Source organism: Aethalodelphis obliquidens, unplaced genomic scaffold, assembly GCF_003676395.1.
Source record: "Aethalodelphis obliquidens isolate GAN/ISIS:26980383/991018 unplaced genomic scaffold, ASM367639v1 scaffold59, whole genome shotgun sequence".
NCBI classification, from domain to species: Eukaryota; Metazoa; Chordata; class Mammalia; order Artiodactyla; family Delphinidae; genus Aethalodelphis; species Aethalodelphis obliquidens.
The window spans coordinates 3,132,215-3,204,303 of NW_020838003.1; the positions used below are offsets into that span (position 1 = coordinate 3,132,215).

At 38.0% G+C, this 72,089-nt stretch overlaps 1 protein-coding gene across 3 annotated transcripts; it reads left to right on the forward strand.

Annotated features, from left to right (window-relative positions):
- The first annotated feature begins 1,282 nt into the window (after positions 1–1,282).
- On the forward strand, positions 1,283–11,192 carry AREG (amphiregulin). Of its 3 annotated transcripts, none has more exons than XM_027087635.1 (6): positions 1,283–1,761; positions 2,954–3,202; positions 6,034–6,235; positions 6,952–7,107; positions 9,083–9,194; positions 10,932–11,187. In XM_027087635.1, the coding sequence occupies exons 1-5, from the start codon at positions 1,701–1,703 to the stop codon at positions 9,174–9,176; spliced, it is 762 nt and encodes a 253-aa protein (XP_026943436.1). In that variant the 5' UTR covers positions 1,283–1,700; the 3' UTR covers positions 9,177–9,194; positions 10,932–11,187. The 3 variants fall into 3 exon arrangements, with proteins under 3 accessions (XP_026943436.1, XP_026943434.1, XP_026943435.1); XM_027087634.1 differs by having other exon boundaries at positions 1,663–1,761; positions 9,083–9,200; positions 10,934–11,192; XM_027087633.1 differs by lacking the exon at positions 9,083–9,194 and having other exon boundaries at positions 1,511–1,761.
- The last annotated feature ends 60,897 nt before the right edge of the window (positions 11,193–72,089 follow it).

Genomic DNA, 72,089 nt, shown 5'->3' on the forward strand with positions numbered 1-72,089 from the left:
TCCTATGCATCTGGCTCTCGCCTCATTGAGCTACTGGGATCAGGGAGTTGGTCATCATTGAATCTCCCTCTTTACTACCTCCCTGCATAAAACATAAAACAAGTGGATTACACAAAATATGTTCTCCGCAAGTGTCCAATAGGAGAGAAGACATGATTCATGACTGTTTATTTTATCCTACTAAACATATGGTACTATTTAGCCTACTTTATTATGATGTGTCATTAAAAAATAAGTAGCTTTTAAAAAGTTTCCCAGAATTAGGAAAGATGCACTGTGGCCCACATTCCGAAAAGAGCTGTTTTACTGGAACAGTCACGGAAGAGATACATATCTTCAGGACAAAGAAACACTAAGAGAGAACAGTGCTTTTTTCGATTCCTCAAGTCAAGAGAAATACAGTTCTGGAGTTGTCTCTACATCAAAGTTAGTCAAATTAAGCAGCTTTCTCCCTCTCCCTTCATATTATCTACTTGTCATGATTTAAATGCCTTACTAGCTTCTAAATGGGCCCTAAAAGCTGGCCCTTTTTATCTTGGTATTCCAGAGGCAAAGTCTCGGGACCACCCTTCATTCAAATGCCAACATACTACTTGTAGAGATTATTCCTTTATGTTAAATATTATTCTCTCCCAGAAATTCTCTTTTCAAAAAGAAGTTTAGTCTAAATCCCTTTATCAGAAAGGAAAGAGATTTTAAGAGTCAGATGAACTTGAAGTTAAATCTATCTGACTTCTGCCATGACCAGCTGTGTAAAGTCCTCCTTGCTTTGTAAAACTGACATTAGTCCCTCTTGTAAAACAGGGAAAATGATACTTAGCAAGGTTTTTGAATGAGATGGTACTGGTAATATTTTTAGTGTACTGTTCTGCAAAATAAATGATCAATAAATAATGACTTTGACGAGGGCCCTGGGACACATAAAGAAACCAGAAGGGAGGTGGTTGGAAATTTTGGCCACTTAGTAGTGGGTGGGAAAGAGCCCCGGTTGAGATATGGTAAATAAAGCAGCTTCTCATTAGGAGGTGTGCTCTCTAGTCATTTAATGCATTTCATTATTCTTGTTAAAGACATCGGGCTATTGTTAAGCCATTCTTGGTCTTAAAGTACTTTTACATCTTAATATGGAACTTCTCTAGTTAATCCCTGTCTGTTGTAATACTAGATCAACCGAAGTATATTCGGAGGGTTTTCAGAAAAACTTCGGGATTTTTGAATGTCAGATATCTAGCTCCCAAACTCCACTCCTTCCCTTGAACATAGATCTGGTATTTTTTTTCAGCTTGCAGCGAGGGGTTTAATTTTCATTTCCTCCCAGCGGCTCTTTACGGTCCCAGAAGGTGGGGCGCCTGGCATCCGTGTGTGGTTTGGGGGTAGTAACCTCTCCCGGGGCTGCCGCCCGCCTCCACCCACCGCGGCGGCCGTGACGTCACAGGCGATGCCCGGGTCTCCGCCCGGCCTATAAAGCTACAGGTGCGCGCCGCGCCTCCGGAACGTTCGCACACCTTGCGCGCGAGCCGGAGCCCAGGGATCCCGAGGCGAGCTTCAGGAGCTGCCTCCAGCGCCCGAGCCCGGCCGGGCCTGCGAGCACGCCCTGCAAGACTCCCCTTGTCCCCCTTCTCCCCACCACCTCCTCCTCCCTCCAGCAGCTCCCGGCCGAGTTGCCCCAGAGACCGCGACGCCGCCGCTCCGAGGGACCAATGAGAGCCCCGCTGCTGCCGCCGGCGCCTGTGGTGCTGTCGCTCTTGATCTTCGGCTCAGGTGAGGACATCCCGGCTCTGCGCTGCTGCCCAGCGCTTCTCCCACCGCGCGCACCTCTTGAATTTTGCTGCTGCTTCTCCAAAAAAACCGCCCCTCGGCTCCCCCGGCTCTGTCCCGTGGGAGGTGATCGAGGTCCCTCCCTCCCTATGGTCCCCCCCCCCTTCCTCCTTCCCTGGCTGAAGAGAAAAGTGGGTGGGTGTCTTAGATGTACCAGGCTAGCAAGAGGGAGCCTGAGAATCCTTGTACTCTTACTTTAGTCCAGCTGAAGGAGAACTTACAGATCCTGTGATCCAAATAAAGATAAGATAAAGAAACCGAGGTACAGAGAGGTGAAGTGATTTCCGCAGATCTTGGAGAAGAGTGGTTAAGTCTCGGACCGAGGAGTGCTACCTCCTGCCTAAATTCTTCATCTCCTCTGTCAAGTGATTTTGTTTTTACTTTTCTAGAGGGCCTCGCATCGTCCCAGGGAGAAGTTAGAGATGTGGGAACATATGTATATGTATAACTGATTCACTTTGTTATAAAGCAGAAACTAACGCACCATTGTAAAGCAAATATACCCCAATAAAGATGTTAAAAAAAAATTACCACTCTGACGCTGTTTTATTGAGACCTAAAAGATAAAGCACGGGCTTAACTCTGGGCCCCAAATCTTACCTAGTCCCTAGTTTCTACTCTATGTAAGAACAATAATAAGAAACAATGGCAATAAGAATAATTGTTATCAACTACTGTTTACATTTGATATACATACTCTTGTTAAAAATGTGAGCACGTGTTAGGAAAATCTGGTATTTATCTCCAGAACCTGTTTGTTAAAATGGGACAGGTAACATTCTAGAAACTACAAATGCATTTGGTATGTGAAGTTACGACAATATTTAGATATTACTTCTTAAATAACTATATTACATTAATTTGCCTACTTGGTAGTGTTTTTTTGGGGGTGTGTGGAAATTAATGTAGGCTATCTGTGGAAAAGAAAACAATGAAAGAAGCTCTGTAACTGGCAAAACAAACAGCCATTTGTCGGCAAAATGTGAAGTTGCTTTCATAAGTGACTCAATCACAAACAGTAGCACAGGTGCAATAACTGCTTTGACAATAAACCTGTCTCCTGAATGCAACTGATTGGTGAGAAGAGGCATTCTGCTTTACTTTCTCTTTTCTTCCCTTTTTCTTGCTCCCATAGCCCATTATACTGCTGGATTAGACGTCAATGACACCTACTCTGGGAAAGGGGAACCACTTTCTGGGGACCACACTGCTGATGGATTTGAGGTGACCTCAAGAAGTCAGATGTCCTCGGGAAGTAAGATTTCTCCTGAGAGTGAAATGCCTTCTAGTAGCGAACTGTCCTCGGGGATGGACTCTGACTATGCAGAAGAGTACGATAACGAACCACAAATATCTGGCTACATTGTAGATGATTTAGTCAAAGGTGAGTAGAGGATAAGGTGACAGTGTAGCCTATAAGATGTGTGGTTTGGATGAGCAAAGCTGCTTCCAAAGAAAAGCTGCTCCCTAGATCTCCCAGGGGCTTTCTTGCGTGTATGACTGTTGTATACCCCGCTAGGTAAGCTAGCAACTGAGATGGAAAGAGCTATTTGTTTTGCACATCCTATGTGTCTGGAACTCTAACAAACGTTTTATGTCTAGTAAGTCTAATCTTCACAACTCTGTGAAGTAGGAATTTTTATCATTTTACAGATGTGATAACTAAAGGTCAAGAAGGTTAAACATTCTGCCCCAAATTCCACAGCCAGAATGAGAAACTCCAATCTGTTTGGTCCCAGATCCTCTGCCACACGACCCCCCCACCCCCAATCTGAGAAACATCAGCCAGTCCTATATACTTAGCATCTCAGCTTTTATAGACACTCCCCACCACCACTTTTCTCTAAATAACTGCATTTTGACACAAATAAGGGAACAGAAAGAAGTAATGGGAGAGGAAAGATTGAATCTTAGCCTTTGTGAATTAGATGTTGAGAAATTGGTAATAATAATAGTAATACCACCTTATGGAAATATTAAAGGACAAATACGCATGGATTTTATATTGCTAAAGTCACTATTTAACCCCAAATCTCATTTGTCAGTTAAATAATAGTGACCTATAATTTTCCTCTCTTTTGCTGTTATCTGAACTTTTAAAAAGAGCATTTGCTTAAAATGAGGGTACCAAAGTAAGAGGTCAGTATTGTTCATTACCCTCATATTACTTTGGAGTTTGAGGGCAGATCATCAGTAAATCAGCTCTAAATATCCTAGGAGCGTCCACTATGGAGGCAGGACTTAAGGACCCTTCTTTCCTGACTGTAGTTTCCCTGAATCCTCCCCATCTGTCTAGCTCCCAGAACTGGTGAAGGGATAGCAGGTGACACCACGAGGACAGTGACTGAGTTAAGTGGCAGGTGGGAAAAGCTTTATCGAACACTCCACTTTCCTCCTTTGCTTCAGAATTTGTGCTTTTATTTTATTTTATTTTATTTATTTATTTTTTGCGGTACGCGGGCCTCTCACTGTTGTGGCCTCTCCCGTTGCGGAGCACAGGCTCCGGACGCGCAGGCTCAGCGGCCATGGCTCACGGGCCCAGCCGCTCCGCGGCATGTGGGATCTTCCCGGACCGGGGCACGAACCCGCGTTCCCTGCATCGGCAGGCAAACTCTCAACCACTGCGCCACCAGGGAAGCCCCAGAATTTGTGCTTTTATAATACGTAAGGTGAAGGGGGTCCATCTATAGTTCTTATTTTTGCGGGGGATGAGATTAGACCATTAATACTCTAGAAACTTTTGTCTTAAAAATGCTTCAGGTTAACATTTCATAAGGCCAAATGAATTGTTGGTGATGAAAATGACTAGTGGATAAAATTGCAATGCGTTGTAAAATAGAAAATTGATCCATGGGGTTGTCTATTGAAGCACTTCAGCATAGTGACCATTTGTCTCTGTCTAAAATTTGTAATATATCTGATAAAGTACATCATATTGATTTGAAATGTTTCTGTTAGAGGAATTATCCTAATCTGTGGTACTTTTCTTATCATCAGAGGAAAGTTTCAATATAAAAATTGCATAGCACCTATTAAACATTGCTCCTAATTTGACTATTGTTAATGTTGATACAGTAACTGCTAAAATATTCATAATATTTATTGGTCATTACCTTAATCATAGGGTTCTATCTTTGATACCCTTCCCTATGTTTCCAGAGTTTTCTATTTAATGGGTACTGCAGGACCATTATGACTAATTTTATTATGACATTATGATATTTTCCTCTTACCACTGGACTCTGCTAAATACTAGCTCAGATAAACCTATTCAGGAATTAGTATAAGAAAACGCACAGATCTAACATGGAAACTCCTTCTTCTTATATTTAGCATATGGGTATACTATACCCCGCATAACTGTAACACTGAACAAAGGTTTCTGTGGATCTGAAGAGTTAGGATGAATCTATGAAGCAGCAAGTACATATATTTCTGGACTCCCCTTTTTCAAATAGATTGATCACAGAACTGAGCCCCCAGAAGGTATCAATTAATTACAATCTGTTGTAATCTGGGAGTTGGAGAAAATTGATCAACTCTAATGTATAATTCTGTTTTCTTCATTTCAAGTATTACACACTAATTCCCAATTATGATAGTGAGCACAAGACCAATATGAGTAAAGAAAATCATCAGATATACTCGAATCCCACTTTAATTAATGGAACCAAACTTTTTCCAAGAAAAAACATAATATGTTAGGGAAATACTAGGCTTTAACGTCCCAGGACTGCCATTTTCTAGCTAAGTGTCCTAGTGCAATTTACTTGTCTTTACTCAGCTTCATTTTTCTCATCTGTATCATCTGGATAGTAATAATCCATTCAACTGTGATTTGGGTTTAATTAAATTAATGCTCATTACCAAGAACTTGGTATGTATTAGAAGTGAAAAAATGTTTAAAATATTTCATGGATTTTCTTAGACAAGTAACTCCTACTACTCCTATTATCAATAATAACAATATTACTGACACAGATAAATTCAAAATATGTTTCTAAGCTAATAAAATAACAAAGGGGTTCAGACCTTTAAGCGCCACACAATACAGATATTCTCTTTGTTCAATTATTGTGTATGAGTTGTGTTAAATAATGAGAGAAATATGGCTGCTATCCCTGTGAGCTTCACTGCTAGGACTTCTTTCTCTCATGTCTCCAAAATGGTATTCCAGGTGAAGAGAGACTGTTATCAATAAATCTTTTTTTTTAGTTGAACAGGTAGTTAAGCCCAAGAAAGACAAAACTGAAAGTGAAAAGACTTCAGATAAACCCAAAAGAAAGAAAAAGGGAGGCAAAAATGGAAAAAATAGAAGAAATAGAAAGAAGAAAAATCCATGTGATGCAGAATTCCAAAATTTCTGCATTCATGGAGAATGCAAATTTATAGAGCACCTGGAAACAGTATCATGCCAGTAAGTTTTCCTAAATTATGTAGAATTCTATATTTCTAACACTGTGTCTGAAACCCCTAACTGCAGAAAACCATTTATTTTTTTCAATGTATAAACCAGGGGTTTGCAAACTTTTTCTTAAAGAACCAGGTAGGAAATATTTTGGGCTTCGTGGGTCAAGATGAAGTATGTACTCGTATAACCAATTAAAATATAGCCATTTGAAAATAGAAAAAACATTCCTGGCTTGCATGCTGTAAAAGACCTGGCAAATGGCCAGATTTAACCCATGGGTGATAGTTTGCTAAACCCTGGTGAAAACCATCATTTTACAATATATATTTACAAAACCTCTTGATAAAGAGGGAACTAAAGGTAGTTTTCACATAATGTTGTTCTAGCTTCCTTCCCCCCGAAAGCCGCTAGCACATTAAATGATAGTGGAATGTATTAGCTCCATAACAAGTCACTGACCTCATCAGTTGGTCATACATGGAGCACAAAGAACGAAAAGGTGTGTCTTGGAATATCACACCCAAACGAATCTCAACTTTTCTTATACTAATAGATCTTTGGCTCAAATGCATTCAGTGTCTCATCATTTTGAAATACAAATAAATGTATGGCATGACTTTTTTTGATGTTAGAATTAATGGTCGTTTATGATCTGGAAAGCAAACATAAAATTTATTGGAATTTTTTCAGTGATTATAATTTTAAAATATGGGTGTTTGCAGATGTCATCAGGAGTACTTTGGTGAACGATGTGGGGAAAAGTCCATGAAGATTCACAGCATGGCTAACAGCGATTTATCAAAAATTGCTTTAGCAGCTATAGCTGCTTTTGTCTCCGCCATGAGCTTCACAGCTATTGCTGTTATTATTACACTCCTGTAAGTAAGGCATATCTTAAAAATCCCTAATAAAATAATGCCAGGTTAATCTTTTTCAGTATTTCTAACACAATGTGGTATCATATTTGAGATGAGTTATTCTATTGGTGGCATATGATCTTTGGTTATATCTTTACACTTCATTGACAACTCATAGAATATGGTTAAATGGATATTACTTGGGCCACCATTGAAACTTAATACATGAAGCCCTTTTCTTGAACTTAAATTGATAGTTTTGTTTCATGTTATATGGCTACTCATTGTTACTTCCAAATCTCAGAGTGTTGGTATCGTCTATGACTATATTAAGCTAAAACAAACCTCCCCAAAGCTAATTAAGGCCTGGTTCATAGTAGGTTGTCAGAGATATTGCTTTGGTACTAAAAAATCACAAAGAGCTTCAAACCAGGAGCCAAGAAAATATGTCTTCTGCTCCTATTAGAATGCAAAATTCTGAGTTAGGACTTTTATAGCATGGTGTACTGACATACTTAGAGCTTATGCCTATTATTGTCAAGTGCAATATGGGAACTCAATTATTAACATAAATTTCCTCCATATGGCATGGCATAGGAAGCAGGGACAATTCTATTACTGTCTCATTCCTGCAGTATCTTCCCTGTACTTGTAATAACAGACCACATACTTCATTGCATGACCAATGAATGTTAGAACTAGACTGTCCCAGGTAGTAGACACTGGTGGCTATGTAAAAATGACATTGTCTGTCAAACAAAAGTCAGTGAATTAAGGAAGTTGGGGGAGGGTGTGAATGGCTCTATAATGACTCATGCGCTACTAGAGCTTAGGGGAAAGCAAGACTCACTATTCTAATTTTAGGTCTCGGTAAATTACTTTAACAGCTGGACTGTGTACATGATCTATTACTCCTGCCATTCAGGAAACAAGGGGTTATCTTCTGCCATTGTTTGCTATTATTTTAAACTCAGATCAGATAATGATAAAGTGACACATAGAATACTGTTTTATGATGCACATAAAGTTTTATGTGTGGTTTAAATTTGTTTTGCACACCCTAGAACTTATTTCAGTCTGTTAGTACCTCAAGTCAAACATGCAAATGTATTTAGCAAAGATTCCCTCAGACAAACCATTACTATTTGACATCGAAGGAAAGAAGAAGAAATTGCCAGTTAGGGAAGATGTTTTGAAAGAATTATTTAAGCTTGTAATTATTCAAGTTGGGATATTTAATAATCATTTGGAAAAGTATGGAAAAACTTTGTCATGTTGTCCTTTTCTCTGGTATTCTCCCTGAATTTGAAACACATAGCAAATATTGCCTAAGACATAGTTGCTGCTTTTTCATAATTGAACTTGATTTTTTCCCCAAACATCACAACAAAAGTTCTTAAGATTTTAATAGTAACATTTAGTAGATAAAGACCTACTAAAAATAGAATTGCTTGTACAACACTAAGACATTTCAGACCATTGAGTTTTTTCGTAATAAGTAGTCATAAGTAAAACTAGAGGTATTTATTATATTTAGAAATAAATAAAACTCAATTTGTTTTGTAAGCCTGTTTTTTTTAAAAAAAAAAAAACTAAGCATTCAGATTAATTTGTATAAGCATACAGTCCTTCTCTGGTAAAACTATACTATCTTCATCTCCCAATTGTGCATGGCAATTGTGCTAAGTTGGCGGCGGGGTGGTGGTGGTGGGACATGGATGTGTTTCATGCCTTCTGAAAGTTTGCATCTCAAGGCACACTTATTTAAATCTCAGTACTTTGGAAATATGTTTATGTAAAGTCAACATAAAGATCCCCTTGAAAAGAACATTCATGATACTTTTAGCTGGGTTTAGGTTTTGTTTTGGTGGAGTGGTCCATAAGTGTGAAACGGTCTATAACAACTTATGAAAGGAATTCCCTATGCTCATGAAACCCCAGTCAATATATAGATGAATAGAACTTTGATAACAGTAGAATATCTTGTTCTCTGAAGGCTTCGAAAACGATACTTCAGGGAATATGAAGGTGCGGCTGAAGAACGAAAGAAACTTCAACAAGAAAATGGAAATGTACATGCCATAGCATAACTAAAGAGAATATTACAGGTTTGAGTTTTAAAAGATATCTTTATATAATATCCTACAATTAAAAAATATAACATCTATTATATGAAGAAAAATGAGCAAAACATGTTTTTTTAATTATACACTGTGAACATTGGCTACATTAAAGTGTTATTCTTTGATCATGAGCTGGAGTTCAGTACTGAGGATGGACTATGTCCTTTTGGACTATGTCCTTACTATTATAAGGGATATAAAGATGAGGGAGACACAAATTCTGTTCTCAAACAACTTAGTGTTTAGTAGATAGAAAAAAAGTGTAAGGAATGAGAATACTAGGGGAAATAAAATATGTCATAAGAAAGGCACCAATGGAACATGAGGAGTTTCCAGTGAAGGAGAAATAGAATCCAGTGGGATACATTTAGGGGGCAGAAAAGGATGTGCATACGGATGGCACTGGAGGTGAGCCTCAAAGAACTGGTGAGATGGGGACAAGCGATTATAAAGGGAAAGGAAGATAAATAGTGTGATATGGGCTAGATTATTTTAGAACTGTTTGAGAAATGGCCTAGTTCAAATGGCGTTGAGGAAGATAAGGTTGAACTGATAGGCTGCGCTCACATGGTGAAGAGCCAGCATCCAGGAGCTTGCCCTACAAATGGGACGAAGTGGAAACAGCAGGTAGAATACCCTTAGTAGGAGGGCAGAAGGGGTTCAGATTTGAGAGGCAGCTTGGTCAGAGTATATATTGTAGTTCTTATTAAATTTTTTTTTTGTAAAGAGGGAGAGCTGAGCATGTTGTAGGGAGAAGGTATAGAGAGGAATATTTCATTGATAACTAAAGTGAACAGCTAATGACGCAAACTTCCAGAGGAAGAGGGAGGTAAGATCAAGGACACACTTAAAGTTGGTTAGAAGAAGGAACTCCATTCCCTCAGACACTTGGGAAAGATGTCACATCCTTAAGTTATTATTTTCTGCCTTCAGTGGACTTAAGAACTACTTAGATGGTTGTTAAATATGCATATCCCTAAATCTACTAAGTCAGTAGTACCGTTTTTAATCAACACTCCAGATGCTTGGAGAACCAGTATATTTAGCATTGGTTGAGTACAGGCACTATGTTCTGAGCCTGTTACAGAATTAGCTCAATAAGTCATAAAATAGGTAATTATCCATGACAATTCTATACTCAATACTTATTCATCAAAATTTATTAATGAATTGGCTTAATGATCTGAAGCTAAAACCACCAGCATGAGTAAGGGTTGATTTCTGGTGATTTAGTGCAATTGAAATTTCTCAGAGGAGGTCCAGAATGACTTTAGGAAAAGGACTTATGATGAGCTGGCACACAGTGGCTGCCTATAACTGGTATCTACTATTATTATGCCCTTGGTACTAAATATTCTAAGTTAACTGTATATCATAAATACACTGAGCCACTTCATCTTCGTTTTTAGTTATATCCACTGCATAGATTTGGTTAGGAAAACTATTTCTCATGACTATTGCTGCGGTTTTATTAAGCAGAATTTGATGAAACAGGTTGAGCATATGCAGTCTCTACCTAAGTAGGCATATAACCAAAGCTGATGTGAAAGAAAGATTCAAGTCAAAGGGATAGTTTGTCTCTGAAAAGCTCTTAGCAGTTTTCACAAGACATCCTAGACAAAAAATTGACAGAAATTCTGATTCCTGATTATTCTTTGACATTTTCTTAAAGCTATGTTGGAATTGAGCTTCTCTCTAACACTTTGTTTTATTTTCTAACAGAGTATCAGATCCGAGTCACTGCGAAGTCACAAACCTGAGTGATGCATTGGTTTCTCTTTTCAGTGGATCCAGAGAAAACAGAACCTTTCCATTCTGATGGCTTTAAACTTTCAATTGTCACTTTTTAACCCTAAGTCTTATTTCTGTATATAAAGATGCATGGAGATAAAAAGTATTTTTTCAAGTTGTAAATAATTTATTTAATATTTAATGGAAATATATTTATTTTACAGCTCAATAAAATTTTTTAATCAAACAGATTGAGAGTCTGAATATTAGTTTTGACACTGTGAGACTTTAGGGTATTTTTCTCCTAACATTTAAATGATCAGTTTAAAAGGAGTTCCTTCCCTTTTTTACTGTTTTTGTGTTCATTTTCAAAACTTACTGCTTTTCTTAGAAAGCACTCTTAATGGGAAAATTATAAACCAGAATCACTTAGTCCTCCCACAAATGCTAATATCCCAAACTGGTCTTTCTTATTCTATGTAGAACTTATTCCAAGTCCTGTTAATTATAAAAGCTTCTCAAATCAACACATGGCATGGCCTCTCTGTTACAGTAAACACAGATATTATAAAAGAAGGAAAATATATTGCCCGTCCTTATCATCACCGTAAACAAGGAGACAAGGTTTGAATACGGCATTTCAAGAGAACCAGGAAGTATTTAGATTTGAGACATCTTTCCCTAATATCATGACATAAATGTAAAAGTATCTAAAACCCACTCTTCTTTTTCTCCACTTGCTACTCTTTTCTTACTCTTTTCTTATTTTAAACAAATACATGTGTATTTGTGATGAGTGTTCTTTCAAGAACATTAATGTTGTGGAATGACTCAGTCTGGTTCCTGGCTGGTCAGTTGAGCTACTGCATGAAAAACAAAACAACCGTTATATTGTGCAGGGAATATTTTGAGAAAATGAACCAATAATAAGCATAATTCCAGCAATCATCTCATAGAATTTCATGAATAAAAGGTACCTCAAGCATCAATACTTACATCTGTCTCTAGCATCCCATTCACCAAATCCATGCCCAGTGACCATCTAACCAATTGGCTCGCAGCCTCACCTACACCTTATCACTTCAGTTTCAAATGTCAGTGTCCAGGCCCCCCCTCCCAGAGCTTCTGACTTAAATGGACAGGTGTGGGTCATTGATACCTGTATTTTTTTAAAGGTTCCTAGATGTATCCTATTTACAGTCAGTGTTGAGAACCTGTGATTCACCTCTGCTTGCACATCTACAGTACACATTTTCCTCAACTTCATTTACTGAATATTTATTGTGGATGATTCAAATAGAGTGCTAGGAATACAAGACATTTACCACCAAGTTGGCGGGGGAAAGCTGTGTGAGTTAAACTTGGAGAGTTGGCAGTGGCCAGGTCATGCAAAGCTGAAAGACACAATTTCTCTGTCCAAGTAGCTCATAGTCTAGTGGGGAGGCAGACTCATAAACAGATGTTGACTGTACACTACAGCATGATAAATGCTGTGATGGTAACCTACACAGGTGATACGTGAGCACAGAAGATCAACTTTACCTCCTGGAACTTGGCAGGGGTCTGTGATCTTCCCGAACACGGACCATCACAATACCCACAGTGCCCTCCTTCAGTTTCGCTCCAAGGCACCCACCACCCCAATTATTCTGAGTGCCCTTCTGAACTGGCAAGCAAAGAATTGAGCTTGTTCCCTATAAATCACTTTGAGCCCTTGGGAAGAGAAGCACTCAGTAAACAAGGCCCGGGATTATCTCACTGCTTTATGAGATCAGAGCACTTTACAAACATTAACTAACTGAGCATATCATGTTGCACAGTGTCGGTGTTGTAATGGGTCTCTGTTTAAGCTCTTTATTCTTTCTAAAATGTCTGCGTACTCTTGGAAGGTATGAGTTCCACAGTGACTTCATGGACAGAAAGACTTTATTTGTCCCTCCTTCTACACTGCTGGAGAATTTTATCTCAGCTTGAGGAGCAGGGGAGTTTGGTGAGAACGCCACTTGACAGAACATTAAATTCCTTACCCCACAGCCCATTTGAGAACGCTTAAATTAGAGATCTCTGTTAGTGAAATTAAGACTATAGGATCCAACACTGTGTAGACCTGTAATCTTTGTCATGTTCTGGGAACTCAATGACACCTCTAATCTTGGCTAAATATCTCAAAATTATATTTGTTACAAGAGAGACTTGGAAAGAAAGCACAGATAGATCTATGCTTCAGAATCACTTGTTGACTTGTTGAAAATGAAGATCCCTGGGACCCTCTCAAGAGCTCTTGATTCAGAATTCCAGGAATCTCCATTTTAATAAGCTCCTGAATTGCTTCTCATGCATGTGCAAGTGATAACTACTGCAGAACAATGAACTCAAATCTCAGATCAATTCAATTCCATTCAGTACATTTTTATTAAACACATACCAAGTACAAGGCAGCAACAGAGAAAAGGAAGACCCAATTTTAGCTCAAGAAATATATATTCCAGGAGGAGGAATAAAACAGAATAAGAAGACAGGTAGGGCTTCCCTGATGGCGCAGTGGTTGAGCGTCCGCCTGCCGATGCAGGGGACACGGGTTCGCGCCCCGGTCCGGGAAGATCCCACATGTCGCAGAGTGGCTGGGCCCGTGAGCCATGGCCGCTGAGCCTGCGCGTCCGGAGCCTGTGCTCCGCAACGGGAGAGGCCACAACAGTGAGAGGACTGTGTACCGCAAAAACAAAACAAAACAAAACAAAAAAATGCACATCACTTTTCATGCCTTTGGGAACGAGGAAATAACACAAGAAATAAAGACCCTTACAGTGTTTCCACTTAAAGCAATAAAACTGTCTTTAATAAAAAATTTTATTTTTCTTGTTAAAACCCCAATATGACATCCCTGCATTCCCCTCACTTTGTCTCTGCATTTATGTCTCTGTTTTAATAGAAAATCTTAAATGACATCCACAATTTGGCAAACACTCACTGGGCACCTACTAAGTGCCAGAGATGGCTCATATACAGGGGCCATTTGTAATTCATTTGGAAGTGTCTTAAGTGGCTTGAGACTGAGAAGGACGCTGACATCTAGTCTAGGATCAGTAGTCTGGGGTTTGGGAGGGGGTAATCCCTGTATATTTGCTGAGATTGTTTTTTTGTTTCAGGGAATTTTTTGTTTTTTGGGGTTTTGGTCACTCTTGTCATGATATAATAGGCAAAGTTGAGACAAGTTTCCTACCTTCAAGGAGGTTATAATCTAGCAGTTTAAAAACATGTTTGTGCATTCATTCATTTACTCATTTATTTATGCATTCATCCACAGATATTTCATGTTGATTTTTATAAAATAAATGAAGTAGGAAGTGTTGAAAGAATAGAGAAGAAATAATTTTGTACAAAAGGAATAGAAGACACACTGTTTGCCCAGGAAGAATATATAATCTACTTAACATCAAGTATGTGTGTGTATATATATATATATATCCATGAGTTCCAGCAAATGTAGAATGAAGGAGAAATTGATGTGGGGCAGACTGGTCTTTTATTGTTGTTATTGTTTAATAGTAGTATTCTCTTCCTCATAATAGCTACTTCAGTGTTCATGCTTCTTATGTAGGACAGAAGTGTCAAGGTGATGAACATTGTAGAATTATAAAGATAAGTGCCCACAGGTACACTGGTAAATTGTGTGTATTGTCAAAAGTATTCTTTGAAATGAGTTATTAATCACCTTAATTCTTCTTTTCCTTTTGTGCTTAATACACTGTTTTTTACCTGTTTTCCCCAGTCTTTACATTCTTCACTAATATAAACAAAAACATTCATTGTTAACATACATGTTGATAAATGCTGACTACTGTACCTAAGTCATCAAAGGATTTTGTGAAGAGGGCCCACATCCAGCTTGTGTTTACTGTTAATAAATGCAGCCAATTTTAATCTCTACAGTTCAATCTTACTGTGTTGCAGTAAGCCAACTTTTTATTGATTGCTTTCCATAACTTTCTTGACAAAGACAGAATGGAAAATTATTGAACCATAGAAAGACAACTCTCCTAAACAGTCTAACCTTGTCCAAAGCCCTCTGTAGGTGTAATAAACTAAATTCTGCCCTTAATGACCAATTGCTGGATTCCCTCCGTTTATACAGACATGTCAGATCTCGAGTACACAATGCTTTATATATATATATATAGTCATGAGAAGAAAATTCTGTAAATAGCACTCTCGACTTATGTGTGTGACTTTTCTTGAACATTAAAATTCTGCTGACAACATATAACATACACACTCTGCCACCTTTGTCAATCTCTGTTTGCATTAATTAATTCATCTGCAATACATTTTGATTTGATTCCCTAAATAATGAAGCATTTGCCTCTGATTTGTTTGGTCTCAAAAATTAGATACATGATATTTTCTGGGGAAACAATGCAATATTTAAAACTCTTAGCTTGGACAGCAGGAATTTATACTGGAAATTCCTGGAAAACTACCTATGACTGAGTGGCATATATGAATTGAAGGACAGACAAATACCCTATGTCTTGGAAATGTTTACTTCTGAGCATAAACTTTGAAACTGAATCTGAGGGTGTGCACTGTAGGCATCGGTGCCCGTGAATGCAGAGCTGTCCCTTCTGCAAGATCATTTAGGTTACAACCATGTCCATAGAACTAAAATTAAACAATGATTTTCTTAAAGTATATCTCTATAGCCGGGAAGGATAGGACTAGGAAGGCTTCATCATTTTTTCTTGCTGATCCTGATGGCGTTTCTATTTTTTAACCTTACTTTCTGGCTCTCTTCCAAGTAAGTAGGTTCACATTGCTCTCTCTTTGCTAGACTCAGTTTGGAGTCACACGTGCATCTGACAGTCACTGAATCTACATTTGCACAGCTCAACAAATGAAGCTCTATTCATCCATCTATTCCTTCCTCCCTTCCTTCTTTCCTTCCTTCCTTCCTTCCTTCCTTCCTTCCTTTATTATTTGCCCATTCATTACACAAACATTTATTGAGGGATTTGTGTTTTCTAGCATTGAACTAAATGCTGAGCTTATAAAGAAAAATAAAACATTTTTAGAGAAATGACCTTGGGATTTTTTAATTTGTTTTTTCTTTCAAGTGTTCTGTTACTTTAGATGTGTTATTCAGTTGTACTATTGGGCACTTTATGTTTCATTTGGCTATATAATTCAAAGCATTATACTTCAGGTTGACTATTTTTGTGACTGCCCTAAGATTTGAATCCATAAGGTATTCAATGCCTCCAAAAGATGGATTGATAATAGCTGGCTATCAATTACTGAGCTTGGAATATATATTATCTCCTTTAATCCTCACGACACTCAGGTGAGGTAGGTACTATTATTACCCTTATTTATTATCTGTATTATCCCTATTTCACAGATGAGAAGCAGAGATTCAGGGAGGTTAATTAATCTGCTGAGATCACAAAAACAAAAAAAGTTTTGGACTCTAAAACTATCTTTTGGACCATATCACTAGATTCTGGAGCGGGTTCCATTAGAGTCTTCAACGTATTGAGGAAATTTATCAAAATGTTATTTTTCAACTTCAACCAGCTCAGGAAGAATAAACTGTTCCCACCTAGACTATTAGGTGTTTTAATGGAACCAGCACAAGGAGTGTGTGGTCTATAGGTCCTCAGTCTCCCTACTCATCTGTCCCAAATGCCATGCAAAAAATCTCTACCAATCAAGAGGCAAGGGAATTCTCACTTGGGTTTGCTAGACGGAATAATGTGAGGAAGGGAGGGAGGTATCTTTTGATAAGCCTTGCCTAAGGAGAAAATGAAAACAATGCTTGCCTTGAAAAAAGACTTTGAGACAACAATTACAGCTAATTCCTATGGAAGGGAGTTCACTTAAATATTGTATAAGACAATATTCAGGGTAGAACTCTGGTAAAAATACAGAATCTAGAATTAGAAAACCCTGCTTTCCAATCCTGACTTTGTCACTTATTAGCCATGTCAACTTAAAATTGCCCACCCCCTGTAAGCTAATACCGGTATCCTATCAATATAATGGAACATAATAAATAACCACCTAATAGGTTGTTGTGAAGATTAAGTACAATATTAACTTTAAAACTCCCAGAACAGGGCACAACACAGAGTAAAGCCTCCGCAGTGCTATTTCCATTGCTACTGCTGTGGTTAGTATTGTTGAGCATGGGTCTGCATTTTATTACTTGTCTCCCCAGAAAGGATAGTAATGCAATATCAGACCCTGTGTGAGTGGTCCCCAGCTACTTTGTCTTGTTAGCCTCATCTTCTTCTCACTGGGCTGCAGCCAACTGGCCTTCTTACAGCTCTTCAAAGGTACCAGAGTCTCTCCATCCTTAATTACCTCCCATAGGCCTATCACTTCCCATTCTCCATGTCCTGTCCAGGCCTCACTGATTTTTGAAGCCTCGGCTGAAATGTCACTTTCTCAGAGACGTCTTCCCTGATCATGGCTCTCCAGGCTCTCTTAGGTATCCCTGTTACACGCCCTTTGTGCCTTCTATTATGGAAGGCACCTCAGCCTCCTTCAATGTGTGAGCCAATGCTTCAAAATAAATTTCCTTTTGTATAATATACATTTATTTATTATATAGGAGATTATTTATATATCATATTATATATACAAGGAAACCTTGTTTTATGGCAGTTTGCACTATTGTGCTTCTCAGATACTGTTTTTTACAAATTAAAGTTTTGTGGCAACCCTGCATCAAACAAGTCTATCAGCGCCATTTTTCCAACAACATTTGCTCATTTCATGTCTCTGTGTCACATTTTTTTCATGTTACTAGGCTTATCAAAAGATACCTCCCTCCCTTCTTGTTCAGCATACAATTAACTAAACCACTGTATATTTTGTTCTCTGAATTTATAGTTTCTGTACCTATCAATGGTCATTTCCCGTGTAATTCAAATGGTACATTTTGGTATGTGATACAAATTTACAATTGACGTAAATTGAGGCATCTTAAAAAGCAACTGGAAAATTTCTATGGAATTTCCTTTGTCTTACACTCACGTGAAGAACATTCAGCTGATGACTATATAAACCAGATGAAATGTTTGTGGATTGTTCATCATTTGTGGTTTAAGAGAAATACAGATGCAACATCTCATGTGTTTAGGCAAGAAAATGCATTAGACGTTTTCCAGCTACATTGTTTACCTGGCCTTCAAGAGAAGTGGACTGAAATTAACCGGAAAGCCATAATGTTGATAAACACTTCATGAAAGGACACAAACATGAAATTAGATGACTTCAGGAGAATAATCATTTATCTACTTTGATGCAACGTTTTAGAGTAATATTGTCAAGTCAAAACATAATGAGAGCTACATACATAACTTTGAATTTAAATTTTAGAGTCAGGAGTGTGGCGTTGCAAGAGGGCTGGAAGGTACGCCCGCAGGCAGCTTCCCTAGCAGAGCACATTTAGTTTTGAGGGAAAAGCCAGTACCTTGTGGTACTGGGAGCTTCCTATCACATCACGTCAGGAGGAACGTCGTGTGTACTTAGGTCGCTGGGAAACGGACTGAGTCTGCATACTTTTTTCTCAGCTGTTATCCTTAGCATATTCAGAATCATTTAGTCCACCATTGTCTCCAGAAAAAATTACAGGCATGAGTGTCACCTCTCTGGGGGAATAACAGCACCTGTGCTGGCTGGAGTCTCTCTCTTGGCCACATCCTCATCTATCACCACGTCACATCTCCTCTAGTCCATTTGGAGATGAATCCCACAGACTCTGCCTTGGAGTTCTTCAGAGACAAAAGAGTGGAGACACCGTGTGGATGAAAGGCTCTTGGTGCTGCAGCCAGGAGTCAGTAATGTGTTTCTGAGGTGGGAGAGCCAACTTCAGGACACTGGTCCACAAAAGACCTCCCAGCTCCACGTAATATCAAACGGCGAAAATCTCCCAGAGATCTCCATCTCAACACCAACACCCAGATTCACTCAACAACCAGCAAGCTACCATGCTGGACACCTTATGCCAAACAACTAACAAGACAGGAACACAACCCCACCCATTAGCAGAGAGGCTGCCTAAAATCATAATAAGGCCACAGACACCCCAAAACACACCACCAGACGTGGACCTGCCCAGCAGAAAGACAAGATCCAGCAACATCCACAAGAACACAGGCACTAGTCCCCTCTACCAGGAAGACTACACAACCCACTGAGCCAACTTTGGCCACTGGGGACAGACACCAAAAACAACGGGAACTACGAACCTGCAGCCTGCAAAAAGGAGACCCCAAACACAGTAAGATAAGCAAAATGAGAAGACAGAAAAACACACAGCACATGAAGGAGCAAGATAAAAACCCACTAGACCTAACAAATGAAGAGGAAATAGGCAGTCTACCTGAAAAAGAATTCAGAGTAATGACAGTAAAGATGATCCAAAACCTCAACAATGCATCCATTAGGAAAAGTAATTCAACAGATTTAAGGAGATAATGTATGTTAGAATAATGATTGTTCAACATTTGTTAGAAATACAAGTGTTTTAATAATTAAGGTAGGTAGTATACATGGGTGGGGGAGATTATGTGGAAAGTAGTACCTGGCAATACCAAGGGCCCTAGAAAATGCTCAGGAATCAGAGATAGTTAACTTTAAAACAGCATAGTTAGAGAAAAAGAGGGAATTGGGGCATCATTTTTGAAACCAATCTTGACAATGTATTCAGGAGTATAAGAAGGCCCTTGAGCTCTGCTAGTAATCATTTCAGATGAGTTTTACCACCAGCAGTAATAATAGTGAAGTTTAGGAAGGGACCATGAGGACCCACCTGAATGGACTGAATATAGTCTTGCCCATACTGTTAAATTCTCATAGTTGTTTCAAAGTCTGTGTAGAGTCTAAAGATAGAATACACCAGGAAATGTGGTTGTCACTGAACATCCTTATAGCATTTACTTCTATTAAAATAAAAAGAAGGGGTTTTGGTAGAACAAGATATGGATATGTTGTACCCACATCCTCAACCATCACCTTCTAACTTGTCCCAAGTAATGTACAAATAGGACTTTTCACAACACCAATATTTCATCTCAACACAACTAAGCACCTATGAGGCATAAACCACAGGTCTTTTTTCTTATGGTATATTTGCATTAGGACTATGGCTACTGTATAATATGAAATTATCATAGCTTTTACCTAGTGAACCATTGTTAAACTATTATAAACTATGACTATGAATACATAGCTGCAATTTTTAAAATTCTTCTTATTTATTTTTAAATGTAAAAAAGAATATTCACCAAATTACATGTACACAGTGACTATATATGGACAAGGATTTGAATGAAATATAAAGAAAAATAGTTTAGTTTGTAACAGAATTATGGGTGAACATTTTAGATTTAAAAATATTTTAGTTCCTACCATCATTACAAATTACGATAAGAATAAACAAAGAAAACCAAACAACATCTGGTTCAAGGAATTCTATTTAATTATAGTTAAACCTGAAGAGCAAATTCATTAAGTTTAGAATTTGACTGGATGAATAAAATTTCACAAAGCAAGATCTTGGATTTATATAAATGGGGAAGTATTTTAAAGCACAGGAGCAGATAAATGACATTAGCACTCACGTCATTGTAGTGATCAAGGTAAAATACCCTTATGTAGCTTTTTGGAATGGAACCTTACCCATCTAGCTACTAATTCTATCTCAAAGAGAAAATCCAAGGTGAAGGTGAACCAAAGACTTGAATCCTTCTGTGCACAGCAAGCACGTTACTTACGTTCACCAAAGAGACATAGATTCAGGTTCTCATTTTACCATTTACACTTTACTGCTCTCCACCAATTGTTCTATACAAGAAGATTTAAAAAACAAACTTGTTTTCTTGATATCCAAGCAGCAGAAAGAGGTAAAAACCCCTGATCATGGGCATGATTGTTTGATCTTTGAAAATTGCATCAAATATCCCTTTGAGAGCCTTTCAAGGTAGCAGAGTGCTAGCTGAAGAAGTACACTGTAACATAATCTTCTCAATGTCTCTTATTTCAGTGAGCAAGAAAGACATTTCTTATGACAATACTTTTTCTAATCCTATTACTATAAATTTGCAAAGAGAAGCCTTATTATTCATGAAACATAATATCTAGAATCATCTTCAGCCTCTCCCACACATTACCATCATTTTCTGGCAAGACAAACCCATCTTAGCCTTAACCTCAACATTACACAGCATCATCTCTAGGAGGTAACACTATCTGTAATCATAAACATTTGTGCCAATCAAAAATTGTTTCCCGAGGGCTTCCCTGGTGGCGCAGTGGTTGAGAGTCCGCCTGCCAATGCAGGGGACACGGGTTTGTGCCCCGAGCCGGGAGGATGCCACATGCCACGGAGAGGCTGGGCCCATGAGCCATGGGCACTGGGGCTGTGCGTCTGGAGCCTGTGCTCCACAACGGGAGAGGCCACAACAGTGAGAGGCCCGCGTACCGCAAAAAAAAAAATAAAAAAAAAATTGTTTCCCGAGGCCTTAAATGTAGTGTAGTAAAGTGTGAAAAGATGCCGTAAAGAAACCATTCTCTGGAATCTGTTTATATTAATGTAAATTACTTGGAAACACACGATGAATGAAATAATATTGCAAATTCCCTGTTAATATTTCTGATGTCCTATGTGTACAGCCCTAGTTTATGCTCACAACTGCTTATTAAAGAATGTGAAAAGCAGTGTGAATAATACAAATCAGGCCTTCTAAACCCAAGTAGCTAACAATTCCAACTCTGGCACTCTTTCCATAATAATTAATTTGGCTTGTGCTACTGGTGATATTGGTAACTCAGATATGTAGAATAGCTGTGTTACATTGCTACAGAGTTAATCTGGTTAACACATGAATAATAAAACTTTAAAACATAAGATTTAGCGTTTTTTGATGGATTCAGTCAATGTACATGGGCAGTGCCTTCTAAATATGTTGTAAGATGGATTAGACCAACTATCACAACCATAATATTTTTACCTATGAAGTTTCATTAGAATCTATTGTGAAATTCCATGGGATAAACTGTGGATGGAGTTATGAACTACAAGCCTTTGTCTTGGTTGCGTAGCTCAGCTGGTTAGGACACAGCACAGAGGAGGATAAGAATGTGGTAATGATTACAGGAAGGATTTTATCTACATAAAATAATGACACTAGGCTTTTGGAATACTTTAGCAATAAAGGTAATGTGGATATGTAAGTCTGGGGATTCATTTCAAATCAAGCAAAGCTATACCATGAAACCTTAAAACAAAAGATGTGACAATATTATGTTCTCCCTACCACCCTTCAAATATTCCCCCCCCCCCCATAAGACTCCCGCATTCATTGGGGAGGGAGCAATACTTATCAAAATATTAAATCTCCTTTGGTCCTTCCAGCTTAAACTTTTCTCAGTGGGATAATAAAAATAAATTAATAATAATGATAATAATAATACCAGTTTACATCCATTAAGTACTTACTATATGGCAGCATTACAGCAAGAGTTATAGCTATTCTATCTCACTTGAATCTAACCAAACTTTCTTGAGGTAGGTACTATTGTCAGCCCATGTTCAGATGAAGAGACTGAGACCCCAGAGAGGTTAAATAACTTGCTGGGATCACTTAATAAGTGACAACATAAAGGTTCAAACCCTTTCTGACTCACTTAAACAAACTTTTTGTATTTACTAGCATTTTATGGTGCTGAGTAAGCTCTAGAAAGAGAAACTTTTAAAATGACATTAATTCAGGAAAACTTTATAGAGTCTCACTCTATCCCCAACTCATGTACAGTCAATTGATTCTCACCACTGATCATTTAAATATTTGTTTCAGATAAACTGTACTATATACTGGTGACTAACAGTGTTGATAATGACCTTTTGGTTAATGAGAGTAATGTACTGTTCTTTGAGAAGATGATGCTACTGAGATGATCCAACCACAAAAGGACCATGAACTTTATGTTGATTTCTTAATTGTGATGATGCAATAGCTTTGATTTCCCCTGAAACATTCACTTTATTTTAGGAGGGTATAATCTTTTCTGTTTCCATTGTTGATACAACTGTGCAAGGTTAAAGTAAATGAACTGGCCCACTTAGATTCTACCCACATCCGTCCCTTCCTCTGAACCATGTTTTGACCAACTGAACTGAGCAAAGCAAACCAAAGAATTCTAGTTAATAATTCCACCCATTGCCCACACTCAGCCTGGGACTTTTGCAAGAGAGTTTCTAGTAAAATTTCAGAGATACAATATTATAGTTATAAAACTTAACATTGTTTCAGTCCATCCTAGGATTTAGAGTTTACTGTCAATGTGCATTCTCTGTATCTATCAAATACTAATCAATTTATTTTAGAGTCTTATGATGAATAATGAATCAGCAGTAATCCATTTCAGCCACTGAAGTTATCTCAAATACCAAATGGTGATGTTACCAATAGCAAAAGGCAAATTTCTTCCTTGGAAAAGGTATTGGAATTGAAGTTGAGTTGACCACACAAATCTAGAGGGTGTCATTTTGCCTTTTACTAGCTGTGTTATTTTGAGTAGAACATAAGACAGATGCCTCTGTAACTCTTCAACTATGAAATGGGTGTGATAACTACCTCTTAGGATAATAATAAGGAACAGATGGATGAAAAACAGAGAAGTGCATTAAGCATTGTGAATAATTAAAGGAGATTATTATAATATTGGCTTAGTCTAATAGATATTTAATTATACTGCAGCTCTGGGAATTCCAAATGAGTTTTGGGGTCTTTGAAAAATAGACCAAGAACGGCACCTGAGAGTCAATGATGATTTCTTATCGGTAGGAATTCCAAACACGTGTATTTCAAATCCTTTAAATCAGAGTCCTTTTAGCTCAACATTATTTACAGATTTTTAAAAAAATCCCCAAGATAGGCCAATAATTTGGTGATGGTATTTGTGTATACAAACAATGAATACTCCTGTTCAATAAATTCTACTTTCCACAGAATGACGTAGGTGGAAAATGTTGAAATTTTTATATTTTAATCTGTTAAGTCTGATCCAGCACTTCAAATTTCCTATATTAAATTTCTATAATTATTTGACTTTATTTTTGGATAGATTTTGGAACTGCTGGTAGTGGTTGAGAATATAGTGATGTGTGAGAAAAAATATACAGAGAGTAATATGCTTAACTAGAGGTAAATTTTTTGCTTTATTGGTCTATTTTCTAATTCAATTTTTCCAAAAAATTGCACCTTTGGAAATATCTTTACTTGAAATGGTTAACTAAATTAACCAAAAGGATTTTGGTGTGGTTTAAGGGCAGATATCTAGATAATAAAGGTTGAGATTTTTCTAGAAAAGAGTTTCAAAGAAAGCTGTGCTATCTTTAAAAATAGCCTCTATTCAGGCCCACTTAAAACTGTGAGAGAATAACCGCCAGCTATTTACCTCGCCTTTTGATAATCCCTCAATGCTTCTTGTACTCCATTCAAAGGAAATGACCTGTTCTCTACACAATCTGGTGAATCTTTTTATCTGATGTTCCTTCTGTAAGAAGTGTGCCTCCTTACTTTTTCATCCCAGCAACCTCTTCCTTCAAATCGGTGCACCAAAGGATTCCTGTTTCTCCCAGGCAGTGTTAGATGCTCACACTTCCATACTTCTACTTTGCAAATTAATGCATCAATCCATCCATTCGTTCACTCATCAAGCCTTTTTTGAGTACCCATTATTCAGTAGGCACTGCATCAGTCACAGAGGATACAAAACAAATAATACACAGTCTCTATTATAAAATGTTTAAAGCGTATGCAGGGCTTTTTAACGTGGGAACTTCTGAATATGAATGAGCTTTTAGGGTTCCATTTAGCTTGTTGAAATTTAATGCACAAGTTTGTGTGTATGTGCATGTGTGAACTTCTTAGCAAAGGTGGTTTTTAGATGTCAGAAGATTCTAAAAAATATCAGAAATCCCAAGAAGTTTAAGACCATTGATTTATTGGAAAAGACAAATAATCAGTCAATTATAATACAGTGTGTAATCAATGATAATATGGAGGTATGCGTAGGACCAAATGTGTTGTGTATGTGATAGAAACCAGAAAGTGGTGACATTATCTGAGAAAGATTTGGGGAGGAGGTGCTATCTGATTGAGTCTTAAAGGATGTATAAGAAGAGTTAGCTCTCTCTAGTTTTCTTCACTCTCAAATTTCTGGAGCTCTTCTTTATTTTCTTGTCACTCATTTATCTCTTAACCTACAGAAGCCTGGCTTCCAGACCCACCACCATGCTGAAACCACTCTGGTGAAGGTCATTAATAATGCCTTTATTTCTAAAATCAATGGAAGTTTTTCTGTTCTTATCTTGTTTGACTCTATGCAACATTTGAGTCACCCTCCTTTTTTTCCATTGTTCCTCACTCTTGTAGCTTTCCTTTCATTTCTCTGAGTGCCATCTCTAAGAATTTCATCAATATTTTTCCTCCTCTCTCCTCCTGGCATTCCATTTCCAGATGTCTTACCTTTTTAATCTACCCTCTCTTTCTAGCTGATCTCATGCACATTCATGGCTTTAGCACTTCTATGCTGCTCTATGTCTCCATCCCAGTTTTCTCTCTTAAGGATTACTTACTATACATTTTCACTTCATTTCCATTCAAGGTGTTCAAAACTAAACTCATCATCTTCTCTATGAATATATATCAATAGAAAGGACTGTCAATAAATTAGAGAAAAAGAGAAAAATAGTACATGAGAATTATACTCTAAGAAACAGTAAATAATAACAAGAGTACTAGAGTTTTAATGGTTAAACTATATAGACAATATTTTGGCCTTCATAGAATTTACAGTTTACTGAGAAATAGTGACAATCCCAATATTGTATGTAAAGTGTTATGAGAGAGAGAGTACACAGGCTGCTATCAGAGCACATAAGGAGACCCTTAACCTAGACATGAGTAGTTAAGACACAGGAGGTGATATTGTTTGGGTAAGCTGAACTCATTGATGACCTCTTCAAGATTCTGTCTTTATTCAGAAAAGGTGAAGTGCCTGGTATTTTCTTACTCAGAGTCCTTAAGAGCTTTCCTGGAAGCTAGTTGAAGCTACCTCAAAATCCTGAACTGAAATTTAGTCATGCGTTGTCTTTTAGGAAAGCAGGTGAGAAAACTGGACTGTGACATTTCAGAGAGGAGAGAAAAGAACATATCCTAATTTTTTTGTATCTGTCATGACAGCTGGCTCAAATGATATATGATGAAATAAATGTTGATTTCTATCGGGGCTTCCTGTAAAATAAAATTAACATTTTCTGTGTGTTAGGACGTCAATGGTGATTATAATATTTTATTTATTAGTCAGATCATTCAAGTCAGATTTTAAGAGTCATACATTAGAGTCTCAGTGAAGTAACACAACAAAAGTTTATTCATCTTATGCCACAATTCCATGTAGGTCAGGCAATTTTATTGCACTATCTTTTACTTGCCAGGAGCTCCCGTCTTTCAACTCCATCATTTTGGCTTCTTCATTTGCCGCTACAGAAGATTGCCCTAATCTTAACTACCTTCAACCAAAAGTGACACACTTCACTGACATTCATAGTTCACTGACCAGAATTAGCCACCTAACCCCAACTCATCTGTAATAAAAGCCGGGAAGTAGAGAAGGCCCATGAAATACTTGGTGAACACTAGCAGTCACTGTCACAGTCTGCTCTTCTAGTCTCCAAACACACTTAACAGATTCCAGGGGAGAAAACCAAAGTCTTAGCAGTTACCACATTGAGCTTAAGCTCAGGATCTCTGGATAATTCCTGCAGGTTGGTCCTTCCATGAGTTGCAAATATGAGCCCTCATAGGTTGAGAAAACTGTGAAGTTATCTGTTCCTCCTCCAGCATAAGCACATCCACACTTGTTATACAACAAGGACAAAACAACTGCAATAAGCATTCTCATTCAGAAAGGAGGACTGTGAGGTGACCTCCTTCAATCACTGGTCCATAGCAATTCTGAAATCCTATGGGACAGACTTTATGAAGATTTTCTATTTTAGGGTGAGGAATATTCCTTGATTTGATCTTGATACTGTTCCATAGAAAGAGTTTTCTTGACTAATGTCCTTTATGGTTATTTGTTCTTTATTCTCTTTGGCCATATCTAATTTTGTGTTAAGAGATTATCCTTCTCATGGATGAACAACTTTCTTTTCTCCTTTTACTATGAAACTAAAGATTCTCATTAAAGAATTTCATATGCAGTAAAACCATGTAATTTCACAATGGGGATTCTAGTTAAACCTAAGTTAATTGAAGAGCCTTGGTCAAAGCCATCCTGAAAGACTTAGTGCATACTGCCAACACATATCAACTAAACCCATTAAAATTTTGAAATCTAATGTTTTACAGTTTTCCTGTTAATATAATGACAAGATTGACTATGTAGCAGTATGGTTCACCATTTAAATTCTCCAAAATGTCAAATTGTTGTAACACTAACACTAAAAGGAAAATTTATTATTTTAGAAAGAGTGCTAGAATAGGTTTTCTAATATCAGGTGACAAAATCAGTCCCAATTTCAAAGCTTTAATCTCAATTGCTTAACATAGCCTAGTTGGTCTCCTGCTCATGTGATAGCCCAGTGGGGGCTGGGCAACTCTCCTGCACAGCTCTCCTTCAATCAATGACTCAGGAACCCAGGCTGTGCCCGTCACGCACTGTCTCTCCCTTGAAGTCCTTCACTTCCAGCCACAGAAGGTAAAGAGAATGTAGATTTTTAAAAGCATGGGTAGAATCACACATTATTAACTTATGAGACTGAGAAATATGGGAAGTGGAACCACTGAGTCCTCCCTACCACTGTCACAATATTTAATATTTTGTACCATGTCAGCCATTGTGTCTATATTTTCCTCTGTAATTTAATAATTTTCTGGGCACTCTTATTAAACTGAGCTAGTTGCAGTTTTAATACCAAATTCTCTCAATTTCATAAACAGGTCAGAAGTTGGGTCCCATCATCTGACGAAGATGAGTACATTTATTGAATTAATAGAACAGAAGATTTGAAATGAGAAGTTATAAGAGAGGTAGCTGTTCTTCCCATGTCTGGCTAACCTTGGCAATTTAATACACACGCAAGTTAAATTTAATAAAAATTCTTTTTTTTTTTTTTGTCTCAAAACTTTCATGGTGTTAAAAGACTCGGTTATGAGAAAATTCTACGTAAAATTGTAAGTTAAAGGTGGAAAGTTTTATTATGTATGTGCCTCTGACTGGGGCAGACAAGTTTGCACAGCCTTTGAACTCACATTGTACTTTCACATCCCCAGGGTGGGTACCCTGCCTTGTGAAGGTGTCATCCCGTCAGCCTTTGCATTATATCGTTTCTCCTCCCTCCCAAGGAGAGATGGCAGAGGACTGTCTGGGAACTTCCTGAAATCTACCTCTTCTTCTACAAGAAAACCTGCTCCTCCTGCCCTTGGAGGTAAAGAGGTCACTATCACAATAACAGAACCTCAAACAGGTCATTGGATTTCATAGTTTCTGGAAATAACAGGCTTGTATTTGGGACCAGGAAGCCAGAGTTCCCTGCTGCCTCTGTGGCATTGGGATAAAGAAAAAAGCAACCATATTTCATCCCCCAAAATGACACGAAGGAAAACATAAACAAATCTGTTTCCCACATGGCAGCCTGCACAGTGAAAGCCATTGTTCCCTGGGAACTTCAACAGACACACGCCCCACTGTGCTGGATCAACTGGCTCGTCCTCAGTTTCCAGGCATGAAGTCACAGCAGTGAAGTCTCCATCCCTTGGGTGATTTTCCTCTTTGCTTGCACTGAGCTGTTTCCTGATGTACCTGATGTGCCTCAATTCAAAACAGTAAGGAGGAGAGAGAATCTTGCTGATGTACTTATCTTATCTTTGGGAGAAATCAGCTCTAGAGAAAAGTCAAGAAAGGTTCTGTGAACTGTATCACAGGTCATTTATAGATAGATCACCCAGGAAACTGACAGTGTTTTGGCCTGGTTACTGTGAAGCAGTTAAAAATATGTAAAGTAAATCATCACAATATTGATTCATTTATCCATAAAGACAGAACATTCTCTTAAACACTTAAGAGAAGTGTTTACACTACTTAGGAGATGCCTTGGAGGTAAATTAAAACCTCTGGGGGGAATACATCAGACAAAAGCATAGCCACTTTTTAAGGAAATGAACTTTTGCTGGTGTGCATGCCTGAGTCGCATTTATTAGCCAAGTCAAACAAATGAGGTCTATTCACTGCTACGGACAGTGCCCAATGCCACTTCCCATGCCCCAGTGGCTTTTTTGTAGTAAGAGCAGAGCTGAGCTTTAGGAACTTACTCCAATCTCCATTTTAGTGTCTTATTGTCTAACAAGTCTTTCTTCCTTCTCCAATTCAAAACCAACATTAAGAAGAAGCAAAAGTGGTTACCAAAGGAGAAGTGGGGGGGAAGGGATAAATTAGGAGTTTGGGATTAACATATACACACTACTGCATATAAAATAGATAACCAACAAGGATCTACTGTATAGCACAGGGAACTATACTCAATATTTTGTAATAACCTATAAGGGAGACGTATCTGAAAAAAAATAGATATATATGTATGTATAACTGAATCACTTTGCTGTACACTTGAAGCTAACACAACATTGTAAATCAACTATACTTTGATAAAAAAATAAAGTAAAAAGAATTTTTAAAAAAGAAGTAAAAACACAATTTCTGTCTCAGTTCTACTGTCACAGGCAGAGGCAATTCATGGTAGGCAGAGATTTCTCTTTTCCAACATGTGGTGATATGATGGGAACAGTGAGAGATCCGAAAATATCATGCCCATCAGCTTGTCTCAGTGTCTCATCAATAAAAGCTTAGGCCGCGGTATCTATTGCATATCTACCATGGGTCAGGCATTACACTATGAACCAGAGATACAAAGATGAAAAGGATACTCTTACAGTCCAAAAACTGCTATACATTGCCATAGTAAACTGTCTTCTTTACTCTGCCTCAGAATTTATCTATCTGAAGCATGATTATTGTTAACTGTTAATTTTCTGTCTCTCCAGCTTTGACTGCGAAGTCACAGCCTCTGTGTAGGTAACCCCCATATGTAGTAGTGACTGATGCATTGCAGGGGCTCCATTTGTGAGTGATGGATAATGAATAAATGACCAGCAATACAGTGTGCTTTAATAGTCATTTGAAAATCATTGATTAGAGTCTTTCCAACAAGGAGACAGCTCTTGAAGAACAGTCTTATTGGAGGGCAGAAAAGACTGAGTTAGAGCCTGAGGCAGCCTTCAGAGGAGGGCACACTGGTGGACAGCCAGCACCTGATTCGGTCTAGGCCCTTGACAACAGCAGCCCCAAGAGGAGAAGGAAGCTCTAAGTGGAGGAAGAAGGTACCAAGGACAGCCTCACTTCGTCTACACCCATGCCAAAGCTCAGCTTTACTAGTGATGGCTTTGCTGTAAATAAAATTTTTTTAAAAGCTAATGAGGAAGACAAGTATATCCATTTTAACTTCCCATAGAAGAAAATAGTTTTTAGGAGACATACTTTGGCTTATCAGTGAGGGGAGGCAGTAGTTCTCCAAGAGGGATCAGCAGACGGATTGAGCATAGCATTGACATTTGGAATTTGAATTCAGAAATATTTTTATTTCTGGAATTTAAATAATATCTTTTTTCATTTGTGGCTCAAATTTGTTTGTTCATTGTAATAGAACATACACTTTCTGGAGCTTTTGTCTCCTGAACAAAGGCAGGTAACAAACCCAACAGGCAGGTGCATTTCTCCTGGGGAGCGCAGAGTTTCCACTTCAGATATCCTTCCGAAGCCTGAAAATTTTGCAAGGTTAGGTCAGCCCTTTAGGACCACAGCCAACGACTCAGCCTGCTGGTCAGCTCAGACTCAGAAAGGCTGTCAGTCTCTATCACACTGCCATCTTTTGGCAGTGAGAAGTATAACCAAAAAGGCAGAAGAAAGGAGGCCTTGTTGTTACTTGTACCACTTTACAAATGAAAGAAATGCTGATGCAACCACCCTCTCCACTGGTAGAAGTTCTTTGGAACTGACAAAACAAAACAAAACAAAATGGAGCAGTGCTTCATGAATTTACTTACACATAAGTCACCCTGAAACAATTTCAGTCCATACTGGGGACTCCATTCTTTAATCTGTTAATACTACAAGACTTTTAAAGTTCTCATTTTGTATAGAATCCTGTAATATAAAACATACAGCATAGGTTACCTAAGGACCAGACATTCTGAGAGTCTTGTGGCACTTTCCATAATGTTGGATACATGTGTTAGTCATACAACAGGTGTTTGTTTGTGAGTCAAATGCCAGGCCATATAGTGGTGGCTGGGGACACAGCAGTGAATAAGACAGATATGTTCCTGCCCCCATGGACGTTACAGTGTCAGGCTTGGGGGACAAACGTTAACATGGAAAGACACCAGGAGACCTAAGGGTCAGAGGGGAGTTTTATTCGTCAGAAATCAAAGTGTGCCTGCACAGGAAGTGACATTTATTTATTTATTTTTTTAACATCTTTATTGGAGTGTAATTGCATTACAACAGTGTGTTAGCTTCTGCTGTATAACAAAGCGAATCAGCTATACATATGCATATATCCCTATATCCCCTCCTTCTAGCATCTCCCTCCCACCCTCCTTATCCCACCCCTCTAGGTGGTCACAAAGCACCAAGCTGATCTCCCTGTGCTATGCAGCTGCTTCCCACTAGCTAGCTATTTTACATTTGGTAGTGTATATATGCCCATGCTACTCTCTCATTTCGTCCCAGCTTACCCTTCCTCCACCCCGTGTCCTCAAGTCCATTCTCTATGTCTGTGAATTTATTCCTGTCCTGCCCCTAGGTTCTTCAGTACCTTTTTTTTTTAGATTCTATATATACGTGTCAGCATACAGTATTTTTTTTTCTCTTTCTGACTTACTTCACTCTGTATGACAGACTCTAGGTCCATCGCCCTCACTACAAATAACTCAATTTAGTTTCCTTTTATGGCTGAGTAATATTCCATTGTATATATGTGCCACATCTTCTTTATCCATTCATGTGTCGATGGACATTTAGGTTGCTTCCATGTCCTGGCTATTGTAAATAGAGCTGCAATGAACATAGTGGTACATGACGCTTTCTGAATTGTGGTTTTCTCAGGATATATGCCCAGGGATTGCTGGGTCATATGGTTGTTCTATTTTTAGTTTTTTCAGGAACCTCCATACTGTTCTCCATAGTGGCTGTATCAATTTACACTCCCACCAGCAGGGCAAGAGGGTTCCCTTTTCTGCACACCCTCTCCAACATATATTGTTTGTAGATTTTTTGATTATGGCCATTCTGACCAGTGTGAGGTGATACCTCACTGTAGTTTTGATTTGCATTTCTCTAATGATTAGTGATGTTGAACATCCTTTCATGTGTTTGTTGGCAATCTGTATATCTTCTTTGGGGAAATGTCTATTTAGGCCTTCTGCCCATTTTTGGATTGGGTTTTTTGTTTCTTTGATAATGAGCTGCTTGTATATTTGGGAGATTAATCCTTTGTCAGTTGCTTCATTTGCAAATATTTCTCCCATTGTGAGGGTTGTCTTTTCATCTTGTTTATGGTTTCCTTTGCTGTGCAAAAGCTTTTAAGTTTCATTAGGTCTTTTTTGTTTATCTTTTGTTTTTATTTCCTTTTCTCTAGGAGGTGGGTCAAACAGGATCTTGCTGTGATTTATGTCATAGAGTGTTCTGCCTATGTTTTCCTCTAAAAGTTTTATAGTGTCTGGCCTTACATTTAGGTCTTTAATCCATTTTGAGTTTATTTTTGTGTATGGTCTTAGGGAGTGTCTTAATTTCATTCTTTTCCACATAGCTGTCCAGTTTTCCCAGCACCACTTATTGAAGAGGCTGTCTTTACTCCATTGCATATTCTTGCCTCCTTTATCAAAGATAAGGTAACCATGTGTGTGTGGGCTTATCTCTGGGCTTTCTATCCAGTTCCATTGATCTATGTTTCTATTTTTGTGCCAATACCATACTGTCTTGATTAATGTAGCTTTGTAGTATAGTCTGAAGTCAGGGAGCCTGATTCCTCCAGCTCCCTTTTTCTTTCTCAAGATTGCTTTGGCTATTTGGGGTCTTTTGTGTTTCCATACAAATTTTGAAATTTTTGTTCTAGTTCTGTGAAAAATGCCCTTGGTAGTTTGATAGGGATTGCATTGAATCTGTAGATTGCTTTGGGTATTGTAATCATTTTCACAATGTTGATTCGTCCAATCCAAGAATTGGTATATCTCTCCATCTCTTTGTATCATCTTTAATTTCTTTCATCAGTGTCTTATAATTTTCTGCATACAGGTCTTTTGTCTCCTTAGGTACATTTATTCCTAGGTATTTTATTCTTTTTGTTTCCATGGTAAATGGGAGTGTTTCCTTAATTTCTCTTTCAGATTTTCCATCTTTAGTGTATAGGAATGTAAGCGATTTCTGTGCATTAATTTTGTATCCTGCTACTTTGCCAAATTCATTGATTAGATCTGGTAGTTTTCTGGTAGCGTCTTTAGGATTCTCTATGTATAGTATCATATCATCTGCAAACAGTGATAGTTTTACTTCTTCTTTTCAATTTGGATTCCTTTTGTTTATTTTTCTTCTCTGCTTGCTGTGGCTGAAACTCCCAAAACTATGTTGAATAATAGTGGTGAGAGTGGGCAACCTTGTGTTGTTCCTCATCTTAGAGGAAATGGTTTCAGTTTTTCACCATTGAGAACAATGTTGGCTGTGGGTTTGTCATATATGGCCTTTATTATGATGAGGAAAGTTCCCTCTATGCCTACTTTCTGGAGGGCTTTTATCATAAATGGGTGTTGAATTTTGTTGAAAGCTTGTTCTGCATCTATTGCGATGATCATATGGTTTTTCTCCTTCAATTTGTTAATATGGTTTATCACATTGATTGATTTGCATATACTGAAGAATCCTTGCATTCCTGGGATAAACCCCACTTTTTCATGGTGTATGATCCTTTTAATGTGCTGTAGGATTCTCTTTGCTAGTATTTTGTTGAGGATTTTTGCATCTATGTTCATCAGTGATATTGGTCTGTAGTTTTCTTTCTTTGTGACATCGTTGGTTTTGGTATCAGGGTGATGGTGGCCTCATAGAATGAGTTTGGGAGTGTTCCTCCCTCTGCTATATTTTGGAAGAGTTTGAGAAGAATAGGTTTTAGCTCTTCTCCAAATGTTTTATAGAATTCGCCTGTGAAGCCACCTGGTCCTGGGCTTTTGTTTTAAGATTTTTAATCACAGTTTCAATTTCAGTGCTTGTGACTGGTCTGTTGATATTGTCTACTTCTTCCTGGTTCCATCTCAGGAGGTGGTTCTTTTCTAAGAATGTGTCCATTTCTTCCAGCTTGCCTATTTTATTGGCATATAGTTGCTTATTGTAATTTCTCATGATCCTTTGTATTTCTGCAGTGTCAGTTGTTACTTCTCCTTTTTCATTTCTAATTCTATTGATTTGAGTCTTCTCCCTTTTTTTCTTGATGAGTCTGGCTAATGGTTTATCAATTTTGTTTATCTTCTCAAAGAACCAGTTTTTAGTTTTATTGATCTTTGCTATCATTTCCTTCATTTCTTTTTCATTTATTTCTGATCTGATCTTTATAATTTCTTTCCTTCTGCTAACTTTGGGGATTTTTTGTTCTTCTTTCTCTAATTGCTTTAGGTGCAAGGTTAGGTTGTTAGTTTGAGATGTTTCTTGTTTCTTGAGGTAGGAGTGTATTGCTATAAACTTCCCTCTTAGAACTGCTTTTGCTGCATCCCATAGGTTTTGGGTCATCGTGTTTTCATTGTCATTTGTTTCTAGGTATTTTTTGATTTCCTCTTTGTTTTCCTCAGTGATCTCTTGTTTTAGTATATTGTTTAGGCTCATGTGTTTGTATGTTTTACAGAGTTTTTCCTGTAATTGATATCTAGTGTCATAATGTTGTGTTTGGAAAATATACATGATACAATTTCAATTTTCTTAATTTACCAAGGCTTGATTTGTGACCCAAGATATGATGTACCTGGAGAATGTTCCATGAGCACTTGAGAAGAAAGTGTATTTTGTTGTTTTTGGATGGAATGTCCTGTAAATATCAATTAAGTCCATCTTGTTTAATATATCATCTAAAGCTTAGGAAATGACATTTAAAAAGGACCAGAAAGAGGCCAGAAAATGACAAGATGAAAGTGAAGGAAGATGAGCAAGGGCTACTTCTCTGGGAAAAGAATAAATTTGTAGGGACACAGCGCTATACCTGTGAGCTCATGGGTTATCTAGAAGGTTCTTGATTTGCATAAAATGCTTCACATTCATGTTTAAAATTTCTATTTTTATCTCCTAAAATATAATATTGTACACTTAAGCAGAGTTAATGGGATGTGGTAGAGTGACTGTTAAAGCATTGGGCTTTGAGGTTTCAGAAACTTGAATTCAAATCCAGTGAGTTCTTCAATGGTAAGCAGCTTGCTTTTCTGAAACTATTTATTTTTAAAATGAGAACAATGCTGTGTAGTTTATGACCAGGTTTAATAGGGGTAAATGTATTCAATAGCCTAGCACAGAGTCACACACATACAGATGCTTCATAAATAGTACATTGTCTTGCTATCTTAACTGCTTTGAGATCATTGAGACATCCTATCTTTAGAAAGGTTTATTCAGTCACCTTCACGAACATATTGCTCAAAAGACCATTTTGATTATAATCATATGATTAGTGTGTAATACATTTGATGTGTCATTAATTCCCTTAAATTTATTATTAATAGAATTGCTGGTATGTACTGCTTCAGCAAGTGATGGACCAAGCTCCTTTTGTCCCTCATGAAACAAAGTCTAAGCAGAATGGTAAGATGGGTGTATCCTTGAATAACTGAACGTTTATTCTTTGACTGTCCAGAGTCATTCCATTTCACTTATAATGGTGCAACTAAGTTAGCCTTAACTATGTAGAACTTATTACTTCCCAAATATCCCCCAAGTGTATGTGTGGTGAGGGAAGGGGGCAGGTGCAAGCTAGTTCTTTTACCTACATTATAACATCTTAATATGTTTTTAAAGTTTTCCCACTCTTAAAGAGTTAAGCACAATTTATCAATCCAAAAATATAGTAATATCATTTTAGAACTTGGTGATGACCCACTGTAACTTAAGTGTATTTTATACAGTTTAAATGTCTTCCATAATATCTCCTGTGTTGGGGCATGAATATGTTAAAGCTGGAAGAGCTCTTAACCTCATCTGTTCTAGTCTATGATTCTACAAATCAGAAACCTCAGGTTGAAAACGGTAGCTTTCCTAACGTCAGTGGGTGTCAGAACAAGGATTCTCCTGTGGAAGTTCTGGTTCCCAAATCAAAACATTTTATACTTTTATATAAAAAAGCATATAAGCAACCAAATTTCACACAAGTAATCTATGAATGGGCTCTTTCATCTGAAAAAAATGTCATGAAATACATTTGATTAAAACAGGTTCTAAAATAGCATTATTATTCTAATTATTAATTAAGAATAATTTAAGTAGTGTTTTTCTGTTTCCAAATAGAATAATTCTTACCAAGTATTCCTTTAAATATCATTGAGAAAAAGATTGTTAAGCATTCATTTATTCAACAAATATTTACTGAGCATATAAAGTTTGCAAGACACTGTATTAGGTAATTGATTCCTATCTTATTTTATTAAGCAAGGTAAATATGGGGAAAGGGGAATGTTTACAGGAACAAATCATCAAAATCTTCCCTCAGTTTCTCCATATTCTGACCTATTATGATAGTGTCCATCTGTGTAGCATTTTACAATTTCAAAGAACTTTCTCGTGACATGAATTTCCATAACGTTGTTTTAGCCTCTTCTGGCTCTTAACACTTTCAGTTTGTTTTTACTGTTCTGGGTATTAATGGCATTGATCTACTTATTAGATTTTAAGTTCATAAAACCTGAGGCTATTATAAACACTACTGAATCTGCCACAGTGTCTAGCCCACTTTCTTGAATACAGTAGGTGCCCAATATTTGGTGAATGAATGAATGAAATTTCATTTGATTCTCAGAAGCATGTTAGATAAGAAGACACTGTAGCTTAGAGAGATTGAGTCTTGGTTCTCACTGTTAGCAACAGTTAGAGCTCCTAATGGGATCTCTTTCTTCCTTAACCCTTAATCAAAATCATGTGATAATTCTCACGCAGAATAGAAACATTTCTTTTTCTATTACCACAAATACAAAAGCTACTAAGTAAAATATGTTGACATTTGTCAAACTATCTTATTTCTTAAGTCTGTGTTCACTTTTATTCCACAAAATCATGGAGTTACATCAGTCTGTTTTTTTGGCTATAATTCCCAGTTTTATTGCTAGGAAGGTGATTGTGACAAGGAGAATACTAAGTTCTCTGCTAAAAAGTAAGTGATACAGAAGCTATATTTTATGTGTGTCATTCAATGCTACTTTACTCATGCTTTTCATTTACCATAACTGACTTCTTCACTGTGATGAGTTTCAAAAGAATGAGAATATGACACCCCATGTCTTGTTCCTGGAAGTAGCTGAACTCAGAAGGTGAAACAACTCACATGGCTTAACAAGAATATGTGAATTCCAGTAAAAGACTTCTTTTCAAAAATAAAAACTTGCCAAGGAGACACCTAAATACGTAGATGGCTTAAATTTATGTGGCATTAGCAATAACAAAAGAATGTATTCTTTTATGGACCAAGAAATATATTTTCTTTATGCCTCTTTTATATCCGTGCTGTAGATAAAAGAATCTCTGAAAGAAAGCTTCAATCAAGTGCCCCGAACCTCCTTTCAGTACTGAACAAATTCTAGTCTGCCAAGACAATTGGAAAAAGCAGATTCATGCCTCCAAAGTGGTATAATTAAAATCAGAAGTAGAAATTACTGTTTTTTTTAATATGTAGAGGGGTTTTGTTTTATTGTTACCTTATTTAAGGAAAGTTAAAACAGTCCTAAATTTTATACCATTGTTTCTTGGGGAGAAATTTATTGCCTTCGTATGAGCAATCAGACGGCAGGTGACTAACACCTCGAATTGTACTGCACAGTATCAGAAGTACTTCCATACATGTTATCTCACCTGACCCTTCTACCTGCCTTGTGCAGTTGGTAGGGAAGGTGTTGTTATCTTCACTTTGCAAATGAGAAAAGTGAAACTCACGGAACTTCAGTTGTTTGCCTAAGGTCAAACAACTAGTAGTTGTAAATAGTAAAGTTAGGCCTTGAACTGAAAGCTTCAGTCTTCAAGCTCAGCACACTAAATCACTAGCAGTAAAGAGAAAAGAATTGCAGTGGAAATCCTACTACAACTTTGGTAACTAAAATCCATTTGCACTAAATGAATTCAAAATTTTAAACTAAATTACTAGTTCCATGGACAAGGTACTAGATATAAATACACATGTTAAAATATATAATCTTAATCACCAAGAAAAAAATATTAATAGCTAACAGCTCAGTCTCAGTTAGAAATCAAAAGTTTCTGATAAACTGAGCAGATATAAATGTCAATCATTGTTTAGACTGACATAATTGTTGACCTATGTATGTATACAGTTATTTAGATTGGCTTTGTGAATACAGATACTTAAATTCTATTTACCAGTCCCTTTTTGGAACAATCAGCTGAGTTTGACCAATGGATATTAAGTTGATGCTGTTACTATATGCTTGCTTTTCAGTATTAGGCTTTCATACTGACTTATGTGTAGGATCCTATGATATATTCAATATTATGATGCTGAACAAGATTAGATATAAAATTTCATGGTTAAGACACATGCACCCCAATGTTCATTGCAGCACTATTTATAATAGCCAGGTCATGGAAGTAACCTAAATGCCCATCAGCAGACGAATGGATAAAGAAGATGTGGTACATATATACAATGGAATATCACTCAGCCCTAAAAAGGAATGAAATTGAGTCATTTGTTGAGACGTGGATGGATCTAGAGACTGTCATACAGAGTGAAGTAAGTCAGAAAGAGAAAAACAGATATCGTATATTAACGCATGTATGTGGAACCTAGAAAAATGGTACAGATGAACCGGTTTGCAGGGCAGAAGTTGAGACACAGATGTAGAAAACAAACATATGGACACCAAGGGGGGAAAACCGTGGTGGGGTGGGGATGGTGGTGTGCTGAATTGGGCAGTTGGGATTGACATATATACACTGATGTATATAAAATTGATGCCTAATAAGAACCTGCAGTATAAAAAAAAATTTAATGGTTAAGTGTGAGCTCAAGCTGTGTAAACTTGGTTAACTAACCTAACCTAAGTTTTTCAGCTGTAAAATGGAGATAATAATAGTACACTTCTAATTGGCATGTCATAGGATTAAGGGAATTGATACTATGTAAGGTACTTTGTTCTAGTATATGATAATTATGAAATGAATTTCAGCTATGGTTCATCTGTAGAATTTATTGTGTCAATGTTTAATTATATTATTGTCTTGGTGATGAAGACACTGTACACAAAATTTAAACATTAAAAAAATGTCCTAATATCACAACAGGAAGGAAATTTATCCAAATTATTTAAAGCTATGTTGAAAGATCTATAGAAATTAGTTCTGACAAATTATTATAACTTAGACGGCTGGTGGTGTTACTGGATTTTGTGTGCATTAAGCATCAGTCTGATCAGAAAAGCAGTTTTTGCTTTGACAGCTTTCTTGCTGACTAGCTTCAGAAATATGTTAATTAAATATGTCAACCTTTTCTTTGTAAAGATGGTGATAAAGGCCTAACATATCAAATGTGATTACTTGTAATAAGAGAACTAAAAAAGCATGTCTTTGCAGATAGTAATCTAAAGGAAATTAAAAATTTGGACTGTATGTCATTGACCCATCTAAAGAATTCCAAACTGTATATTTACTTTTTATCCTGTTATGTGTGTGTGAGGTGGGGTGAGGAGAGAAAGAAGTTGAATACGTATAAAGAGAAAGTGAGTTTTCTAGCATGACTTATTTTGATTTATTTCAGCAAAAATGCTGAAAAGCCACTCTATTCGGAGTGTGACGGCATGAAATTTTAAGCCATAAATTTTAAGTTATTTTAAGTAATAAAATTTTAACGAGTGAAACATGTTTAAAACACCTATTATGATTACTTCAATAGAACATCAAAAACAGATGAAAGAAAGAAATGCTGAGCTTCACAGGGACAACTGAGATGACTGCATGATTTTTTTTGGACCCTACCCTACTGCTTTAAGATTTTTCCAGGTATGTTTGGCTATGTCAGAGGGATGAGAAGTGGCTTTCTTCTTGAAATGAAATCTTGGCTTCATGAGACCGGTTGTTTCCAGAAAAGGAGCGATGACATTGCAGATGAGGAGGAGGCCGATGACTTAGAGTCCTGATGAGGGTCAAGAGTGGTACCGTTGCTCTCAGGACCTGGCAGAGGAGGGAGAAGATTGCAGTCAGAGAGAGGAACCTCATGTTGAAACATGCGGGTGGAGCAGTGTTGAATGATGTTGAAGTCCACATTATGGGGATGTGAGCAGGTGACTGACATGAAGTGGGTTTTGAGATCTCTGAGTGGAGAATGCCAGGGAACTAAGAGACTTCAGTGTCAGACAGGTAGTTAATGCTGAGAACAAACTTTCTAAGCATGTTGACTGGGATTGGAGTGGAGCGAAACACAAAGGCTGACACCACTGAGAAAAGTGAAAATAATAACACTCTGAAAGTCAATAAAACATATTTATGAGTGCGGCCACCATTTTGCACTAAAGTATATAGTAATGGGGCAGCAGGCCTGTGGAAACCAGAAAGGAGAGAGAGCTGTGTGTGAAAAGCTCTGCCCTTTAGTCACTTGGTGTTATTCTCATAATCTCCTTACATCTGGTTCTTTATCTGTGCTTTGATGCAGGTTTAGAAAGATTTTTCAAGTTCCTATGTGGAGAAGGTGTTAGACGGAGGAAAGACACAAAGTAAGGAGGTAATTTAAGGTAAAATAAGGAGTCTTCTAGATAACAGGTAGGGTGCCTTGAGTTATGCTGGTGTCAGTGGAATGGAGAGAAGTGTGTATTCTAGAGAGATTTTGAAAATAGAATCTAACAGAGAAGAGATAATCAAGGTAAATTTCAAGACTTCTGTTGCCCTTTATTAAGATGAGAATGACAGGAGAAGGAATAAATGGGGGAAAGATCAAAAGTTTATTTCTGCACATGTTATGTTAGAAACATGGAACCGTAGATGTCGGTTAGGAAGTAGAATACAATGATTCTTGTGGTCAGAATAAAGGTCTAAGCTCAACATATAACTATGACATTTATTATTCTCTAGATAGTGTTTAAAACCATAAAAACACATTGAATCATTAGGGGAAAAACATAGGGAGAGAGAAGAGAACCTAGGACAAAGCTCCAAGGAGTTATGGCATCTAGAGACGAGGAGGAAGGCAGTCAGCAAAGGGCACTGAGATGAGTGGACTAGGGAAGTAAAAAGAAACCCAGGAGAGCATGGCATTATGGAAGTCAATAGGCGAGAGGGTTTCGAGTCAACTGTTGTGGATGAGTCGAGTAAGATGAACTCAGGGAAAGGTAAGTGGAGTTGGTGAGCTTGGTGTGAGCAGTTCTGCAAGGAGACTATTTAAATTACACCATTTCTTTCATTGGCTGAAACCCTGACATTATGCCTTTAGGGTCCCAGCTAAAGACTGGAGTACTGTTCTTACTGGTGAACCCCTAGAACTACGGAATAGTTAGGAAAATTTACCTTTTGTTGGTTATACTGGAGTTGCATATACTGCCCTTAATATCTATCCCCGAGTTTGTTCATGCACTTTCAGTCGACACCAGATGATTGGGCGGATCAACAGCACATGTGCTCACCAGTCCCTGAAACTCCACAGAGGAGTTTCTGCTTCAAAAGTTTCTTTCACTTCATTACAAAACTTAAAATATTTCAGGGAATAAGTCAGACAGTGCCCTTTCCACTTTGACACTTTCCCTTCATTGCCTGGTATAATAATACAACCCAACAATATGTATAACGTATGAAGGGTGGAATGCTATATTGATGCAATATACTCAAAACAGCTAACCCTTCTATAGCACTTACGTACCAGACAGTGTTCCAAGTGCTCTGTATACATTAACTCATTTGATCTTTACAACACATCTATTAGGTAGTGAGTTTCTATTATTATTTCCATTTTACCCTGGAAGACACTGAGGTCCAAAGAGATTAAATATCTTGTGCAACTGGAGCTCCAGAGTAAAGGCCTTTAACCGTTAGACAACACACACACACACACACACACACACACACACACACACACACCCCTCATGTGAATTCAAAGCAATCTTACAAAAGAGAACCGATGAACCCAAGAGCCAGGGCTTTTAAATCACTCTGAACTGGCATTCACTAACTTCAAACATTCCAGTGAGGACAAAGTGTGAAAAGATATCATCTGATAAAGACCTGAACTCTGTTCACCTCCATATCTAGGGCTCTTTCTGGGAACTCACCTCGACTCATCTACTAAACTCATTGCAGGAAATTTCTAAGCCTTAAAGTGGCTCTAGCGTTGCCAGCTCTTACGGTGGCAAGCCGAGGAGAAGCACAACATTCAGTCCTAAGGGCAGTCTTTAATCTGGCTATGAAAGTCAACCGAGCAGCAGCCCAGGATGATCTTGCTTTAGAAGCAGAGTTTTAATTTCCATTTGATATTTTTGTTACAAAAATAACATGTGCATTCTGCTGTATGTCATCCAGTGCACCATCTCCTGGTGGAACCAGACATGTTTTAATTATTAAAATTCTCAATGCACCCAGAGGCCACGAACCAGCAATATTGAAAAGAATGTAGAAAGAAATCCATATGTAGCACAAATCTTTCTGTTGCAACCTCAAAGACTTCTCCTATTCACAGATATCACCTCAGATTTTGCTACTAGTTTACATTGGCTAGCTATATGTGTTTAGGCTAAAAAGGGAATAAAAGTTCTTAGTAACATAACTGTAGGATGCTTTGTGGCTATTATGTTTAGGAAAGAAATTTTGGTTCTATGGGTTCTATTCAGCAGGTATAAAAAGTAGCTAACAAAACCTAGTTATTTTCATTCTCTTCATTCATTCACTCAATAATCATTTATTAATGACTTACTATATTCCCAAACTTGAATTACAATGGTAAATAATATCATCTCTATTTGCTAAAACCTCACAGTCTGGGAGAAAGACAATCAGGTCACATTAGCATGGTGTGGTGAGGTAGGTATAAACGCAAGTTACTAAGGGAGCATGTGGGAAGCCAATGACTTATTTGAGATAGTTGGCAACAGGAAAAACATTCTCCTCTCTCTTTACCCCTCATAAGTGTGAATTTTCTCCTGAGGAATGTTTGTTTTAGAGAGAGCTCACAGGAAAGAACACTTAAACCTCTCTTCACCTGTGCCAGACCACCAGCCTTCCAAAGTTTTACTTATACCTTGGGCTGCAGAAAAGCCATAGACTTATGAGAACCTGGGGGAAATAAGGGGGGAAGAAGGGAAGTAAAGCTGAGGTGCCTGTGAGGAAATTCAGAACAGCAATTGTATCGTATTCCTTTACAACTGTTTTGTATACAATACCAAACTTAGCTGATTCTTCCTTAAAACCAGAGGTCTTAACGAGAGGTCAATGGATGAGCTCTAAGGGAACAGATGAACTCCCTGAACTTGCAGGAAAAAACTGTGTGCATTTTGCATACAATTCTTACATGGGTTTATCATTTTTTAAAAAGATTAAGGGCATTTCAGTGACAAAATTCAGATTTGTAGAGGGGGATGAAACTTCGGGGACCTCCTTAAGAAAAAGAATACAAAATTACCAATGTACATTTATTTATGAAAGTGACTATTGTTTAGAATGAGAACATAATATTCCTGTTCATTAACTACCTGATACACATCTAATAATACATTTTCCAGATATTTTTGTCTATATTCCTTTCAATAATTTCTTCATGGGACAGCTGCTGTTTCGTCATCTCTAATATCATTGAGTTCAGTTCTCCTAGTTTGTAGAAGTCTTTATGTAGAGAGGAGGTTATCATAGGCTCAAAGTGCTGCTTATGACTAATTTTGTTTAGTGCCCTCAGAATGCCCCTAGATGTGAGGCAGTTCTGAGAAAATAACTCTTTTCGGTATCAATAAGATTCAGAAGTTTATAACACTTTGCTTTCCCTCTTTCTATTTCCCAGGTACTATGTAATTCACTTAAACCTTGATGAGGTTGATACTATTATAATGGTTTATGATGTGTAAGATGAGTCAGGTGTTAAACCAAGTCAGACCAACTCCAGAGACTGAGGGCCTTAGCTCAATATTTCACTCTATAAAACTGAGTATAATACAGGGATGAAGATGCTGCTTGCAGTGCCCTGGGCTTCACCCCGAGATGAGAGTGAGTAGTGAGGTGATAGAAGTTTCATGTACAAGAAGGGGTAGTTTGAAAAAGCAGAAGCTTATGCCCAGTTCACATTGGAACCTCGAGGAAGGACCACTTCACCTACTTCACAAGGTGTCCTGCTCCAACTGGCTGGGAGCAGCAGAGAGGAAATGGCACTGCGGCGTGTTCAGTCAGAGAGCACCTTAGACAGCACCTTCTTGGTCCCCAAAGCCTCTATGTGTCTCCTCAACACAAGAAGCTAGCACAGCCATCCTAGACTCCAGCACTGGTGCCTGTGCACCTCCCGAGGGAAAAAGAGACTAGGCACATTGGACCAGAGAACAAAACCCAAAGACACCTCATAGAAGCCTGAATGACCAGGACATCGGTCCTATTAGAAAGAGGAAAAGATGGAGTAGAGAAACCAAATTAAATAGCCATATATTTCAGAAGATATGATAAGTCAACATCTCTATCCACGTTTGTGACAAATATTCTTATAACACTTTTTGTTTCTAAGAGGAACAAAGTAATTTTTGGCTTGGAAAATTTTACCTCTACAAATACCTTTCCTCATGGAAACTGCAAATCTGGCACTTGTATAAATACATTTCCAAGATTAGTGGAAAGAAGCTGCTTTAGAAATGGATACCGTGCTGCATGGCTATTCAGCAAGGGTTGGGTCTTAGGATTTGCAGAGTGAGTTTAGAATAATTACCCATTCAGACACCTAAGGAAGTAACGCCTTCCCACGAATATTTTGTTGTTGTTTACTAGATTTCTTATGTTAAGCACTTGGGATATTCCTTTGAAGAAAGCAGAAGAGGATATACGCATGAAATTTGGTAAGTCCAAGGGAGCTTTGGCCAGTGTGAATGCCAGAAAGTCAGGTTTATTCACTGTGTGTAAAAGAGAACAAATTCTTCCACTGATCCTTTGATCTCTTTATGGTTTCCTTGTTCATTGTACAGATTGTACCAGAAACAAGTTTCACTTCAAATATAATAGCTAATGACAGACAGTAGTAAAGGAAGTGGGTGTGGAGCTGTAGTTCACTGTAATGACAAGAGCGTCAGTTGCTATTTATAGCATTTGTTAAACTTTCATCTCTTCAAGTTGCTATTTTCTTTTCTTTTAAACATTTTTAACATCTTTATTGAAGTATAATTGCTTTACATGGTTGTGCTAGTTTCCACTGAACAACAAAGTGAATCAGCCATACCTATAAATATATCCCCATATTCCCTCCCTCTTGCGTCTCCCTCCCATACTCCTTATCCCACCCCTCCAGGTGGTCACAAAGCACCGAGCTGATCTCCCTGTGCTATGCGGCTGCTTCCCACTAGCTATTTATTTTACATTTGATAGTGTATATATGTCAGTGTCACTCTCTCACTTTGCCCCAACTTACCCTTCCCCCTCCCCGTGTCCTCAAGTCCGTTACCTATGTCTGCGACTTTATTCCTGTCCTGCCCCTAGGTTCTTCAGAACCATTTTTTTTATTAGCTTCCATATATATGTGTTAGCATACGGTATTTGTTTTTCTCTTTCTGACTCACTTCACTCTGTATGACAGACTCTAGGTCCATCCACCTCACCACAAAAAACTCAATTTTGTTTCTTCTTATGGCTGAGTAATATTCCATTGTATATATATGTGCCACATCTTCTTTATCCATTCATCTGTCGATGGACACTTAGGTTGCTTCCATCACCTGGCTATTGTAAATAGAGCTGCAATGAACATTGTGGTACATGACTCTTTTTGAATCACAGTTTTCTCAGGGTATATGCCCAGTAGTGGGATTGCTGGGTCATATGGTCGTTTTATCTTTAGTTTTTTAAGGAACCTCCATACTGTTCTCCATAGTGGCTGTATCAATTTACATTGCCACCAGAAGTGCAAGGGGTCCCCTTATCTCCACACTCTCTCCAGCCTTTACTGTTTGTAGACATTTTGATGATGGCCATTCTGACCGGTGTGAGGTGATACCTCATTGCAGTTTTGATTTGCATTTCTCTAATGATTAGTGATGTTGAGCATCCTTTCATGTGTTTGTTGGTAATCTGTATGTCTTCTCTGGAGAAATGTCTGTTTAGGTCTTCTGCCCATTTTTGGATTGAGTTGTTTGTTCTTTGGATATTGAGCTGCATGAGCTGTTTCTATATTTTGGAGATTAATCCTCCGTCAGTTGCTTTGTTTGCAAATATTTTCTCCCATTCTGGGGGTTGTCTTTTCGTCTGGTTTATGGTTTCCTTTGCTGTATGAAAGTTTTAAGTTTCATTAGGTCCCATTTGTTTATCTTTTGTTTTTATTTCCATTTCTCTAGGAGATGGGTCAAACAGGATCTTGCTGTGATTTATGTCATAGAGTGTTCTGCCTATGTTTTCCTCTAAGAGTTTGATAGTGTCTGGCCTTACATTTAGGTCTTTAATCCATTTTGAGTTTATTTTTGTGTAGGGTGTTAGGAAGTGTTCTACTTTCATTCTTTTACATGTAGCTGTCCAGTTTTCCCAGCACCACTTATTGGAGAGACTGTGTTTTCTCCATTGTATATTCTTGCCTCCTTTTTCAAAAATAAGGTGACCATATGTGTGTGGGTTTATCTCTGGGCCTTCAATCCTGTTCCATTTATCTATATTTCTGTTTTTGTGCCAGTACCATACTGTCTTGATTACTGTAGCTTTGTAGTATAGTCTGAAGTCAGGGAGCTGATTCCTCCAGCTCCATTTTTCGTTCTCAAGATTGCTTTAGCTATTTGGGGTCTTTTGTGTTTCCATACAAATTGTGAAATTTTTTGTTCTAGTTCTGTGAAAAATGCCCTTGGTAGTTTGATAGGGATTGCATTGAATCTGTAGATTGCTCTGGGTAGTAGAGTTATTTTCACAATGTTGATTTTTCCAAGTTGATTGTGGAGATTTAATCCGCTCCTGATGCTGCACAGAGAAATTTCCCTTTCTCTTCTTTTTTACACAGCTCCTGGGGTTCAGGTTTGGATTTGGCCCTGCCTCTAATCAGCAGCTGATTAGGGGGCTCTGGCTCACTCAGGCCGGGGGGAGGGAGGGGTATGGAATGCGGGGTGAGCCTGTGGCAGCAGAGGTTGGCATGACATTGCAACAGCCTGAGGTATGTCATGTGTTCTCCCGGGGAAGTTGTCCCTGGATCACGGGACCCTAGCAGTGGCATGGTGAACAGCGTCCTGGGAGGAGAGGTGTAGATTGTGCCCTGTGTTTGCACACAGGCCTCTTGGTGGCAGTGGCAGCAGCGTTAGCATTTCATGCCAGTCTCTGGTAACTGCGTTGATAGCTGTGGCTCCTGCCCGTCTCTGGAGCTCGTTTAGGCAGTGCTCTGACTCCCCCCCTCCTTGTGCAACCTGAAACAATGGTCTCTTGCCTCTTAGGCAGATCCAGACTTTTTTCCAGACTCTCTCTCAGCTAGTTGTGGCTCACTAGCCCCCTTTAGGCTGTGTTCACACAGCCAACCCCAGTCCTCTCCCTGGAGTCTGACCTCTGATGCCCAAGCCTTAGCTCCTAGCCCCCACCCATACCAGCCAGCAGGTGATCAGACAAGCCTCTCAGACTGGCAGTGCTGGTCGGCACTGATCCTCTGTGTGGGAATCTCTCTGCTTTGCCTTCTGCTCCCCTGTTGCTGCGCTCTCCTCCATGGCTCCAAACCTTCCTCCCTGCCCACCCCCTATCTCTGCCAGTAAAGGGGCTTCCTAGTGTATGGAAACTTTTCCTCCTTCACAACTCTGTCGCAGAAGTGCAGGTCCTGTCCCAATTCTTTTGTTTCTGTTTTTTCTTTCTTCTTTTGCCCTACACAGGTACTTGGGGAGTTTCTTGCCTTTTGGGAAGCCTGGGGTCTTCTGCCAGCATTCAGTAGGTGTTCTGTAGGAATTGTTCTACATGTAGATGTATTTTTCATGTATTTATGGGGAGGAAGGTGATCTCCACGTCTTACTCCTTGCTATTTTCATACAGCAGCAAACTCAAATTTCTCAGGTAACAGGATAAGGAGAGAGATTGGAACTGGAAGTAATTTCTAGCGTTAGTCAAATATGTAATGAATAAGAAAAACAACTTCTTCACCTTGAAGTGCCACTTGTTACCAGTTACCAGTGAGAACAGGAAAATAAACATTCACAAAGGAATGTTGCAGTCATCAGTGTGGGAAAGAAAATGGTCTAACAGAGGATTTATGTTATAAGATACCATCTGTGAAGCAGAATTGATGAAACGTAAATTTGGAACAAAAAGACTTCTTTTTTAATTGAAGCAACTGTATAAAAAAAAGAAAAGTCAGAAAACCACTTTCCCATCTCTAATAAAAAAATATAATTGGTGGTGAGACTGGAAAGCAGCTGAACCTGAGATCATAAACTCAGAGCTATGGTTTGCACGCTTGAGATTTGAAAGCTGCTAATTTACTGTATGACTAGGAAAATTGTGTTGCTTTTAACTATCCCAAGTTCCTCTTTTTTAGAGTTCTTAAGGTCTATGATGAACTCAGTCCACCAGGATGGAAGGAGAAGTGTAGGGTTGGGAACGCTGGGAAGGTCGGGGGCGGGGGAGCTGGGTCTGTTGTCGGGTGGACCCTCCCCTTGCCTCCTCTTACGTTGCAAAGACTGATGTTCAGGTTTCTTCTTTTTTCTAAATAAAAAATTAATTTATTAAATCAGAAAACTGTATACCCCAAAATTTTAAATCATAAGTCAATCATTCAGAGATAAGAACTGTCAACATTTTTTTATTGAAGTATAGTTGATTTACAATGTTGTGTTAGTTTCAGTTGTACAGCAAATTTATCCAGTTTTTTATATATATATTCTTTTCAGATTCTTTTCACTTATAGGTTATTACAAAATATTGAGTACAGTTCCCTGTGCTATACAGTAGGTCCTTGTTGGCTATCTATTTTACATATAGTAGTGTGTATATGTTAATCCCAAACTCTTAATTTATCCCTCCTCTCCCCCTTTTCCTTTGGTAACCATAAGTTTGTTTTCTATGTCTGTGAGTCTATTTCTGTTTTGTAAATAAGTTCATTTGTATCACTTTTTTTTAGATTTCACATATAAGTGATTTCATATATTTGCCTTTCTCCGTCTGGCTTACTTCACTTAGTGTGAAGTAAGGTTTCCTTCTCTTGTTAGATCTTAAGCTCTTTGTTGGAAAGTTTATTTACAACCTTCTGGACTTACAGTATATGCACAACACCTTTATGTAAGTCAGTGTTGTTAGGAAAATCTGGATGATTTGATCCTCATACAGCTGTCTACTGATTTGAGTAAGTTTTACAAACTGGTGGCAGGCAGATTGTAGAATGAGGCTAGTAAAACATGCAGGGCTGAACAGGGCAAAAAGATTGCAGTAGCTGAGTGCTCAGGGGAGTAAGGCAGCAATCATTTTTGGTCTTTGGGTGTGAAGCAAGGGTGTGGTCTCTACCTCAAGCTTGGTGATTGTGCTGAAATGATCTTAAATGTGGCGGCACTGACTCCTGATTGAGATGTTTAAATAGCTAAAATTTATTTCAGTTTTTAGGTTTCAGCTCAACATGCCATTGTATCTTGTTTGTGCCCAAGACTATTATTGATATTGAGAATACTGTGAGTGAAACATGATAAACAGAGAAGATACTGGCCTTGAGTCCCTTATCTATTAGCAATAAAAACGTGTTCACAATATAATATACATGAGTTGAAAATTCTGATACTCTCTATTTGCCCTTGCCTTTACACCAGATAGTATCATCCTCATAGCTGCAATCCCTGGTAATTGTTTATCTTCCTTATGACTGTGCAACCATGTATTTCATGCAAGGTGTTATTCTGGACTAACAAGTGGATAAGAAATGTACTTGTATACGTTTTCATTGCATTTAATTAAAGCCACAGATATATATTGCTCACTTTCTTTCTATAACCTTCTACAGCAAAGGCTGAAGAACATAGAATTTTTAAGGACTGGCTTTACCCTTTAGGAAATAAGATCATCACCTGAAAAGAAAAAAAAAAAAAAAAAGAAAAGAAACTAGCATGACAAGGTCAACAATCCCTGGCAGACAAGGAATAAGGACTAAGAACACTGAGTGATGTAAGAGGTCAAGGGAGTCAAGGAAGGGATTAGGTTGGGATAGTCAAGGAAGACTTCCTGGAAGGGGTGGGGTTTGAGCTGAACCTTGAAAAAGAGCACACGTTTGAGAGGTAAAGAGAAAGCAAGAAAATTTTCCAAGCAAAGGGAATAGAGTGTTTTCCAGTATGGCTTATTTAGAGAAACCGTTTCCAACTAGGTTTAGAAAAAACCTATTCCCCTCTCCCACCTTCCTCATCCCCCCCCAAAAAAGAATTAGGAATTTATTGGCCTAGATACTGAGAAGTCTAGGGGTAGCTCCAGCTTCAGATATGACTGAAGGCAAATGCCCAAACACCACTGTGATTCTCTGTGTTGGCTTCATTCTCCAGTAGGTTCTCCTTTACAGTAGGGCCTAGAAGCTCCAGATTCGTAGCCTGATAACTCATTAAGTGGGCAAACACGTATGTCCTGGGATTGAGTCCCATTGTCCTCACTGTGGACAAGCCTGTTTCTGAGCCAATCCTGAGGCCAAAGTGACAGAATGCTCTTATTACCTGATCTAGGTCACGAGCTCCTGTAGTTGGGTTAGACTGGAGATGGGAGATTAGTGCCACTTTAGCCTAACAGGTGATGAGCTTTATAGAAGTAAGTCTGCAAAGAAAGATCAGAGAGGTACTCCTGGAAGGAGAAATGGATGTTAGGAGTCAGAAACCACAATGGTATAAAAAACTATTCAGAAATGAGAAATAGATCAAGGTTATACAGACCTAGACTTTCTTAAACGTGAGCACAAATGGTTACCATAAAAATAAATTTTGATGTTTTCAGGTATTGTTTTACTTTGTATCTGTTTTTTAAATGTTCTACCAAACCAGGCTTTAAAAATATTTAATCTATAAACCATGTTTCATACCCATTCTCCTCTCCCAACCCTTGACTATTATTTCATCCTACTACTAAGAACTAAAAATAAAAAATAAGTAAGTTGGGAAACGGAGCAAAGCAATAAAAGTTCTTTGCTCTCTGTTGCTCAGGACAGAGTATTAAGAAATCTTTTCTTGGGAATTCCCCATGTTTCAGAAAGCATAGAAATTAAGTGGCTGATTCCTTTATTCATAACAATAGGGAGAATATTCTGAGGTGCCAATCCATCCTAACTCCAGCAGATCCTCCCTAATGCCTGTGCTTGCAAAAGGACTCTGAAATTTCAGGGGTGTTTATTGGCATTTGCTCTCACCAAAAGCTAATGTGCTTGTGTCACAGTATTTTGTTTATGCGCCATAGATGTTGGCATACTTTGTTTTTAAGCACAATCAATAGCATTTATGTAGCACTGAACAGTCAGTTTAGATGACATATCATTTTTGCCTTTTTGTTGTTATTGTTACTTACAAAGTCTACTTCTTTAGAGTTTTACATTTTAAGCAAATAAGCCTGTTACAAATATCAACAGGTTGAAACTGTAGTTGAGAATGTGTTTGCATAGTGCATACTTATGATCTCTGGAAAAACCTTCCAAGGCCCTAATGAATTGGGGTAAGTGGATCCAGCAAGCTTTAGTGTATCTTGACAGCCATTGTGAAGTGAACGCTCTCCCTGAATGGGTTTTGACCTTGACAGTTGAAAAAAACATGTATTTTATTTTCCATCTCAGGTACCTTTTTAAAAAGATCCCTGTGATCACTTCGTTTATCTTTTCCTTTGGTTGGCTTGGTCCCTATCACCACTTGTTCCAAAAAGAAAATACCTCAGAAGAGTACAGTGAATCATTTCTCTTTTACTGTTAATCTTATGGTTGGATAAAGGAATACTTTGGACTCTGTTCACTGTGAATCAGAAATGCCAGTTGGAAAAAAACAACCTGCCGTTTGTCCAGTGACACATAAATAATGCTGGATTGGATATTCAAAGCCTAACCAAATCTTAGGGACACACCAAGGGCTTGCTTTCCCTTTCATTCATCAAATATTTCTTGGGTGTCTTCTATGACCAAGGTACATTAGTTAGTTTCATCAGTGGTTTGGGCCAATGCCCCACAAATAAAAAGAACTCAATACCTATTTGCTGAAAATGAATAATAACTAACATTTGTTGAGCAATTATTAAGTGCCAGGAGCTTTAATTCTCAAAGCAACTGTGCGAAGTAGGTGTCATTCACTGCGTTGTAAAAGTTAGGAAACTGAGGCACACAGAGGTTCAGTAACTTGACCAAGGTGATGAATCTATTATGAGGATGGATCTGATGCTTTTAGCTACTGCATTATACTACTCCAATTCATTGTGGTAGGTGTGATTGTTTAACCTTTGTTCAGAGATTTTGAACTCAAGGTTCAGATCTTGTGAATAATTTTCTCAAAAGAACACAGGACAGCCTGGATTAGACCTGAGTCTGGCTGATTCTGACATCACTGCTGCCTTCTGTGTTATGGTGTGAATCCCATCCATATACCACCTTCTCCCCTAACTTCTGGTCCATCTCCACGCCCATAGCCAATCATCTGAAACCACCACTTTATCACTGGGGAATGAATGCACTAATGGCTATAAACAAAAGGCTCCTATTTTCAGGTCAAGGGTAACCACACAAAGATCCTGCAAAATTTCAGAACTTATTCACTATAATCTCTCATTTGTCTGTTACTTGTATATTTTAAACTTTGTGGAGTTTTAGTTCTCTGAAGGATCCATGACAGTTTTGTCACAAATTGGGATTAAGGAGGAGAAAATCGAGCCTCTTAAGGTTTTTTCACTTGATTAATTATTCCTCATAGGTTTTATATTTATTATTGTTTCCAGAGCCTTACCGGTGTGGCCATCCACAGGGCTGGGTGCCTACAGCTGATGCGTCTATGAAAAGCTTATGTGAGAATATCGTCCATTCTATTCTATGTAATCAATTCCCTTCATCCTCTTATTGCCCCCACGTCTGCTGATCATGAGTTGGTGTGTCAAAAATCAATTGTTAAAAATTACGACTTCTGGCTGGCTTCATGTTGTATGTGTATTATGTGAAGCCTGAATCTCAAAATAGATTCCAAATCATGATATCAAGACGGACCTGTCCTGGCTTATAGATTTACGTAGGGGTTTGAAGGCGTTATTAGATGACACTGAGTACCAGCCCCACCAGTTGGGGGTTAAAAATCTAATCTCACAGCCATGTAGACGGAGCCAAACACAAAGGAGCATAAACACAATCAAGCAATAAGTACACTGGGCAGATCCTTATTCACCGGGAAGAACAAATATTTGTTGGGTGAGACAATCTTCCCAGTTCCAGAGAACATGGAAATACCATCATTCCTGTAAACTGCATAACCCCAGGTATCATGTTTGTTTCACATCTCCAGGGATCAATATATTCTCTTATTAAAAGAAGGTTTTCCAAAAATCATGTCTTCACAGGTGCCAGTTAACACTGGAGGAATATTCAAGGACTACATCCCAGTGCAAAGGGAAACTTCCTTCTCTCCTGTCGCAACTTTTTTCAAGGATGGGCAGAAATTCTAAGCACAGAGTAACAAGAAATCTGGGCAGATTATTTTACTGCTGATCTAAAGCTTTCTTTGACATTCAATTCAGCTATACGAGAATTAATACTACACATGATGTGTTTCCCTCTTACCTTAATTTCATTATGATCATTCTTAGGAATGTGAGCACAAGAAGCAGATAGGCGAGTTAACCACTTTTCCAACACGAGTTATGAAGTTCAAACAAACGATTATTTTATTTTATTTTATTTTAGCTGGTTATTTCCAAAGGAGCACCCTCTTTCTCTGTTAATTAGAATCTAGATATTTGCTTTTTTACTAGAAATATATTACAGTTGTCAATTCAAAGCAAAAAATATTTGAATGTAATTTCCTATTTGGAGTATGTTAACAAATTAAAAACAAAAGAAAGGAAAGGAAAGTATCTTCCATTATTCGTGATGACAACATGCCATCTACTATACACAAATATTATACTGCTGAGCCTTTTGAACTATTTTTCCTGATATGAGGGTACGTTGTGCTGACCTCTTCAAGATCCCTCACTCAGCTTTCCTTATGACCACATTCACAGTTATCTGTAAGTTATCTGTAAGCTGCCGTTAGGGTGTGGACTACATAAGAGAGTAAAGTCAGAAAAGCATGACCTAACACTCACTCAAATGGGGTCCTAGTCACCTGGACAAAAGACTAGATCTTTCCAGAATTTAAACCCAGGCCCTCTGAAACCATTCCCTCAGCCTCTCTTGTGCAAAGGGCTGCACTGAGTGCCCCGAGCATTTAAGCCTTGGAGCAGTGCTGTGCAGGAGGCTGAGACGGTATCTCATTCACATTCACACATTTAGAGGGAAAAGAGCCAGGCTGTCAACTAGGTTTGTCTCCCTCCACGCTCTTACCACTACTTCACGTGCCAACTCTAAAGAAGCAGAGAGATTGGTACAATCAGCCCCTGCCAGTGAGACCAGCTTCACAGGGCCAGGGTCAGTGTCAGGGTCAGGATCTGAAGGTCCTTATGCTTGGTTTAATGTTCTGCTGCCACTGTCTTGAAATTCTTAATAATTTTTGGACAAGGGGCCTCACATTTCATTTTACCCTGATTTTGCCAATTACCTAGCTAGTCTTACCAGTAAGGATAACACACAGCAGAAGGAACAGTCCCATTAAAGCCCCCCTTGGGAACATTGGAATGAAGAGGGCTGTCTTCTGTATAGTTAGTTGCCTAGCAGATCAGTCATAAAATTGATCTCAAGGCAGTCTAGGTATTTGGGAAAATGCTCAGATTTCTGTCTTTCTTCTTATGGGGAGATAGAAGTGAGAAGTGGTGTTTGTCCATTTTTCCCCTGTAGTTAGCTGTCACACCTAATAATTTGCTTTACATTTTGAAGTCTGTGGCAGTATCTCACACCAAATAAGAGCTCTAAAGGAAGAAATAATCTTGAAAAGTCTTGAGGTTGCATCTTTTTGTGAGTCAAGGTATAGCACACACCCATCCCTTTTCATGGGTTGAAGGAATTAGCAACTCTTCGCAACTTTAGAACAGTAAATACAGTGGCCATGTCCACTGGAAATGCAAGGGAGGCACATCTTCCCAGTTTAAAACCCCCCAAAAGTCCTATGCAAAAAAAAAAAAAAAATTAGCTTCTCTTACTGGTTTAAAAATGAACAGTAATCTCACTGTCAACAGATACTGATCTGAAATGCTCAGGGCACCACCCAATAAATATACAGTGTTAACAATTACACCAGAAAGAGGAATTCTTCTCTTACAAGGCAGTGACTAGATAAAAAAACTATATGGGATTTAGTGGCCAATTGTATGCTGGAAGGTTTGGCTTTAGATGTAGGTGTAAACTTACGTGATAACATTTTAGAGATAGAGAGGTCTCACTTACCCCAAATTCTTACTAACTTAATATGGTATTTGGAATTCTAACACTGGGGTATCATTATTTTGGGTTAAAAATTATTAAACATCATACCTTCATATGTTACAATCACTAATCCCTTTTCTGCATGGTTGGGGGTATGCAGGGATACAAAAGTAAGTGAAGGACATCCTGAAGCAGGAAAATAGGCTGTAGAAAATGACTTTCCCCCCTTTTTCTTCCAATTCAGGCCTCATAATTTTGCCTGAAACTAATGCTGAAATCTGACATGAGGAACATTGCAGAAGTAGCAGTTTTAACATCAACAACATCAATAATCATAACAATAAATACTTTTGAGAGCCGTGCCAAGCACTCATTTTATGAGTCATCTCATTTAATCTTCAAAACAACTGTGTGGAGGTAACTATTTGCACCTGTTCAAATGCTTTCAGCTGCAAGAGCTAGAGTTAGATCAGATTCAAAATGGTGTAAATAATAAAATAAATCTGTTATTTCAAATAACAATTCTCTCATGGTGAATAGTGTTTAACCTAATCAATATTTTCCTTTTAAGACTGAGAGCAGGTCCAGATTGCTCTGTTTGCAAGGATGCCCAAAACTTGAGTGAATTAGTTGCTGTGTTAGCAAGGAAGCAGGAGGGGAGTGGATTTAGCATAGACAACCAAGTATATCTACCACAGACTTCATTGTGCCCTAGGACACATGAAAACACAAGCTCAGCAAGCCGGGTAACTTGCTCCAGGACACAGAGCTGGTAGGTGATGATGCCAGGACACAGCCAGCCCCAGTCTGTGGAACCCTGAAGGTCATGCTTTCAACCATTGTGCCTTTCAACACATTCCCTTTGTGTATCCATCCATAAGCATTCCAAATTTTTGCAAAAATTATTAAAAAAATTAAACACCATTGTTTCACCATCATAAGCTTAAGAAAGAAATCCAGAATGATTTCATTACACCTGCCTAGCCTATATTAGTAGATACTGTTCACAGTCTAATACCAAGCCCTACACTCTGGTTAAAATCTACTAGGAATACAGTCACTGTGGAGAACAGTATGGAGGTTCCTTAAAAAAGTAAAAATAGAACTACCATACAACCCAGCAATCCCACTACTGGGCATATACTCTGAGAAAACCATAATTCAAAAAGAGTCATGTACCACAATGTTCATTGCAGCTCTATTTATAATAGCCAGGACATGGAAGCAACCTAAGTGTCCATCAACAGATGAATGGACAAAGAAGATGTGGCACATATGTACAATGGAATAGTACTCAGCCATAAAAAGGAATGAAACTGAGTTATTTGTAGTGAGGTGGATGGACCTAGAGTCTGTCATACAGAGTGAAGTAAGTCAGAAAAAGAAAAACAAATACCGTATGCTAACACATATATATGGAATCTAAAAAAAAAAGAAAAGAAAAGAAAATGGTTAGAAGAACCTAAGGGCAAGATGGGAATAAAGATGCAGACCTACTAGAGAATGGACTTGAGGATACGGGGAGGGGGAAGGGTAAGTTGGGACAAAGTGAGAGAGTGGCATGGACATATATACACTACCAAACGTAAAATAGATAGGTAGTGGGAAGCGGCTGCATAGCACAGGGAGATCAGCTCGGTGCTTTGTGACCGCCTAGAGGGGCGGGATAGGGAGGGTGGGAGGGAGCGAGATGCAGTATGGGGACATATGTATATGTATAACTGATTCACTTTGTTATAAAGCAGAAACTAACACACCATTGTAAGGCAATTATACTCCAAAAAAGGTGTTAAAAAAAAAAAACTAAAAATAGGACTACTATATGACCCAGCAATCCCACTACTGGGCATGTATCCTGAGAAAACCATAATTCAAAAGGACACATGTACCCCAGTGTTCATTGCAACACTATTTACAATAGCCAGGACATGGAAACAAACTAAATGTCCAACGACAGATGAATGGATAAAGAAGATGTGGCACATATATACAATGGAATATTACTCAGCTATAAAAAGGAATGAAATTGGGTCATTTGTAGAGATGTGGATGGACCTAGAGTCTGTCATACAGAGTGAAGTAAGTCAGAAAGAGAAAAACAAATATCACAGAATCTAGAAAAATGGTACAGATGAGCCTATTTGCAGGGCAGGAATAGAGATGTAGACATAGAGCACGGACATGTGGACACGGGGTGTGGGGGAAGGGGAGGGTGGGACAAACTGGGAGATTAAGATTGACATATTTACACTACCATGCGTAAAATAGATAGCTAGTGGGAACATGCTATAAAGCACAGGAAGCTCAACTTGGTGCTCTGTGATGACCTAGATGGGTTGGATGGGGGGTGGGAGGGAGGTCCAAGAGGGAGGAGATATATGTATACATATAGCTCATGCACTTCACTGAACAGCAGAAACTAACACAACACTGTAAAGCAATTATACTCCAATTAAAAAACAGAAAAACCTACTGGGATGTTTTAGCCTAACAGGACCACTTTGGAAATGAGTTCCCAAACAATGTCAGCCTTTGGGGATTCTGAGGAGTTGAGAAGGACTGTTCTTATCTAAATGCTTCCAGTTTGATAATATAGTGAACTCTGCCACAATTGCTGAATGCAGTGTATCTCTAGCCATAACACTCCCCTAAGATACTCTTGCCTCTTACTTACCCGGGAAAACTAGCTATTCTTAAACCACCAAATTTACTACAAAGATAACTTCTGGATTTTCTGCTGCTAGTTTTTATACAAGTTGAAGTTAGATAAAATAAATGACTGGTTCCAGAAGTTATAGAGAAATAATTGTTCGGGGGAAGAAATAGAAAATACACATATATTCTGTATTTGTTTTCCTTGTAATTGATTATTTTCAAAACAAATGGAATGGTGATAACTTTACTCAAATCTTGTATTTTAATGGAGATAGTTAAAGGCAGGAATATATTACTACATTAAAATTCTTAGGTGACTTATTTCTACCAAATTGGAAAAAAAATATTCTTTTGACTATACAACCTTCAGTGAAAATGAAGAGCTGAAAATTGGATCTGAATTTGACTCTTGGAAGTAATTAACAATATACAAAAATAAAAAGGCTAAAAATCTTCACCTAATGAATTTAAAAGTTGAATGTGCCTATGGAATTAGTGAGAAGAAAACTCAGTTTTACTTTTAGTTTTCCTTACTTTTGTTTTCCTTTTCAACCCACCTCCAACCTCATTTTTTCCTCATGTTTAGTTTTAACTATGGAGGCAAAAACTAAGTAGATATACTTCTTACATTCTTCAAATGGAGACATTTTAAAGCCAGCTAAGCATGCCTAGAAAAAAAAAAATGGTAAAATTAGAGATGACTTTAATGAACCAATTCATTTTTTCTAACAAATTGGATGGATATTTTATTATCATAGAGACACAACACGAATTCAGCAGAAATATTCCAACTGCATTCAGTTAGAAAAATCTGTTCTCCAACTAAGTAATTTATTGTTATCAAGATCATTTTGAATATGAAGAAAAAAAACTTCCTATTATTATAAAATATGTATCACCTTTTGTTATAGTTTCAAAGGAGAAATCTTAACAACTACTATAAACAATTACTTGTCAGTTCATGATTTTGTGAGATATTTCATATTTAGATCACAAATAAGAAGAAAAAATGATAAGGAAATATAACTGGTTAAGATTTTGTTGGGTGCAGGGGATCCTAAGAATATTGTTTTATACTACCTTACATAAACTAGAGGTGACAGCTTAGAAATATGGAAAGTCATGGGAAACCAGAAAATGATTTTGAACCCTGAAACCTCTCGAGGAAATAGGAAATGGGATCATAAAACTTTTTTTTCCTGTAGGAGATTTGGCATTAGAGTGACATTGACGAAACCTTAGGTAGGGAATGAGAGAAAATGGACTTCAACTTTGGCCTTTTATAGTAAGGGTGAAAACCAAAGAGCCTAAGTTGCTGTCTCTCATTTTAAAATTTCACTGATTCTTTATACCCAAGAGGGGATTCTTAGTAAATATCATGCTGAATGAACGAAGGAATCAGTGGCATGAATGAAAGGTATATATATAAATGTCTCTAGAATAACTAAGACTTTTCGAAGGGTTTTTAAGGGAACATTTTAGCATTCTATAGTGGTGAAAGAGAGCCTTCTAGAATAAAACTAGTTTACTAATTAAATTCTTGCACTGAAACATTAATAAAATTATAATCTAAATTCATTCAAAAGAAGGTAATGCAATGAGGTTGTGTCAGGGAGGTCCAGAGGCAAAAAAAGATAGTGTTCTTAAAAACTTGCATGCTTATGTTCTATTCTCTATCTAGTTTCCATTAACTGATCCAATTTCCTGTTCAGTGGAGTGTGTACCTTGCTATAACCCATGGAATGTGATCCAGGAGGAATGCATACCTAATCCTCCTAAACCAATGAGTCAGACATGGCAACCACAGTAATCTACAAAGAACCCAAACGTGGGAACTACCATTACTGAAATATGACCTACTTTGATGTCTTACCTGTGGCAATGCAGAAGAACCAAGTCAAGAAATGGACATATTCTATACATTTTGGAAAATTTTCTTTTGTACTTTTTAACCTATGGTTCTAAATATTAATAATTTTTGGATATTCTACAAAATATTTGACCATTTAAATATTACTTCTATTGTACAGTTAGAAACCTCAAGATAATATAAATATTGGTTCCATTTCGATAATTATAATTTCAATGCTACGGTTAGTTGTATAGAAATAAGCATACAACTGCCCAAGCCACTTGGGCAGTTGTATGCTTATTGTTGCCCAACAACAGTTGCCCAACAACAGTTGCCCAAGCCACTCACTGAAGAGTATATAGCCCCAGATTCTCCTGGCTTTAACCCAGATCCCTATAATTACACAAATAACAGTAACCACTTTAACTTGCTGCCTCAGACACATGCACACTGATATACCTTTGCAAACCAAAAGTATAGGAAAACTGTCAAGCTAAGGACACAACATCAAGAGTTCTAGACCTATCCACCTCATTAGAGTCTGTCATACAGAGTGAAGTAAGTCAGAAAGAGAAAGACAAATACCATATGCTAACACATATATATGGAATTTAAGAAAAAAAAAATGTCATGAAGAACCTAAGGGTAAGACAGGAATAAAGACACAGACCTACTGGAGAACGGACTTGAGGATACGGGGACGGGGAAGGGTGAGCTGTGACAAAGCAAGAGAGAGGCATGGACATATATACACTACCAAACGTAAGGTAGATAGCTAGTGGGAAGCAGCCGCATAGCACAGGGATATCAGCTCGGTGCTTTGTGACCGCCTGGAGGGGTGGGATAGGGAGGGTGGGAGGGAGGGAGACGCAAGAGGGAAGAGATATGGGAACATATGTATATGTATAACTGATTCACTTTGTTATAAAGCAGAAATTAACACACCATTGTAAAGCAATTATACCCCAATAAAGATGTTAAAAAAAAAAAAAAAAAGAGTTCTAGACCTATGCTGGAATCATACAATAGTGGATTTGCTACCTCTTCAAAGGAGGCCTCAGGCAAAGACCTAAGTAAGACCAGGAGGAGGGAAGCTAGATGAATGATTTCCTCAAATGAGAGAAAGGTCAGTCTTCTGCACATATGACTGGTCTGAAATGGCACAATGTAGAACCTGCTTTGATTTCGATACAATGAGGACCACTACTCACTCATTCATTTAACAATATTCTGGGGACAGTGTGCTAGGCAGTATTCTAGGAGCTGGCAACACAGTGGTGAATAAGACACACTGAGCTGACAGACAGGCAGAAAGATAAGACATTAACAAATACTTGCATAATTAGTGAAATACAATTGTAAATTTATGTATGGAAGAAAAGTAAAAGATGCTATAGCAATATAGTTTAGGTAGAAAATGTGTACATCCCAGTAGGTCTTGGAGAATTCCCACGTATACCTACCATCCTAGATTAATAGCCAGTACTACCTCCTTTCACAGTCATGAATGTTTATGGGTGATAAAGAAGTGATTATTGCTCACCTTCATAAGAAGAGATCTGATTTTGAGAGCCATAGAACACTTTTTTTCAAAAAGTGACTTTTCAGTTGAGGCATAAGGATGTGAGAGCTACCCAGAGAAGGGGTAGGGTACTGTAAAATGAAGGGAGGACAGGGGAAGTTGCAGGTACAAAGACCTAAGGGGTGAAGAAGCCTGATCCATTTCAAGAACTTGTGAACAGGGCGTGGTTTGGTAAGACAGACAGTGGCAGTGGTTACCTCTGAAGATTTGTTGGAATGAGGGAGTGCAAGAGTAAGGGATTTTATACTTCATTCTGAACTGTTATGTTTTTCCCATGAGTGCATATTTTTAAACAATAAAAGTCAAAAAGTTATCAACACCCACAATGTTCCTGCTCGCTAAGAAACATGCAATGTTTTTGGAGTTAAAGAGCACTATTAGTAAGAAAAGAATCATTGCCTTCACCTGTCCTGTGAGAACAGATAGTCATGAGAAAAGACTTCAAACAAACCACATAGCGTGTTTGTTTGAACAAGAAATTAGGGATGTTCATATTACCAAGGTACTGTGCATTCTGACCATGAGTGTAATCATGTTCTTTCCTGGTAATGAGAGTAACCCTTCAAAGAGAATCTAATGCTATCACAGTCAACAGACAATGTAACTCAGCATCGAGACACTTTCCAGGTAGTAGAAACCAGTGCTAAGTAAAGTTTAAGTAAAATTGCTGTGTGGTTAAACTGAATTTTAGTCCAATTCTATACATCTCATAATTTTCAAGACATTGTTTTAAGTCAAGCAATCAATCAACCAATCAAGGAATATAATTCTGAATGGTCCTCCAGCTACCTTTTATCAATAACATGGGACTGGGTATGTGTACTGGTTCTTTTACTGAACTATGGTGGTGACTTTCAGATTACAATCAGTGTCTTTCCTAGAAAAGAAAGAATTGTCCTTTTTCTAAATAAAGTTTCAGATGTCTCACATTCACTTAACTGAGCAACAAACTGAAATTTCCCTTTGATTTATATATAATCTTGGGTCTATACTTGAGACCATTTCATGTTTAGACACCTCTGTAATATTCATGTGCATGTTATTTTTTTTAGAATAAAACTTCTTAACGTGCTGTGCTGATAAAGGTATATTGATTTTGTTTAATCATGATGGCAATGTTATAAGACTTGAAGTCTATAATATAAGTCTATTATTTCCTGGGAAATTTCAAAGCTCCAGGGCTTCTCAGGTCCCAGGTTGCACTGACCCTTGTGTTTAAAACATGTTCTCTTGTCTATGAAGTAGTTTCTTTCCTGTGTTACTCTGCAAAGGACAAGTGTTAGGATATGGAATATTCCATTTAATTTAAAGTCAGATGCAGTTGACAGTATGGCTATGTCTCTTACTCCTAGTATTAGGTGTATGAGCCTACATATTTTAGAAACTTACAAACATCTAGGAACACTTTCCTCTTTCGTTTAACAGATATTTTGTTTGACTCCATGTTAAACAGAATCTGTCATCTTTTACTTCTTTGCATCCGTAGCACACTTTTCCTAATGCTATCACAACACTTACAACATTTCTTTTTCTTTATTTTGTTACGTTTCTGTTTCCCATTCTAATTATATGTTTTTGAAGGGTAATATTTATTATTATTATTATCATTATTACTATTTCTTCTCCAACTCTAAAGAACAGTATCTAACAAATATAGAGAGTAGGTTTTCTATATATATGGATTGAAAGAAGAAAGGAAGGAATTAATAAATGCATGAGAAGTTACACACATATACATGATTTGGGCTAAGTCCTTTGATTTCAATAATTATTGAAATAATCAATTTGTGAGCAGGGAAGGATAAAGCGTACATAACCATACACATTATTCTGGATATTCAGATGGAGTGGGTCTTGTTAAGAGAGAAAAAAATGAGCAGTCATCATTGTATCAGTTGTGGCAGGTGGATAAAAGAAATGATACATGAAATAACTTAAAAGAAGTAACTAACAGTTGCTTCTATTTTCAGAGCAACTGGGAAATAGAAAGGAGAAAAAGAAAGAAATCTTTGTTAGCTTTAGCCTTAGAAGATAAAGAAACAGTTGAGCACTATTTCTTCAAACAATAAATAGACAACTGTAAAACGTATGTGGTCTGTCTCATCCTACAGTAGTAGAAGAACTACCACATCCGCTCTTCAGGACCTAGGACAGAGATATCAATAGCAAAATTACCAAAACACAAAAGGACTGAACTAGAACTCCTTGCGCAGGTCAGCAGCATGAATGTATTCCTAAATATGGCTCCAACCTTCTTCACCAGCTAGATAGTCACAATGGGTTCATAGCAACTACAGATGGTGCAGTCTCAACTCTAACAGTCCTTGGAACAACGTGCCGCTGCATATGTCCTAGTTACAAAATGTTTCTGTCCCATGCTTACACACTCTTAATGATCAGGAAGTGAAAAGGGATAGAATTTTAAAATCTTTATGAGAACATATTGGAAGTCTAGCTATTTGAAGATGTATAAATATCCTAATGTTCATGAGGGGAAGGGGCCAGTCATAGAATGGCTTATCTGTGATTTCCAATGAATAAAATATGAATCAGATAATTTATCTGTGGATATATTCATCTTAGATAAGCCTACAAAAAGTCAAAGAAACAATCTGGTTTTTTCTGCAAATCACAGGCATTAATTTCTGTGTTATCTCTCATTTACAAAGGAAGGCCCATAAGATCTGAAATATATGGGATGATCAGAAAGGGAACTTGAAAATCAGTGGTTTATTCTGAATATCTTTGAATACCACATAGCTTTATATCTGCCAAATGCAGCTGGACGTTGAGATATGAGAACCTCATCACAGAAAAATTTGAGAAATGGTGAAAGCCTGAATACTTTCCCATTAAGTTAAGGAATAGGCAAGGGTGTCCTCTCACAACTCCTATACAACATTTTCCTGGAAGTCCTAATCAGTGCCATAAGGAAGAAGGAAGGAAGGAAGGAGGGAAGGAAGGAAGGAAAGAGGAGAGAGAGAAGGAAGGAAGGAAGGAAGGAAGGGAGAGAAAGAAAAGGCATACATATTGGAAAGGAAAAAATAAAATGGTCTCTTCAATCTCTATTCTTCCTTCTATGTTAGCTATGATTATCTCAAGGTTTTGTATCAAGCCATTTATTTGTCTGTTGATCATGTCTAATATATTACTTGCTATTTCTATCATATTTAGATATTTTTCCTTAGTTTGAAATTGATTTTTCTATCTCATTTTTCTATTGTTTCAGATTTTAAAAGTTGTTTTATTGAATTATATTCTTGTTACTTTCTTCTACAGCATAAATTTGTAGGACAATCTTTTTTCCTGTAGTTATGTTTTCTTACCTTATAGGACTCATATTTTTATACCTAATGGCGCTTCCTTTATTTTGTTTAGTTGATATACCATTTTTTTGTATATGTCTCATGCTTAAATTAGGCAGTGCTGTACCATCTCTTGTCTCTCATATAGTTTGAATGACTTCTCCTTGACATTATACACAACATACCTTCAATTAATTTACCTTTAATGAACTTCAGTATAAGGACGGGGAGTTGATTTCTAGCCAACGTGCAGAGAGAGAGTAAGAGTGGGAAAGGCAAAGAACTAGGCTGTGCCTTGTGACAATCCCTGTTAGAGGACTTGGCCATGGTTTTGTCTTTGAGAACCAGAGGAACATCAAGTACCAGGGCCCGCTCTATCACAAGTGCAATTCTCTCTTGTAGATTTTTTTCTCATCTACTCCAATTCAACCGACCTATAAGATGGTAAATTTTGGCATCCATTCTTCCCTCTAAGGCTTTTTCCTTAAGTTTTCCCAGATCTTCCCACTTACACCCCAGTTTACTTTTTTACAAGTAGAAAGCATTCATGAGAATTCTCATGAATCTGTCAATTGACTGAGGATAGAGGTGAAGTTGAAGGCCTTCTCCCACTATACCACACCAGAGTTTTCAAGGTTTCTAATTTTCATAGTCCCCCTTTTTTTTTTTTTTTTGTGGTATGCAGGCCTCTCACTGTTGTGGCCTCTCCCGTTGCAGAGCACAGGCTCCGGATGCGCAGGCTTAGCGGCCATGGCTCACGGGCCCAGCCACTCCATGGCATGTGGTATCTTCCTGGATTGGGGCACGAACCCGTGTCCCCTGCATCGTCAGGCAGATTCTCAACCACTGCGCCACCAGGGAAGCCCTGATTCATTTTTTAATCAGCAAAAGAAAACATTAAATGAAGCAAAATGTCATGTTTTTTATAGTCAAATTGTCATAAGGACTTAGAATTCTTTCACAGGTAATGAACTTCTAAAAACTATTAAGTGGAAACTTGGTCTGATTTTTATGATTCCCAGTCTCATAAATAGCAGTCTGTCAATAAAACTCCAGTGAATGTATAAAATAATATCTAGGATCTTATGCATGAGGGCCACTGATATTGAAAAAGCTTCCCCTACTGGATTCATATGAAAGGCTCAATAATTGCAGCCTATGCAAGAAAAGAGTGGCAGCCCTGTCAAATTATTATATAACCTTTTTGAGGTAATGTTCATAAAGCTTACCATGTTAAAGGTTTTGGAAACCCATAAAGTGAAATTTTAAAATTAAGAACACAATTGTTACTAAATACATTTTATATACGTGTACTTTAATTAATTTTATATACAGAAACCAGGAGTGAGTATTGCTTGTTTGTATCAACTGTATTTTTTTTTTTTTTTTTTGCGGTACGCGGGCCTCTCACTGTTGTGGCCTCTCCGGTTGTGGAGCACAGGCTCCGGACACGCAGGCTCAGAGGCCATGGCTCACGGGCCCAGCCGCTCTGCGGCATGTGGGATCTTCCTGGACCGGGACACGAACCTGTGTCCCCTGCATCGGCAGGTGGACTCTCAACCACTGTGTCACCAGGGAAGCCCTCAACTGTATTTTTAAGCTACTTGCTTGAGTGAAAGATAAGACACTTTTCTTCAATCACATATTTTCTTAAAATCTTGTTTACAATATTTAGTTGCATAACAAGATCCAACTCGAACCACATGGATACAGTTTTACTTGGTGTCTATTCAGATAATCTTAGACTTTGAATCAGTGGCAATCTAGTATAACAAAGTTTTATTTTATATTCAAGACACTTTCCAAAGCTGTATAGAAAGGCTATGTCTCCATGGAGTTAGCAGTTTAACACTCCTTATTCCACTAAACAACCAATTAAATCATTGAAGCTTTTTCCTCCACAGAAAATTCAACTCAGAGAAAGTGGCCCATTTAATAGTCTTAATTTAGAACTCTTGCATCTAGAAGTAGGAATAAAGATTATTTTCTTCACATTTGGACCCAGCAAGAATGGCTTGTAATTAATATCTCTATGCCCGCACTGTGAATTGGAGTCCAGTGAATTTGAAGAAGAAAGAATGAGGGAAAGGAGGCTATCCTTTGCACCATCAACATAATGTTTATAATCTTTTGTTATTAAAGTTTTTGTTCATATGACTGCAAGTTTAAAAAGGTAGTTATCTATTCATAATGACAACCTATACATAGGCATGTTTGTACACACACCACTTCATGTGTTAAAACACACACATACACAGGCATAAACACACAGCTGCATGCATTACACACAGACACAGATCCACACATACAGCTGCAGCAGCAGCTGTATTTCTTCTCCTCCTTCATTCTTCTCATCTTCTTAATTCTGCCCTGAAGCTGAGTTTGGTAGGGAGAATAATTGCCCCCAAACATGTCCTCCTCATACATAGAACCTATGAATATACTATTTTACATGGCAAGAGGGACCTTGCAGATGTGATTAACATGTAGAACCTTGAGATGGAAAGATTTTCCTGAGTTATCTGGCCTTAAAGGCCTTAGGAGTCCTTAAAAGTAGAGAATCTTTCCTGGCTGGTGTCAGAGAGAGAGATGATAAAGAAAGAAGGGTCAGAGGACAGAGGGAGAGTCAGGGAGAGACGTTACATGAGAGGTGCTCGACATGCCATTGCTGGATTTGAAGGTGGAGGAACATTGCCATGAGCCAAGGAATGTGAGAATCTTCTAGAATCTAGGGATGGCCCTCAACAGCTAACAAGCAAATGGAAATCTCAGCCCCACCATCACAAGTAACTAAATTCTGATGACAACCTGAATGGGCAAGTAAATGCCTAGAGCCTCTAGAAATGAATATGCCTTCTTGGTAAATTGATTTAGCCCAGTGAGACCCATGTCAGATATATGACCTCCAGAACTGTTAACATACTGATAAAAATTTTGTATTATTTTAGACACTAAGTTTACGGTGATTTGTGATCGTGGTGATTTGTCCCAGCAGCAATAGTAAAATAATACACTACAATACATAAACAGGGAAACTCTGTGCTCTCAGAAACAACAAAGACTGTTCCATGTACATCTGCCATTTCTCAGATGGATTTTCTACCTTATGCTTTCTCCACAGACAAGAAGTTGGGTGACCAGTTGTTCTAAGCACCTTTATTAAGAAAGAGTGCAGGCAACATTTCCTCAGTATAGGGAGCTTATCAAGCCTGACTGGAGATGAATAACAAGACACTTAGACTAGACTAGATGAATAACAAGACACTTAGACTAGAAATGGCCACTTTAACATCTCAAGACCTCTGGGCTACACAAGGCTTTTGGAATAGAGTAACCAGAGCAGAATCAATCTCAAAATTGCCCACCCTTCTACAGCTCTCTGGGGAAGTCTACCTTACTAGAAGTAGCTCAGGCAGGTGGTAAGCCATGAGGAATATTTGGAGGAGCACTGAGAGTTGCCTCAAACTGTCTCCTCACTAGCTGTCCTACTACCTGAAACTCATGAATAGTCATTAATTTGGAGAAGAAAGGCTTGAGAGTTTTCTAGGACTCTTACCTTACAAAGTAGAAAACATTTTTGTTTTGTGTGGGAGAAAGGAGGGAGGACAAGAAGAGGAATAGAAAATTATCAGTTAATATTTTGGTATCAAAGGCTGCCAACACATGAAAAAAGTTATTATAGGTATTTTTAATGTAGTTTTTATTAAAGTTAATGCACATAGTTAGAGAGTCACACAGTTACATAAGGCTTGCTTCCTGTTCCCCCAACCATGTTTCTTATGCCAAAGAGACAATCTGTTTCATCTTGTTTAACTGATTATTTTTGTATTTATTTCCATACCATAAGAAAATGTGCTTACTTTGATACTTCTTGATTTTTCAGTATTAAGCCCTGAATATTGGTTTCATCCATCTATTGTGGATGTTAACAACTTAGTGCTTTCTCATACACTACACACAGTCCCACCATATACATGCATAGAGCTGTGCCTCTGTCCTCCTAGTGTGGTTATTTAAAAGTTTGCATGAATCACTATTCATTATTTACCTTGTTATGATGATGCAGATGTTATTGACATGGAGCCATTTCATATGCCTTGAGCACCTTTTCTTGCTTTCATGTCTTTTTGTTTTCAAGTTCTTTGAAATCCCCAGGGTATACCTTGCTAACTTCCTTGGTCACTTTTTCTGTGTATTTATCACTATTTTTATCCAAACTCTTCTCTGACTATGCAAATCTTCTTTCTATGTATTCGAACATTAAGTACATTGTAGTCTACAAATTCCGTCTTCTTCTTATAGTCTCTCTCCAAGCCTTCTGATCTGCACCAGTGTAAGTTGGTTAACTCAAGGTCTGCTGCTTTACTGTCATATTGGGAATTTCTATCCTCTCCATCCTATACTGGATCCCCTGTTTCTCAGATTTTGTGTCTCCTTCTCTCTTGCTTTACTTTATCTTTTATGGACAATATCCTCTAGTAGTTTCCTGCTCATTCGGTCAGCCAACTTTTGTTAGCTACCATGTGCCACGCACTGTCCCAGGTATTGAGGGAAGAGTGGAAATCCATCTTCATAGACTTGTATTTTGAAAAGCACCAAGGTGAAAAAGGACCAACCTTTTCCCATACACTTGAGGACAGAGATGATCCTTGCCCATGAGCTCAACTGAGCAGAGAGACTGCAGGAGGAAGTTGGCAACTTCTTCCCAGTATCCCATTCCCATTAGGGAACAGTATCCTTTGCTCTGGGAACGGTGCCTGCCTTCCCAACTTCATGTGGGCATGATCACATGATCTGTCCTAGGGATAGGCACTTTGGTACACAGGTATTTTATGCACAATTTAGGATCACTGAGCAGAAATGATATAATCCTACAGCTCTCTGAGGCCATGATTTCTTTTCTTCAGAGTATAGAGATTTCCTTCATTCGAAGGTTGCCCCCCTCTCAAGAGGTAAAGTATGCCTCTCTGTGTAAGACATCACAACAAATCCATGAGAGACACCTGGAGAAAGCCTGTCTGAATAAGGATAGAATGAGACTAAGGTACAGAAAGAATCAGAGTCTGGAGGCCAGAGAGAGAGACAGAGACAGAGAGAAACAGAGAGAGAGAGTTCAGCATTATTTGCAGCTTCTGTGTCCCCCAATGTTCTACTCCTAGCATTCCCTTCCCAGTTCTTCCAGGCACTGAATTCCCCATTATACTTGGCTAATTTGGTTTTGATTTCTGTCTCCTGCAGTCAGAATTCTGAGTAAATACAGGAAGTAAATAGGAAAGTCTGTGTTGTAGAAAAATCCTTGGGCATATCCTCTATTTGGGGCCTAAAATCTCTCTGACAATCCCATGTAATAATTTTTCCCCTCTCCCAGAAAACAAGATGGGATTAAGTAAAATTATACAAGGTCTTTGGGCCCTTCCAAATGACATGTCACATATCTGCAGTAAGGAAGAAGAATAGATGAATACGTAAAATCAGCAAATTCCCTGTGAAAAGAACATTTTCATCGGGATGTAATCTCCATGAGGTCAAAGATTTGTCTAATTTTATCCACTGCTATATCCCTAGTGCTTAGAAGAGTATTTATTGAATAAGTGAATGTATGCACCCATGAACGAAATTTTAACATATAAAAGACAAAGGGAAAACTTGCCCTATGTTGTCCTCCATAAGATAATAAAAAAAGATTGTGTTTGGACTTTGCCATGGGCCTTAAATTCTGTCTGAGTGCAACAATAAAAGGAACAGAGATCCCTCCCCTCTGTCCTCCTAACCCCACCAGAAGACCTCGAGAGATCATTACTGCTAATGGGTCAAACCCTCAAAGAGATTATTGAGTCACAAGTTCAGGCAGAAGTACTAGGATGATTCCTACCTCTTTACGATAAAAGGAAATAAACTGTAGTCTCTCCCAAAGAGGGAAGACAGTGCCAATTTTAAAAGAGCATAAAAGATCAAGAAAAGAAAAAGTATTTTCTTAACGCCTTTATGTAAGACCAGGCTTATATTTGATCTTCAGTTATTTCCAGGGAACTCCCAGTAAGCAGACCACTTAGCAGTACCCTTATACACAAAATCCTTATTAGTAAGCTGCTTAATGGTGAAATGTCAGGCAACCCTCCAAAATGCCTTAGATTATATTATTAAAGAGTATTAATAGAAAACAAATCAACTCTGGTTGTTACTCATATTTTTTAGAGATACACAAATAACCTGAGATTTTACCTACAGACAATGAGGCAAGGTTTAAATCAAGCAAGACTTCTTTTCCAGATATTCAGTATAATGCTGTTCAGATCAGGGGGACATAAAACTCTACTTGGAAGTTGAGAATGTATTTTCCAATGCCTCAAATGAGCTTACCTTTGAAAGATAATAACTAGCCCCAATGGTGCCAAAAGATGGAGTAATGATGATCAAACAACCAAAGCCAACTTCTGAGGTGATGATATTTTTCTTGGACACGCCACATCCAATGGCAACGTTCAGTAGAAACTTGTGTGGTATAGTCTAAAAGATACAGCAAGACAAGCACTCATTCTCTGGTGCTACAAGACAAATCCAGAGTGTTATGTTGAAGTGTTTGTCTCCTGCCATTGTCCCTGTGAGATCCAGTCTTTGGTACAGAGGGGCTTATGGTGAAAAGAATATTAGTGAATGCTTGTGTCAAATAAACAGATGAGCCAATATGCATGATCTGTAGTTAATGGTCTTTCTCCTTTTGCTCTAAATAAGATCTAAATTCCCCCAAATTATTCATTCATAATTAAGTGCGTTAAGCCTGAGA

Coding starts and splice junctions, on each gene's coding strand:
- AREG (XM_027087633.1), top strand. CDS start 1,701: ATGAGAGCCCCGCTGCTGCCGCCGGCGCCTGTGGTGCTGTCGCTCTTG. Junction 6,236..6,951: donor CTGGAAACAGTATCATGCCA/GTAAGTTTTCCT, acceptor GGGTGTTTGCAG/ATGTCATCAGGAGTACTTTG. Junction 7,108..10,931: donor GCTGTTATTATTACACTCCT/GTAAGTAAGGCA, acceptor ATTTTCTAACAG/AGTATCAGATCCGAGTCACT.